At 40.2% G+C, this 65287-nt stretch overlaps 2 protein-coding genes and 1 long non-coding RNA gene across 5 annotated transcripts; 1 reads left to right on the forward strand and 2 right to left on the reverse strand.

Moving 5' to 3' along the window:
• Nucleotides 1–5184: 5184 nt before the first annotated feature.
• On the forward strand, nt 5185–13500 carry LOC113746168 (uncharacterized). Its single transcript, XR_003462648.1, has 3 exons — nt 5185–5246; nt 12142–12338; nt 12414–13500. It is a non-coding gene; the product is annotated as an uncharacterized LOC113746168 (long non-coding RNA).
• On the reverse strand, nt 8781–34472 carry LOC109136692 (cell wall protein RBR3-like). 3 transcript variants are annotated; one of them, XM_027280872.1, is made up of 12 exons: nt 34358–34472; nt 29444–29541; nt 25750–25871; nt 25483–25541; nt 24666–24859; nt 23209–24072; nt 20932–21113; nt 19031–19205; nt 16183–16338; nt 13812–14060; nt 13521–13599; nt 8781–9020 (listed from the first exon to the last, which is right to left on the reverse strand). In XM_027280872.1, the coding sequence occupies exons 1-11, from the start codon at nt 34387–34389 to the stop codon at nt 13550–13552; spliced, it is 2181 nt and encodes a 726-aa protein (XP_027136673.1). In that variant the 5' UTR covers nt 34390–34472; the 3' UTR covers nt 8781–9020; nt 13521–13549. The 3 variants fall into 3 exon arrangements, with proteins under 3 accessions (XP_027136673.1, XP_027136674.1, XP_027136675.1); XM_027280873.1 differs by lacking the exon at nt 8781–9020 and adding an exon at nt 9424–9538; XM_027280874.1 differs by lacking the exon at nt 8781–9020 and adding an exon at nt 12035–12332.
• Nucleotides 34473–35618: 1146 nt separating this feature from the next.
• zbbx (zinc finger, B-box domain containing) lies at nt 35619–58009 on the reverse strand. The gene is made up of 10 exons (XM_027280312.1): nt 57792–58009; nt 56292–56446; nt 55691–55804; nt 47208–47310; nt 46707–46758; nt 46024–46139; nt 43001–43096; nt 38505–38642; nt 37480–37707; nt 35619–35855 (listed from the first exon to the last, which is right to left on the reverse strand). The coding sequence occupies exons 2-10, from the start codon at nt 56354–56356 to the stop codon at nt 35619–35621; spliced, it is 1149 nt and encodes a 382-aa protein (XP_027136113.1). The 5' UTR covers nt 56357–56446; nt 57792–58009.
• Between the last annotated feature and the right edge of the window lie 7278 nt (nt 58010–65287).

Genomic DNA, 65287 nt, shown 5'->3' on the forward strand with positions numbered 1-65287 from the left:
TAATGGGAACAGTCTTAATGCAAGACAAGAAAAAAGATAAGTGTATCCAGTTTGGTATCGCACTGCTGCATTTGTTCATGTGTTATAAAAAGGCGCACATTCATCATCATCATCATCATGATGTGGAAGTTAATGAACCCCACTGGCTTAGGAGCAGGATCCCTCTCTGTGTAAATGGAAAATAATACTCAGTATAGCTCGCTCACACATACTGTACTTTTGATTTTCTGTGTCTCACACACACTTATTCTCATACACTCACAGATCTAATATCCTTCATTACCGACCAACATTTTGGACGTATTCAGTGACCATCATCAGCTGGCTTAATGTTCACCTCAGTGACCGCACACAGCATGACACACACACTCTGCCTCTGAACAAAGCCAGGTGATTCCTAAAGTACAATTACCAGTGTATAAAATTAGCATTAGAGGGCGCTTTGGGGGAATGAAATGTTCACTTTGCGTTTCTGTAATTGAAGTCATCGTGAATTACAGGATAAGGTCTGTAATAGACATGGACATTCTGCAGGACAAAGCCAAAAGAGACAGCCAAAAGATTTCCCAAGGCGCCCCGCAAGAGGGTTGAAGGGGAGGCGTAGAGGGAGAGACGAGAGCCAAAGATACTTGATGATAAATGAGGTGAATTTGAGTACTTCTTCTCAGAGTCATAATTCAGTCAAATCTTAACACAAAGACACGAAATACATTGATATCATTCAGTGTGGCTAACACATCGGACTGCATTTGAAAACGTTATCTCTCGCTCACACCACTTTCACCTAACTTGCCCCTTTCGCTGCTGAAGTGGTTGGGGGGAAAAAAGTGACAGCATCAGCCCATTTCAAGTCAAAGGGATGGACAAACTGTTTGCATCACAAACATGTGGTCGGGCACAATCCTGCATTAAATGCAGATGCTTGTCGGATTTACGCAAGGCGAGACACTGAAAGCTGCCCAGCTAGGATTATTTTGAGATTCACGTTTTTACATTTTCTGCAATATCAAAGTAATCCACTGAAGGTGGTCTGTACATCTATGGGGTACAGAATAAACTGGAATTCAGCATACTTGTAATGGTGCCAATTTGCTAACATGTACACACACAGGCTGAGAAACACAAGGCTCGAAAAGACAATGCCAGTGTCCTCCTGTGGCAGTCCGTTAATGAGCTCTTATTCTATTAATGGCTATCAGATTCGCAAAAAAACATTTTGACTTACTCCGTTTTCACACAAAAGTCAAATTTCACACTGAGCTGATTAAAAAATAAAGGCAAGGAGTTCCAAAAAAACATTAGCTAATTGTGGCTGTGATTAATACTGGATTGGGAGTGGGAAAAGAAAAAAAAAAAATCACCCACATACAAAACACAGATGGGATTAATCATTTTTGTAAATTCAAAGTTAAGCTCAATGCAGTATATCCACGCTTTGACAAGCACTGACAAAACATGTTCCAGTTATAACTCTGTGACACGCCAAAAACCTCACCCTCTGTTTTCGGAGAGATTGCTGTGCATATTTTTATTTTTTTCATAACCGAACCACCGATGCCACACTGTACAGAGGAGAGAGACGAGAGGTCTAATGGGAGCTGAACAAGAGATGCCTAACGAGGAGCTCTAACAGGTGTTTCTCATTAAAGCCGGAAGAAACGAATATCTAGTGCAGAGAGAAAGAGAGAGAGAGAGAAACAAACGACGAGCTGATATATTCCCGTGTTATTCATTAGTGTCTTACAGGCTGCTGATATTAATGATTCACTGTCCATAAGTTTCCCCCATACCCACCAGGTACGTACACACACACACACACACACACACGGAGGGGAAAACAAGCTTTCAAAAAGAAAAGACAATCACCTTCTATCTCTCGCTCTCCTCTTGTCCGCTATCTGGCCCTCTGCAGTGTTTCATCTGAAAAAAACCCAACATATTTGTGTTTTAATCTTGACTGCGTCTGCCTTTTGTTTTGTTTTTTTTGTTCCTAATTTTGCCTTTAATTCAGCTGCCGCCTCTCTTTTACGGATCACTCCCGCTTAATGTTATTCCATGCCATCTGTGTGTGAGTGTGTCTCTGGTTATCCACTGCAGGTGTGGGTCAGAGATAGAACAGATTGTAGGCCTAATTGGTGAAATTGCGACCAACAGGTTCCAGTTAACACGCTGTGAACAACTAAAAGCACATATGAGCGCGCACACACACACACTCCTGCTTTCTACCTGCCAACCCATGACCGTACATTTTACATCTAGCCTTTACCTGTCCTAATGAACCACCTGGACTGATCCATCAGTCTGGGATCTGCTCTGATTAACCCTCCACGCCCCATACTTGCCTTCCTTCCCCCAAGCCTCTTCACCTGCCTGACTCGCTTCACCCAATGGTCCCTTCCCTTCACCCACCACCTGCAGCACTTCGCTGCACATGAATGCCTCCACTCCATTAAGCATTAAACTGGCCTGCACCAGAGCCCATGTGCAAAAAGTAGGCGGAGGAGGAGGAAAAGGAGGAGGTTGGGGGGGGGGCTCTCATTAAACACTTTGAGCCCCGACAGAATCAATTACAGTGATGTATCGATTTGTCAGCGGGTCCTGGTGGCTCAGCCAGGGGACCGGGACCTGCTGCCGAACAAGAGGGAGCAAGGGACAAATGGAAGGATTAAAAAAGGAGAAATGAATGGCGAGGTGGGAAGATGAAAGGACAGCAAAGGAGAGAGACACGAGGAAAGGAGAGACGGAATTAGGAAGGGAGTGTTGGGAGGGGAGGGGGAAGACGGAGAAAACGAGGAGGACTAAAGAGGAGGAATAAATGAGGAAGAAATGGTTGAAGGAGGAATGATGGAAGAAGGGCAAGAAGAAAAGGGCAAGGTGGAGAAAAGAGACAGACAGGTGGAGGGAAATGCGGACCTGCAAAGAGAGGGATAGAGGGAGGGGGGAAAAAAGAGTGGAAAATACATTTCCTTATCAAACTAGATAACGTTCTCCCTCCTAGTGCTGCCCCATTTCTTCCATGTCCTCCGTTCACCTTTCTTTAATTTCCCTCCTCCACCTCGCCGTTCTTTGTATTTTCTCACTTCATCTCCCAGTCTCCTCCCCTCCATTACAACCCCCACCCCGCCTCAACTTGCTGTCCGGGGCACACTGTACTTCAATCTCCGACGTACGGGGTCATTTAAGTTTAGACAGGGCAATAACATTGGAAGTATTACCAAGCCGCAACTGAGCCTTGTGGGCTGCAACATGTGGGGACGACGTAGTCAGGAGACATAATAAATACTGCATGTCCACAAAACAAGGATTTATGTTTATGGAAATAGGAGGAATGTAGTTTTCTTTTGGGCTAGAGTGTAATAAAACGGCATAGCTATAATTTAATCTATCTATTCATCTAAACTGTAAAAAAAAACTGAGTTCATCCATATTTTCATGGCATTCAAACAATATATATTATATTTCTCTATTGCCATCCCACACCTGTGCTACACTTTGTTGCTACGTCTGTTGAAAGCAGGGAAATAATGGGGTAGACACACACGCGGCAGCCCGCACAAACTAAGTAGCTACAAGGCTTTTTATGTTTCACATTACAGACGACACGCATTCTCCTTCGCCTGTAATGAGGTAGCAGGGCTCCAATAGGCAATGCAAGACATGATTAGATGACACATCCACAGCAAATATGCCTCCAACCTGACAATCAAAGAGGGAGAGCGAAGACAGTCATTCATACAAGGCGTACAGACACAGTCAGTTTTGGTGTGTTGTCAGGGTCAGGTGTCCCTGTGACTATACATGAACATACATATTACTAGAACTGAGAGATCCACCAATACGGTAACACTCATCATGTAAACAACATAATATCATGTTTTCCTTGTCCTAAAAAGATCCCACAGTGTGCACTTTTCCTGACTTGTGTTTAAAGTTCTGATATGCATAATCTATTTGTGGTTTTAAGCACCACAGAAACTATTTCAGTATACTTTTAGTCCCACCTACGGAAGCCCTAAAAGGCCATACATACATACATTTTATTCCATCCGTTTTCCTGTGATAACGAGATAATTAATTTGAGATCTCGAGAAAACAAAACGATAGTCTAGTGTATTAAATCGTTGCAGGAAACATCATTTAGTGTAGCAATGTCAACTGCGGTCAAGTGAGCAGAGGTTCGTCTTTTCTTTTTCAAGTGTCCCCGTATTACAGAATGTATGGCAATGCATGTAGTCCATGATACGGAGCGAGCAAACCTATTACGCCACTGTAAAATCCTTTTGATCCATAATTTCTGACAAAGGTTGATACACTTGATCTCAGGACTGGAGTGAGAATTAGCCAAAGTGTATCAACCTTTATCAGAAATTATGGATCAAAGAGATTTTACAGTAGAGTAAATATTGCAGATAATGCCCTTTTCAATTCAAAATAATGAACATTGAGGCTGAATTGCTCAAAAATGATACAGTAAATATGCTTTATACTGAGTGAGTGAACAGTCCTGAGATCAAGTGTATCAAGCTTTGTCAGAAATTATGGATCAAAGGGATTTTACAGTGGCATAATAGGTTTGCTCGCTCCGTATCATGGACTACAGTCGTCCCTCGCTATATCGCGGTTCACTTTTCGTGGACTCGCTGTTTCGCGGATTTTTTTTCAGTGTAATTTTGCATGCTTTTTTTTTACAGCGTACTGTACAGTATGAATGCGCATTGTGTTCTGCGTCCTGATTGGCTAAGTGAGAACCGCACGTGTGTTCTGCGTCCTGATTAATTAAGGGAGTACTGTACAAAATGCGTGTAAAAAGGTGTATAAAAGTGTGTGGTTAGGGGTTTTACGGCCTTAAAACATGTATAATAATTGTAAAACTTACTTCGCGGATTTCGTTTACTGCGGGTTATTTTAAGAACGTATCCCCCGCGACAAACGAGGGACCACTGTACATGCATTTGCCATACATTCTGGGCACACTTGATTTAATACACTACACTATCGTTTTGTTTTCTCAAGATCTCGGATTAATTATCTTGTTATCACAGGAAAATGGAGGAAATTATCTCGTTATCACAGGAAAATGGGTGGAATAAAATGTTTGTATGTATGGCCTTTTAGGGCTTCTGTATCTCTCTCACAAAAGAACAATAATATTAAAGATCCTCTCTTCTGATTGGCTGACACACAGCAAGGCCGACCACAGGTTAAGAGATCATAGCCCTGCATCTGAGAGTCTGCAAGCTAGTCAGGTAAGACAGCTTCTCGGCTGCAGCACACACAGACTTACCTGCAAATGTCACGTCGGTGTGGCGAGATGCTGCTGTGCTCCTTCCTCATCACAAACACCACTAACGACGTCCATGTCCGTCCATGACGTGTAGCTTACACGTTTGTTTACCTTGTGTCTATTTGTCCGTCGGAAGTTCAACTTACCAGCTGCTGTCAATCAAACTGGGAAAGAGACACGCCCCTTCTCCCGCCGGCGGAAAAAAGGAACATTTCTGATATTACATCAAAGAAAATATAAGATAATATATAACATTTAATTTGGTCAGTCAAACCTACACACAAGCTGTCTTCTAAAGGATAAGTGTGATTATCACTAAAAACAGTAATGCTGCAGAGGGTACATTTTCATCACCTTTATTAAATATGCATTTTGACAACAAAAACATAAGTAACATTTTAAGCGAATCACAGCACTCGGTTATAGTTATGGTCTTGATTAAATAAAAATGCAATGCTGATTTGAAGCAAGATAGGATGTTTTTTTTTTTTCCTTCACTGAGATCTTTTCCCTCAAATATGTTTATATTAGTGCTGTCAAAATTAACGCGTTAATTTTGTCGATTAATTTTAAAGAATTAACGCGTTAAAAAAAATTAACGCAATGAACCCGGTTTTGTTTACTTCCGGTGGCGGCCGCCATTTTGGATGTGGCAAAGTAGAGCTTTGTTTCCCAGATATATTAGTGTGTGTGTGAGTGAGTGTATAGGAGGCATTAACTTAAAGCATTCACGGAGACTGCGCCCTGCACGGTCGCCCACATTGCCCACAGCTAAAACCGGCCCTGTTTGTTTTAGTTTACGGGCAGATCTGCCACATCCAATATGGCGGACGTAACGTATCGCAGCAACGGACCGACCTGCTCAATGAGGCGTTTATGTATATATGTCTATGATCTATCCTAACTAAAGGAGAGTCTATGTATATATGTCTATGATCTATCCTAACTAAAGAAGAGTCTATGGCGGAAAGATGGATAAGGACTTTTAGGGGGAACATTTCATTTTAAAAAGTTGCCCGACTGCTCCTTGGACAAAAACAAGGCAATTTGCACAGTTTGCAAAGCCAAATTTAAATTCCACAGAAGTAACAAGACTTTAACATATCACCTCAAAGCAAAACACCCAGTCTACACTACAGGAGTGTGGCACTCGTCAGTATATTTCCTCATTCTGGCTTTTTTCTGTTTGCACTGTGCATATGTGCACCATAAGCCAATAAAATGAATGAATTTAAATATACTTTCTCTGTGTTTATTCTACATTAATTTGATCATTTTACATAAATAAATATTCATTATAAGCTTCAGTCTCAGAAAAATGCATTTAATTTATTGATAGATTAATTGATAGATTAATCGCGATTAATTACAGAATTTTTTGCGATTAATTAGTTAATTTTTTTTTTAATCAATTGACAGCCTAGTTTATATTTGTTTATGTATATATGTTATCACTGAGCATTATCCAGGCAGAAATTATGTTTTTTCTACAGAAACATAAGATATAAAGGAAAGAAGACTACACATGTTCATGTAGGTTATTTAAAAAAGCTAAGAAAATGAGGAACAAGTAGAGAGCTGCATTAGAGGCGTCCCTTTTTTTCCATTCCACCCATTTCACAGTTTATATGTGGACTCAAATTGTCTTACAATGAATGCAGCTGTTGTCCTTTATAGCTCACTGCAGGTGACTTGTGAGACTGTGATCAAAAGGGGTCCTCTCAGGGCATTCTGGGTAGGAAAAATCAAATGGGTTTTCATCAGAAAACGAGTGGACTGGCAGCCAGAGGCAGAACAAAATGTTTCCACCGTGCAACTTGCTGTTGAAGAAAATGCCAAAACCCACGGAAAAACTAAAATAAGTGATATGGTTAAAAATCACAGTGACTCTTGGGGGGACAGAGAGGGAAAATGGAACCGCATTCTTCTATTAGATCTGCCACCAACGGCCACAGTGTTATGTTTAAAGATGAAAAGGGTACAAGATTTCTATCAAAATTCACTGTGAGGAAAAAAACTTTCAAAATTCGCCCCCTGAAAAGAACAAAAAAAAAAAAAGTTAGTTTCAGAACTTAGGATATTTGTCCACCGGCTCTTTTTGCAACACACCCAGCCTGAACTCCGGTTCAGAGAAGGGTCACCTAATATAGTGGAGTTAAATGTCAACTCCTCCAGTTTCATTGTCTTTCTGACAGCATCAACAACATCACAGACAACTCCGAATCTAACAAAGGTCAGCTCTCTTTTTCTGTTCTCGTCCCGTTTGTATGCACGAGAGTGGGAGTGTGTGTGAGAGAGAGAGAGGGAGAGAGTGCAGATCTCAAAGTTGTTTAAACCCAGCCTAGCGGTTCAATATCCATCAGATTTATGTCTCTGTTATTTTCCTCTCCTAAACAGTAAGTGATAAACTCTGTGAAGGACACAATAACAAAGATCTACCTTTTCACCTCTCTCTCTCCCTGTCCACTCCTGGTCTCTCTGCCTTTCTCTCTCTGTCCCCGTACTATCAATCAGCCTTGTGGTGATTGCCGTCGGATTACAGGGCTTTTGCTGTCCGCTTCTAGCGATTAACGTCAGGACAAATAAAATACCCTTATATCCCTCCACAGTGACTGAAGTAAAGATCCAGGCCACATGCGCTTGCGCTCATATTCCCACGCATAAGCACATGCAATGCGCAAATGAACCTTAATCTTAAATTCAATCACAGAGTTGTCACCTTTGACATCCATTCCACCTCCGAGTTCTTCCTGTGTGTGTTTGGTTGTGTAACACAGGTGTGATTTTCTCCTGTTTGTCCTTGCTTGATCCTCAAATGTGCAACGGCTACAGATAAAGTAGTGGATGGTGGGTTGTGAACTCAGCCATGATGGATTACGACTGGCTGTGGGGAGTAATGCAAAACAGCTCAACTGAGGAAGAAAAAAAACCTGACACACACACCAATAGTACATGTACACATTCACCAGAGAGACGACAAACCAGTTCCAGTGCCTGCTGTTTATCTTCCCTCCACTCCTGCACACACATACAGACAGATGGCAGCAGCGGCCATTGGCACAGTTCCTCATTCCCTCCCTTACAAACATAATTTATCACCTGCCTCTTCAGTGTGTGTGTGTGTGTGTGTGTGTGTGTGGTCAGCCTGACCTGATCCAGTGCCACCTTAACCTTATTAGAAAACAAACTGATCACAACAGAGAAAAATGTACCGTGATCAACCCCTGTAGGTAAAATTTCCACTACAGCCAACTGCCCCTTTAACGCCTGTCACCTAACACACACACACACACACACACACACAGAAGCAGACTCCTACTGAGAATTAAACCTAAGTTGCCGTTTATCTTCCTGCCACCTCCCCTCGTCTTCCTCCTTCGCCTGCTTCATTGTTTGTTTTATACCTTCAACAAGCATTTATCTCACAGCTTACGCAACAACACAAATATTGTTCACAAAAAACATGGATACAAAAAAAAAAGAGACAAATCATAACTTGAATCAAAACAAGATTTAATCAGCAATGTCATTTCAACGCCTTAAAATTTTTATTTTCATCTATTTGCACACGAGCTCCCTGTAGGTTCAGTCTTAGGGGCTTTTGTTTGCTTTATCCTCTCATAAACATGTGTTTGTGAGTGCATTTGTGTGATTATCTCAGGGTAGTAAGAGGACACTCAGCTGGTCTCTCTGTGCAGCCGCCTCCTCTTCCTTTTGTTCCTCGCTGACTCTGCCCCTGAAAGGCCAAATCCAACAATCAAAGGCAGAACATCCTATATGCACAGCACTCAAATACCAACCTATGATTAAGGGACAGATGCACTAAGCCTTTTGTAACTATGGATGCAGACATCATGGATTTTGCTCCAAAACAACTGTGACATTTTCAGACGGGCACACAAGCTGAAGTATGCATCTATATTGGTCATCACCAGAGTTGTAGGCTCACAGTCCTTTATCAAATCTGAATCCAGGACTGCAAAAAAAAAGTTTTTGGCACTTGTATAGAGAAGATACCATTAACTGGATTTGATTATGACAAGGTCAAATTAACTTTAGATTCTATAAAGACAGCAGGGCATATCAATGCCATCCACACCGCCCACCTGAGCTGACATTCGTGTCAGAGGAGATGCTCTGTTGCTGTCATCTCAGCCTGCAGTGATCCTCAAACAGATGCGTTGGTGTGGCTTGTATTATGAAACCTTTTCTTTTGTATATCATTTCATGTCATCAACCATCCACTCACTTTTCCTGAGATATTCAATGACATTCAATTTATTATAAAGTGTTAGATGTTGACAGGTTTTGACAGTTAGATTTAAAAGGAAAGTTTTTTTTTTTTTTTTAAGTGGAGTTGTATGAGATACTTATGCATAGTCAGTATATTACCTACAGTAGACAGTGATCAGTGCGCTACCAGTTTGGAGAAGCAGACATGAGCTTCTGTCTGCACCTCTAAATTGAGAGCCCAGACCGCTGTCTGATGCTGGTAACACACTGACTTTGCTTGAATAATTTGTATCTCTTTTAAAGCATTGCTACATTTTGCTTTTCTTTCCTTTTCTTAGCTTGCTGACAGCTGCATCTTTGATAAAGTCCTCAAATGACCCGTGCCTTTCAAGGTCTGCTTTTCTTGCAAAATTCCATAATTAAGCATTCCCACACATTGGTTTGTATCATAACCTAAAGCTTATTGTTCCCACAAACACCCCCCCCATCAGGCTTCAAATGTTCTGTTCAGACTTTTAGCTTTGAGTGTAAAGACTAACAAGAGAGCAGAAGCTGACATTCAGATTTTACGAGGAGTCAGTCAAAATAGTCATGAAAGATCAAAAACATTATAAAATAAAGTAAATTAAAATAAAAGCACAGTTCAGCAGAGGTCTGGTGCTAAATGTCAATGCCAGCAAACACAGATGGTAAATCTCAGATGTCTAACTTGAGCTCTTAATCACCGATGTTAAGCTTCTTGTAAGGTTAGTGCAAATGCTGTACTGTATAAAAGGTGCATCAGAAAATTCTGAATATGTCCATTTTCCAAATATTAATGTGACACTGCTGTGCAAGTATGCACTGAATGAAGGTTAGATCAAAGACAGCCAATAGACTGAGGCAACACTAAAGCACAGCTAGGCAGCTGGACGCAGTTGAGTCAGAGCAAAGATAGATGATGAATTGAATAGTTGTCTGGATTTGAGGTAAACATAGACTAGGTCATAGCAGACACACTTGCATTAATGGATGTGCTCATACTGCACATTAAATACCATGGCACTGCCTTCACTTGTGTGTTGTGCAGGTGTACATATCCCATTACTGGAATTCTAATGAATGTATGTATATTTTTAGGTTTTATACAAGACTAAACTAAAAAGTTTTCCTGACATATGATGATGGGCAGCAGAGACCACTGTACATGAGCACTGTGTGGCTGAGATGGGGGATGGTACCATAAATTTATATTTATATAAAGGAGCAGTTTTTGTGTTAGATGTCTGCAGTCTTAGCGTACAAACTGCATTTAAAAAGAATTACAGCATTGTTTTTGGTTGGCTCTATGGTATAGAACAGTGTAATTGCAAAAACAAATGAATAAATGATAAATGTAGAAAATGTAAAAAGCAGTGACACAAATAAAAAACTATGTTTTGAACAATGTCACATTGACCAAAACTGTTATGTGACAATAATGATGAAGGAGAGATGATACTTGTGCAGCTATACCCATGTCTGAGTGTGTGTACATGTCTGAGGGATGTAAAGAGCTGTTTTGGTAGCACTCGGTGTAGTATGTGTTAATCCAGTTATTACACATCTCAATGTGATATTCACAGTGCTCAGCTCAGCACAAGGCCTCTAGCGCTGATTATGCCAACTACACACACACACGCGCACACACACACACACACACAACACATCAACACACAGACACACACACCCAACACAGTCGTCGTCAAAGCTGAAGTTGTTCTGCAGGCTAACGATCCATTACACACTCCACATATCCGACAGAGAGGAGGACTGACGGAGCACAAAAAAAGAGGGATTACCCCCCACTGCTACCATTGGAATGGTGGAGGAATGTGGGGACATGTAGACCAAAGAGCAATGGATTACATGATGATCATGGTGAAAAGACACAGGGTATGAAATTCTCACAGGGCGTACGTACATTTGCCTTCTAGTATATCAAATTGTAATGGGAATGTTAACAGCTACCCAAGCTGCAGCTATTACTTTTAAGTTCTCTAGGGCATGCAAATGTCTCGGACATATTAACTTTTTCAGGTTCCGTAAAAATAACATATGGGACTCTACTTTTGTGATACTATTGGAGGGGCCAAACCCAGCTTTGTTGTGCCTAGGGTGTTTCCCAGAGTGGGATCGTAGAGAAAAGATGATCAGATATTATCACCATCATATATTACAGGTGGCCATGATAGAAGCTGTGACAATCCCAGCTAATCATTCACATTCACCACTTTTTTTTCTTGTAAAGGACAGAGCTCTCCATGTCAGGACAGTTTGAGCATCCTGTGGAGAGTTTTCCTCGGAAGAAATATGTTGAAGATCCCATGTTGTTTTCATGTTTTTCATGCTTCATAGAGCTAACTAAAAAAAACTAACAGGTCTATTAATAACTGCTGTATTCGACTGAGGGGATGTCCTGCTATTGTGCATGCTGGTTCACTGTCACTGTTACTGGGACACTTAATGGAACTAAACCAAAATATGTATTTTCTTTAAATTTAATTCTGTTGAAAAAATATTGCTCACAATCTATGGATAAAATAGTTGCTTAATGTTCATATTGCAACATAAGCACAATTTTTTTTTTTCTTTTTTTCTTGGAGTGTCCTTTGATGAGCTGTTTCCAGAATCTTGCGTCCGCCCAGCAAGTGCTCGCTGAGAGATTGGCAACAAAAAATCATGCCGTGGAAATTTCAGAAGCTGAGATGCAACAAGAAAATAAAAGGCTCCGAGCCAAGCTTTCAGGTCTGGAAGGGAGATCCAGGCGCAACAACATAAAATATCGTTGGTGTCCCTGCAGGTAAGGAGAAAAGGAGGCCAACTGAATTTGTCTCCAACTTGACGCACGATAATTGCATGGGTGTATCTCACACAGGAGAAAAAAGATTCAGCGTCTTGGGGGACTGCCCTCGATGGATTACTAAGGTCATCGTATCTTAATCTTCCCAGACTACACCCCGGAGGTGATGGAGCAACAGTAAAGCCTCCATGAGAATGCTGAGGGAGAAGGAGATTTGAGTTGAGACTCCATGTTCATTACTAGGAGCAAGTAAAGATATTCAGCAATATGGCTGAAGCCAAGAACTTTTTAGATTTGACATTTGAAATTCTATTTTTGTAACATAAAGAGAGTGTAAACACACTGAGTAGGCTTCTATCATTGCAGTTTTCTTTTCTCTTATGCTCAACTTGTTCAGCACTGTTTGTGCCAATGAGGGGGCTGTGAGTTGGAGGTGTTCCCTGATAGATGAGGGTAACTGCTTTATTTGGGGAAACCCTGGATGTGGGTTTTGTTCATGTTTATTTGAGTTTTTGTTGGCTGCTGTTAGCTGTAAGATTTAATGTTTCGATACAATGCAATTATCTTTTGTGGTTCAATGTTCAAGCTTGTGGTCTTTCAAAGTATCATGACTAAAAACATATCCATATCCTTGGTCTCTTGGAGTGTTCTTGGTTAATGTCATCCAATAAAGCGAGATGAAGTCTCCATATCTGGATAGGCTTTCTTTTGCTCCTCCACCCAATATTCTTGCTGTACAAACACTTCATTTGATGAAGTGAAAGAAGATTACAACATCCATGTGATTGTCATTATTCTTTCCACTCCCATGTACGCAGATCATTAACGCGGATCAGTTACTTTTTTTAGATGATTCCAGATTAATCTCTAACACTGTCCATACCAAATAGCACAACACAACATAACAGACCATAGTCCTGTCCCTTCCTAAGTAGGCCTATAGCTGGTGATTTATTACTCAGATCTAGCTTTTAAAGATTACATTAGGTTGCACATTTCAACAGCACTGTGGGACAAAGTGAATGTATTTGTTGATGAAAAAGTATTTTAAAAAAGTCACCAAAATATTATGGAGCAATAGCACGCTGAGTTGTCACCTGCCCTGGATTAGCAGTGGACCATGTGAGACATACTCATTCTTGGCACCGTGATTGCATTAGTTTATGAGTGCATGTTACCCACCATGTGAAATGATGATTTGCTTGCTGATCTCAACTTCCACTGCTTCCTGCACCAAATACTGAAACCTGCTTCCCTGTTTCTGTGGTAGATTAAGGAAGGTTATAGTAAACCATCACCACCACTCTTATTCATCAGACATGATTATGATGTACATTCATACACCTTAGTTTGGTTATTATTATTACAATTATGATAAAACATTAAATGCAGAGTGATGTGTTCATCACAGGTGGCCTTACCATGATGGTGTGTTTGCAAACTTGTGAATGTAGTGTATGTGTGTGTCCGTACCCTTGGCCGTGAGTCTGAGTTCCTGCTCCAGTTCATGGAGTGTGTGCAAAGTTGTGTCAGTGTCCAGGTCAGGGTCCTCACAGCCCATCTGGTCCACACTACAGATCTCCATGATCTCCTGGGCTACCCGAGACAGTGGGCGCAATGCTGGACACATCTCTGAGCCCGACCTAGGATTAGATTGGCTGCAGGCAGCAGGAACCCAAGAGAGTGGTGGTGTAGACTTGCCACACTGGTTAGACTCTGACTCTGAATGAGAGAGAAATAGAGATATGTTTAGAGATGGATGTTTTGACGTGCATGAAGACATACAGTAAGGGTATCTTACACTACAGAAAGTGTGAGTGTAAGAAAGAGATGAGAGGAGGTGTAGAAGAAGACAGGAGAGAGAAGTAGAAAGTAGAGGAAGACAGGGAGGGGTACGCAATTTGGGATTCAGGGAAACAGGGTGAAAGACAGAGAAACGATCATAACAGTCGGTAGAATGGAGTGGTGTCTCATCCCACTCCACTGCGAGCCACATCAAATTGAATCAGATTGAACATCCATCCCCACCTGCTCACTATAAATTATATTGAGGCTTCTATTGAGAACCTATGATGGTGTGTGTGCGTGCGTGCGCACGCGTGTGTGTGTGCGGCATAAGGATTCCTCATCCTGTGTGCTGTCTAACCAGCTCCAGTGTTAAGTCTTTCATTCTTTCAATCTTCCATTGTCTCCTTAACTCTGCCTACCTCCCTCCTCCTGCTCTCAGTGCCTGGCTCTGTCTTTCAGCTGGCACAGAACCTCCACTTAGTGCTTCACAACCACCTGCACTGTCAAACTAAGCAGCATGGGAGGAATGATGCATGCAGTAGAGCGCTGCTAACACATGTGCACTCACACGTACACACATCCGCAGACTCAATTTACTTCCGTTTCAAAGCAGATAGGACATATATCTAGATTTTGGTTACCGATAAAGCTCCGTGCTCAATTTAAAATGTATTCAGTGTAAATTGAGTGTGAGATTAAAATCTGATCTCTCTTAATGACCCCTTTCAAGAGTTCCTGAGGAAAGTCAGATTTCAATCTTACTTTGCATGCACTGGATGTACTATACACACACATATACATATATATATGTGTGTGTGTGTGTGTGTGTGTATTCCATACAGCATACATAGCTTTAAGTCATGATGATTCAGTGACAAATGTATCTTTCTCACATGATTAATTGAAATGTTAGGTATAACTGACGTCTTTTCAACATACATATAGCTTAGATGAAAAAAAAAAAAAAAATAAACCAAATGGAGTGAACTTGAAAAAGGGGTTCCCCATTCACAAAGAAGCTATTTCAAGAAATTCATTTATGGCACAAGGGAGCCAAAACACAGATGTTTCCGTCAAGAAGCCGTCGTCAGAGTGCTGTCAGACAGAACACTGGAGTGTCACACCGACAGCACAACGAGGCACACAGAGTGAGGCAACTTGCAGAAACGTCTGTGCTCGGGTTCCCTCGTGGAATTAAAAATATTGAAAACATGCCGAGTATTTCTGATGATAATTAAACACGCTGTAAAGGTTTGGAGCTCTTTAGTGGCCTTAAAAGTGCAGACCTCCGTTCAAAGTATTGAACTTAACTACACCTTCAGGCAAGGGAGCACAATGTGGGTCTCTGTGCCTCAGGGTAAAACTGTAAATAAATAAATATATAAAGAATAAATAGAGTAAGGAGAAGATTTAAACATAAAAATGATAAAGAATTCCATGAATGCGCAAAGTTTGAGGGCAAGGCAGGACAGTATGGGCAAGATTTATGAAGAAGACAACAGATGGCAAGGCTCAGTGGCTTGACAGTGTAGAAGGAACAGAACAGAGGAATTAAATCATCATAAACACAGTTTAGTATACAGTAAAGTGGGTGTGGAGGGAAAGAGGAAGTGAATCCTGTGAATTGATTAGCAGTTGGGAGTATTACATACATCACCGAGTAAAAGAGATAATCATTTTATCTCTCAGGTGTCTCTGTTTATTTGTGTAAATGTAAACGTGTGTGTATCAACATAAACAGATTACCGCAGTGTTTCTGGGCACTGAGCAAGAGAAGTGATGAGCGGACATATTCCTGGAACGACTCCCAATCCTGCATGTGTATGTGTACAGTATGTGCGTGTCTGATGTGTGTGCCTGTTTGTGTTTGAGAGTGATACAGTATAATCTCCTAAAGAAACCTGCATACTTAGTGGCAAGAAAATATGGATATATGCAGAAATGAGATGTATTAATTGTGTATGAAATGGAGATGTGGGTGTATGAGAGAAAAAATAAGAGGTAGAGCTGGATAGTGTTCACGCAGACGAGTACACATACGGACGTGCACACTTACCAGATGTTCCTGGTTTATTTGCTGATATTTCTTCTCTCCTGGTAGGTGTGGTTGAGTGAATTCCTGTTGGCAGCGTCTGGCTGTCTTCCATCACACTGAAAACCAGGTGTCCTGCACCAGTACTGAGGCTGCTGCTTGGCCAATAACCCTCTGACCCTGAAAGAGTGAGTGAAAAAGTAAGAGACGGGGGCCACAATGCCCAGAAACATACATTTTATTCTGTCAGAGTCTCTGCTTGCCCCGCTTAAAAAGCATCACTACATGCTCCAAAAACATTTGGAATATCTGAATACAATCTAAATGAAATCCCAGGACACAGATCATGAAATGTCACACTGCTGTGAGCTGGACGGATGCCTAGCAAATGAAAAAAGCAATTCATTTCCTTTGCTATCTAACTCCAACAGTTTGTAATTCCATATAGATCTAATGCATGGAATAACCTTTTTGCTACGGCAGTACATCAGTGTTACATAGAATAGAAAGCTGCTGTGTGAATTACAGAATATGGTTATTCTTTTTCATGGCAAATTTAAGAAGTGAATCCAGGTCATTGTTACAAATGGTTGAACTCATTAAACAGAAACTTCACAGAAAGTCACAGCATGTCTTATTACATTTGATACAATAATCCATGCGTCCATTCAGCAGCAGCATCTGGACCAAACCAATATTGCCTAACAAGCCTGTTCAGCCAATCCTGACAGCAGCAATACAATTACCGCGGTTTTCTTCTTTCTCTCCAGTGGTTAGCCAATCAATTAGTACGATTGACTGGATGAAGAATCTACTAACTAGTCTAAATCTGCTGCTAATGAAAAGAGGAAAGAGGAGAGGAGTCAGACAGCCGGCTTCTAAACTCACACACAAGAAAATGGAGAGGGTTGAAACTCCTGGAAAAAAAAAGGAGATCCAAAAATTACTTGGAAATGCATACAGAGATACCATTTGGAAGTTTTTCTGTCAATTTCTTCATCCAATTGCCTGCTTTGATTTGAGAATGCTGCCTGCATCTCTGCTCTCCGCTCTCTCTCTCTCTCTATGGAGGTTTGGCCATTGTCCCGTCTATCTGTCCCTCTGTCTCTTTCAATCTTTCTGTTCGACTGGATGCACATGAGACAGAAACTGCACACTAACAACCTCATTTTCTGACTGACCGGGTGACAGGGAGTAAGAGCAGAAAGGAGAGAGAGGTGGAAAGGTAGAGCAGGAGACATATAAAACCTGTTGGATCTCAGCCCTGCCTGGAAAAAAAATAGAGGAGACAGATGGAGGGATAGAGGGACATAAATGAGTGCGGAGTGTTGTCAAGGTGATATTCCCCCTCTCTAACCTTTCTCTCTCATTAACTTTGGAGCTTTAACGATGGTGGCAGAGACAGTGCGGGGTTTGACGAGCGGCTGGCTGCATGGTGCGAGGAGGGTAGTGGTGCCCTTGCGGGAGTCTCTCACTGTCAACCTCATTCATTTAACGCAATCTTGACAATGAAACAGCGAGAAGCTGAGCTTTGAGATTCGATGAAGGAAAAGGTTGATAGGATCACATTGGCCTGTAGCAGTTTACTTAACCAAACAAAGTACGAATTAGAAATCCTTGCTGAATTAAAATAGAGTGCTGTTTGAAACATACAGCATTGGACAAGAGTACAAGGTGTAATGAGCGCCACGATGAATTATAGCGCCTGATTCAAATCCAAATATTATTACCGGTACTTTAACTCTGATGCAATTTGGAGGAGCAGGCTAAACCTCCAACAGTTCCAACTTGTTCTGGCTAGTTCACAAATCATTAGCATAGTAACAAAATTTTAAAAAAGTAATTTTAAAAACCTAGACAGGGTTAATGTGAGAAGCTTTTAAAACGATCTTGGTACAGCAGTATTTGTCTGATATAGTTCAAGGTGACAGAAGCAATGAAAGTAAAGTTAAATCCAAGGCCTTGCATTAAATGTCTATGCATTTTCTAGCTGGAAAAGGAAATGCATGGATAATAAAATACATTCAAATAAAACAAATATAAACAAACAGATGACTGTGCTGCACCAGACTTTGTGTCGATTGTAAACCGCATTTTTTTTTTTCTGCACAGTAACTGACTTATTAAACAACAGGTTTTCAGGGCCGTTGTATGAGATAGATGACATAGCACTGACAACATGTATTTCAAAACTCCTCACAAAGGTAAAGTCAAGGTAAACTCTGTGTGTCATGTGAAGGACATAAGCATTATTATCTACAGCTTTCAGCCAAGAAAGAAACAAGCAGAAAAAGCTGTCTTTTTTTCATGAGTGAGTCTTTGTGATGAAAAATGGACTTGCAGTCTGTGTGCCTGTGTTCACCTACAGTTTAAGTATATAGAGGCCCTAAATATGAGTTAAAAAGAAGGACACAGGCTTAGACACGTGCAGGCAAAGACATGAACACACACATACACACACGCAAAAAGGCATCTCAGGAAAGCTCCCCTTGGACCCACCAGTAGTAAATTATCAGTGTCGTCCCCCATCTCTCGTTTTCCAACAAGCAGCCAGCGCTCCTCTGGGTTTAAAACTCATTTTCATCTCTCATGTAAGCTCTACGTTTTTACATATTTGTTCTAAATCCTATTATGAGGCCTTTGTGATATGAATAACGCTTGCAAATTGGAAAGTATCTCCAGGCAAAAGTTGGACACAGAGGTAATCTTCACAATCTAATCTCTTGAAGCACAAAAACAGCAAAGGCACTCTCTGATGTACAGTAGTTTATAGGAAAACATGAGCCAGTTTAAAGGGAAAAAAAGGAGCAAATGGAAAAAAAAAAACAGGCACACACATCATATCTAAAAATGCTGCTCTTTTTTATCCTACCTGTTGGGCCTGAATCATATGGTGTAGTCTCTCTTGTGCGCACTGAGTCACAGTATGTGTGTTCTGGTGTGTCGGAGTGACCGGAATTCATATCCAAACCCAGAGGCAGAAACCCATCCAGATCACAGGACCGCTCTGATCCAGACCCAGCACTCAGACCCAGCTTATGCATGACCTGAGGGAATATGGAAACAGGCAGACAGGAGGGATGGAAGGAAGAAGGGGGTAAGTGGACGTACCAGGGAAGGAGAAAGAGTGAGGCAGGAAAAGATCACATGAGGATGAGATGGAGAGATTAAACACAAAGGGAGATAGGGAGGAAGGAAGGAGAAGAGGAAGAAGACAGATTATGGTGGGAGTTGAGGAGGCATAAAAATGAAATGGTAAAGAGAGTGAGGAAAGTACAGTAGAATGATGAATTAATAGTTTTGTCTCACAGCTTGAATTTCATTTTTATCCTAACCAAATCAGTTCAAAGTACAACCTGAAATTCAATAGTAATTTAACTTTTATTATGATAGGTAAGCATAATAAAAATTGTATTTTTTCATTTTTTCCTGTGTAAATGCATATTAACAAGCCGGCGTCTTTCACTAGAGATTATTCCCTTCTCTCCGTGTTTCCTTTGTTTCCACTTGATAAATTGATTTTTAATTAACCCCTGGAGCTGGTGAGAGCATCTCACAACAGTGTGGTGGGTTAGCTGTTCTTCCCCCGCAAGTATCCTCCTGTGAGACAGGGGTAAAATGAGGAAGCTCTGTTCAGTTAAGATTAGATCTGATGCATTAGCATGCTAGCCATAACACCTGAAAGACACTGCAGATGGGCCGGGAGAAAATAGGAGGGAAGCCGTGTGGGAATAGTGTTGCTAAGAGCGAGGATGAAGCATGGATGGAAAATGACAAGAGGAAGACAGGGCAAAAGAAAGAAGAGAGGCATAACAATGAAATGTCAGGAGACCAAACACAATGATCCTGTGTATCAGGGAACACTGGAGTACAGACCAATGCTTCATCATATCAAAAAGGATGGTGCAGTTCCCTGAACTATGGGATATGGACAGAAGAAAACAGATGGAGAAGAGACAGAGACAAAAAGATGGACCAAAGGAAAGAGAGGTAGAGAAAAGTATGAGAAATATATGGAGGATGAGAGAGGAAAAATTAGGTCTAAACAGGGAGAGAGAGCTGAAAAAAATTACTATCTAATCATTTTAGGAGCAGTTTGATTCAGGTCCAGAGGCCACAGATAACCACCATCTTCACAATCACGAAACTCATTTTGCTCCAGCTTTTTAATAAAGCACCACCCCCCCCTACTTTTTTCACTCCTCTGTCACAGTATAAAGGATTTGTACTATTAAATGGCTGATAGGTCATTTGGGACCATTCAAGCGGTGTCTTTTTAATCCACTCTGTTTCTCTTTTCTCCCCTTTATGGTGTGCACCTTTAACATCACTGCCTTAGGTGTCTCTGAGCTATAGATGAATAATATAAAGTAATTAGTGCGATACAAATGTTATCTGATAGATCAGGTCAGCTACAATAAGAAGCTCCAACTGTACGTTCTATAGAGTGATTATGGCCAATGCAATGATGTGGTTGTCTAAAACTTCTACAACCTGCCTATTTATATATTTTATTACCCGGTTTGAGACACTTCAAGGACAAGCTTTAGCACATTGGCATATAAACTACAGCCTATGTGGTAATTATTTTATTTGTTTATAGCAACCAAATACTTTTCAGCAAATATGCTGGATTCAATAGGATGGCTGTGAGTAAGAAATGGTCTTATCAAAAGTAATGAGCTGATGTAATAATACTTTACTAACAAGAGACTAGGCCAAGGTTCTTCCGCTTAAAAGCAGAAAGCATGTGAGAATATGGAAACATGTTACCATGGATGGTTCTGACAGCTGTTCTTGCTCAACTGTCTGCAAATCTTCTTGATGAGGTGTGGCAGGAATCCCTGGTTCTTCTTCTCTGGTTAAATGTCCATCCGTCAGTGCTTCTTCATCTGAAGAGTCTTCCTCATATGGAGCCAGACCCAGACTATCACTGGACATTTCATCTCCACTGTCTTCATGAAAAATAGAGATAAACATTTTTAGAAGGTAGAATTTCTAATTTAATTATGTAAACATAAAATGTACATATTTTTTCATCATATTATTGGACTAGCACTATATTTAAAAGGCTCAAATAATATCTTTCAAGGTGAATAGTAAGAACACACTGACTGTCCTTGATTTATCATGCTTTGAATCACTGCAAGTCCATTTTCATCTCAAACATCCAATGAAAATTTTAAAATGTGACGTCAGTGTCCTTGACATTGCCAGACACGCATCAAGCTCTAATAAACTGATAAAAGCAGCATTCAGTGTCAGACTGGACGAAGAGCTGGAGGAAGTGAAGGGTGAGAAAGATGAGGGAAAACACAGAGATGATGGATCACTAAGTGAGGTAAAAGCAAGACAGCAAACCTAACCCTATTCATTCCAAATATGTGCGCACACAAACACACACACATACAGTGTACTTCTGAGAGGCAGCGAAAACACTGTATCTAAAGTACTCTTGTGTGAACACATGTATGTGTCCGCCTAGATGTATGAGAAATAAGTGTGTGTCTGCATCAGTCAATCCTGTGTGTGTGTGTGTGTGTGTGTGCACGCACACACACTAGGGGAATTCAGGGCCATTCTTTACAGTGCAATTACCTTCCTGTCTGTTGTAGCATTATGTCAGGTATTTACTTAAAACCCTAATCGATATTAAAAAAATAAAGAACTCTTTTTTTGGTTGCATCTAAATTGACTTTGACAGCCCAGTGGAATAAAAGGAAACCATTACTGGTTGAGATGCACAAGCATTTTATTCATATAAACTGCCTGGCCATTGAGAGTTGTGTTGAGACAAAATGTAGATCTGTGCTTCCCCATCCATAAATATGCATTCTTTTTTTCTTTTTTCTGACCCGAATTTTGGTCCCCAAAACATGTTGTATGGAAATCTCACCAAACAATACTGTCTTGAAATGTGATTCTATCACAAATGAACTATATGATAGAAGCACACCATTTGTAAAAAAGAGTCATAGTGCAGTGGAAAGTCAGGATGTTTTATGTAGATGGGCATACAGTATATACACTATAACTTCAGGATTTCACTGCAAGATTTACTTACATCTAACTCTGACTATATCCTTTACAGGCTCAAATTTGTTTTTTAACTTATTTGCTGCCTCAAATATGAGAACGAACTACAATAAAGCTGAGTCACTGTTAAACTTTCAAGTATAGTGTGGGTGGCTGCTGAATGAGATGTTTGTATAATGTCACAACAGGTCAAAATTCTTTCAGATCGTGTAATACTACATAGAAGCAAGTGTGAAATCTGTTTATCGTCATGCTGCTCAGTCTTATTACACTAGTGGCATTCAGCATTCAGCAGGGTATCAAGAACTTCATTTCAGAATAACATCTAGTTGTGTATACGAGACCTTGATGATAATAAAGTTCTTGATAATACAACAATTTGAGTTTTCACATTCAAGACTGAACCCCACTTTGACTATTTCAAGATCTATGCCATGAGAACGTTTTATAAAATGCTAAGTAGAGGTGAAGAAGTTCTTTCCAAATCACATGATAATCGTTAGGAGCTGTTAATTATGAGGTGTAAATTGGCAAATACTTTTTGTATAATGAGGAATCTTTCATAAAGAAGTGAGTCTCAAGAGGGACCAACTGAGAAGAAGAACTGTATCACTGGCATACACGTGAATGTAGGAGGGCTGATTTCTGATTGCATGTGTTATTATTTATATAAATAGCGAGGAGCGTTGTTTGTGCTCTTGGTGACAGGGAGTAGGTGTGGCATCTGATGCTCCAGTTGTAGTCCCTTCTCCAGTCAGATACACACTTCGATCTGCAGCTGAAGTCCAAACTACATCACCATCGCAAGGTAGTGGCGCGTCATACTGTTAAGAAGCTCAAATGTGATCATGTAACCAGAACACGTATGAAAATAGTTTAAATCCAGTCCAGCTCCGTTAAATAGTAAACTCACTAACCATTAGCGACTAATTAGTGTTCTTGTCACAATCTCTACACCATCAAGTCACACAAACTCATACAGACAAAGAGCGGCCACAATTACAATTCTCTTACCTATTGATAGCTCCTCTTCCTCCTCCGTTTTCCCAGCTAATGGAGGATTCTGAATGACATTTAACCGATGTGATGGAAGTGATGGGATACAGGAAAGTGACAGATCTGATTCATGGTCACCAGAGATAGGCGTGGAGGACATAATAAGTGGAGCATCCTCATTTGTTGGAGTTGAGCTGGATCTAGAATATGCATCCAAGGGGGACTTAAATAGAGACAAACTGGACAGGCTGTTTACAGCTGGACTTGGTTCCAGAGATTTTGGTGGTGTGTTTGGACTGGAAGACACAGGTGACAGGGGCAGCTGGAGTTGATTAACTAATAGTAGAGACTCTGGTTCACAGAGGGAACGGTGGGATTGCCTTGAGGACTCCAGATTGCTTGGGGGCAGTTGGGAAAGCTTCAGTGATGACATTGGTTCTGGGAATAACCAGGGAGATTGGGGTTGCTCTGGTAACAGAGATGAGTCTGAGCCTTTTTGAAATGGGGTTGATTGGTAAACTTTGGGCAATAAGGCTGACTCAGTGGAGCCTGATGGCGAGACTATGAAAGTAGACCTAAGGGAGAAGGATGGAGAAGGGGAGAGATGCTCTTCTGGGATTAGTGGTCTGGCACTAGACAAAGGAGAAACATCAGGTGGAAAAGAGACAGGAGCATATGGGGATTTAGGGATTTCAGTTTGGGAATGTAGTAATAAGGGAGAGGACAAAAGTCGCGGTGATCCACAGTCAGGTTTTGATTTATGGACATTGGTGAAGCAATTGGGCTTTTGTGACATTGAGGTTGGTGTCTTGATTGATGTCTTTGAAGTCCTTGGAGTCTGATCAGTGGGGCATGCTGATGGCTTACTTTTAGAGGATGATGCTGTGTAAAAAATAACACAAATAACAATAAGGGTATGAGTTGCTGTTGTGATGACATAAATTTTTCATTAAAAACACACCACAAAGGATTTTTTCACTGGTATAGAAATGATTAGGTTTGTCCTTGACAAGGGCTAAGCCACAAGCTTCAAGTGCTCAATAATGATTTACCACTAACATTCATTTTTTTGTTTCAGTGTGGCCAATATTCAACACACATCAACTTTTGCAAATGACTCAGCATGTGTAAAAGACAACAATAATATAACACTGAGGATGTTTCATGACAAAACTAAGGCTACATACAGTTCCTTTTTAGGCTTTGAATTTTATATGTATATATAATACTGATGTTGCAGCCAGCCACATACCTCTTTGAGACATTTATTTTTAAAGGCTTTTAAAGATGCACTGCTTACTCTATTTTGAGTTTTCCTATAAGTTTTCCTGTCGGATTTACAACAAATGTGCCAAAAAAAGTCACATGAACTTTGATATGACTTTATATGTCACATTCAACACAAATATTAGATGTATTTCATTAAAAAGGGGGGTGTTTCTCCAGTAACACAACTAGAGAAAGCACCAGCTTACATTTCATTGAGTGTTCTGCTTGTGAAGTCTGAGGCTTAGATCGATGGAGCTTCTGAGCTGCTGTGGGTCGTGCTGGTGCTCTAGACTGCAGACTGGGAGATGAGTGGTTGATTCTTGAAGACACACCACTGGTTAAGGCCGTTTGGGGCACCATTGTTCTTCCCTCACTGAGGACCCTTGGAGCAGAGGAGACCCTGTGTGGAAAATAGAACGAATGAATGTTAATGCCTGCTAGTAATGTAACGTTTTTAACTATTGACAGCAGCCTCCACAGCACTGCTCTTTCTACTGTGTTAAAATCTTTGTGCCACGATGAATTATATAACATGAAGTGAATGGATCTGATAATAATTATCTTCTTTTTTTTTGTCTCAAAAGGAACAAAAAGCGAATTCAATCAAGTTGGACACCTGCTGTTCACTTGATTGTTTACCACCTGCTGGGAAATGTTCAGAAATTACAACTTGACACTTACACATTTTGTTTGTCACCCCATGAGTGTCATCTACACAGGTGCTGAAAATTTATCTCAGCTACAAATTTCCCTGCCTATACACATCTACTGTAAAATCAGTATGTTTGATTGTAATCTCTTGACTCTGAAAAACTGATGAACATCATTTGGTCATTAAGAAATGGAGATGCTCTCAATCTTGTTTAGTACATCTAGTAAAATCTGTGAAACTCGGCTGTAGATGAAAAGTGATTATATAAAACTGATTGTTTCTAACAATCTAGACATATGTAGCTTTTTCTACACCGGCAAGGAGAATATGGTGACATCAGTTTTTTTGTTTTTTTTAAAACTGAGGCTCACTTTCTGTTGCTGGCAGTCCTCTGCTCAGCAACAACATCTCCATCCATGTCTCTGTCACTCTGTAGAAAACAAAAGAGAACAGTGTCGTCACACATGAATAAGACTGTGAGCTAGAAATGGAAAGAAATATGCTGGTGTCTGTGAAGCGTTGTGTGCAGATGTGAGTGCATGGGTGTCTACTCCGCCATTTGCCTTGTCTAGATTCACTGTGCATGTTCGTGAAGGTAAAACACTTTTGTTAAAATAAAATGCTTCAGTCATTCTCACCTCATCCAGGTATTCTATGGTGAGGCACGATTCAGGTGTAGTAATCTGAGGCTCAGCCTTGCCCCTGCTGACAGGGACAGCAAACAATGATGCACAGTAGCGACGAAAATCCTCCTCCTGGGCTATAAATGCGCCCACGCACACACACACACACACACACACACACACACACACACACACACACACACACAATAAGTCAGGGCAAGAAAGTAATGTAATGTGTTGCAATATGAGTGAGTCAGGGTATTTATTTTGTTTGTTTTTTTTGTGGCTGCTGCATTCTTTCCCCAGTTAACTCAGAATTATTTTTTTTAGCTACTGAGTCACCAAAATAATAGCAATAATTTTAGAAACAACAAATAAAGCTGTTTAGATTTATTTGATCTTTAATAATGAACGTAATTAAGAAAATTCAACATTTGCACTCACAGCACTGAAGGTGACTAGTGCAAACTTAAATTGAGTGACAAGATTAGATATAACTAGGAGAACCAAATTGAACCTGTTTTCATTAAATAGATAATTGAATTTAAACAACTTTGATGAAATTAGTTTTTATCATTTATTTTTTGTGTATTTTTCACATCAGACTTTCACCTTAAAGCTCTCAGAAAAGTAAGTTAAAAAAAACAGGCAATTAGAGCCGGTTAATGTGATTGTTTACAAGAGCGTAAACCAAGTTGAAAATTAGAGAAAAGAAAAAAAAACTTTAAAAAGAAAGATGTGTGCTGTGTATTTTCAGGTGCTTGCATCCAGTACTTCATCATTTTTTTCTTCTCTTATACTCTCCTCCTCCAGTGATCAGAGACCGGGGTAATACAGAGCTGCACACGTGGATACTGTATTAATCTGATATGTTTAAGTTGAAAGCTGCTGCAAGCACAGCAGGGGATGAACAGAGATCTTCCTTCTGATGACACTACCCTGCTGCTCAGAGGACAGCAGACACGTGTGGTAATCTAAAGTACCCGTGTATCTGTTTGATTATTTGTGACCATGTGTTATCAACCTAAAATCTACAAACCATGTGTATTGTATTCTTGTATGTATTCTTGCATGTGCATCTTGCAACTGTCTGTTAGGGTCTCATTTTCTTTTCATAGATTTGCAATGTTTTCAGTCTATGTCTTTCTATACCACTGCGAGTTACCTGTCTATGCCACCTCCCTATCACTCTCTCTCTCTCATACTAACAATCCTCCTATCACATCACCACACGAGTCTGACAGCTCAGGGAAATTTGAATTTAAAACAAGGGAGAGCTCCCCACATGATTCCGGAAAACAGCTTTTATTATTCATGGACACACACATATCACACCCTTTCATATTCAAAGCCAGGAGAGGAAGAGAAAGTCTGCAACCTGTTGTAATTGGCATGTGTTAGAAAAGTTTGAAGCAGGTGGAAGGAATAGTTTATCAGCTGCTGAACAGCTCTACATTTCCCAAAGACACTGCTGTCTTCACATCATCAGTGAAACAATGGAATATCAATTATTAAACTGTCAGCAGAGAGAAATGAAATTCATGACATGAACATGTTTTTAGTAGTTGGGGATGAGTATATTTAAGAGCTGAAGTAAAATAACTTTTCTATGAATGGTTTAAAAGGGCTTCAAGACATGTGAGGGAACAATGACTTGTGTGACGTTCAAACTTGCTTCAAGTATATGGTATTCAAGAGTATTTAAGAGTTGTGAATATAAGCACAAGTGTAATTTTTAAAAGAAGTGTGCAGATCTGCCAATTTGGCTTCAGTCAAAAGAAAATGTTAACTGTAACTGTTAATCAAACGTTATGTAATGTCAAATTGTATATGTATGTAAGGAATGTAGATAAAAAATCACGGGTAGTGTAGAAAGTTTTTCTTGCACTTTAACAACTAATGTGCAACCTCAAGTAGTAGAGGTTTTCTGAATTTACATTGTTTATATTATAACTGCATGCACTCAAATCTTATATGCTATACTACGGATCTTTGCATGCAATTCTCCCAGTGATCCCAGCACAAATTCTTACATTTTTCAGGGCAAAAAATAACCCAACCTTGGGTTCAGTAAGATTTCTAAGAATGGTATAATTTTTTTTTGCTTGATACATTTTCTGATGTATCCCTCCATGCCCTTGGTATGGTAAGTATGACAAAGTAAACTTACCGTCATAACAAATTCTCAACTTTCTTAACTTAATGAGAATTTTGCAACAAAAAAATGGAGTCACGGGAGAGAGAAGGTTAAGAAAAACTGCAAAGCATTTTCCACTTAATATAATTTTATAACAACTTGCAAAAAAATGATCTAATTTTCTGAAGTAAATGACAGTGATTGAACTTCCTTCAGCCTCGTCCAAGATCTGACCGAAAAAGTATCGTCCCCTAATAGCTTTTCCACTATCCAGAGGTTATTCTCGGATATCATGTCTGCTTTTATGTATACTGCAACAACAAACAAGACATTCATCTAAAGTTCAGTGTTGTATCATCAAGTCCTTCTTCAAATTAGATGTTTTGTTCTGGGTCATACTGGTCGCTAAAAGCTTGTTTGAAAAATCCACTGAATATGTGGAAGAGAGAGAGTGATTTGTATGTTTGTATTGGATTTATAAAAGTGTAACTTGTGATTGAATAGCAGGAATTATTAAAGATGCTGGGGCAGGGAGAGCAAGAAATGAGAAAACTACAAAGCAGACTATTTATAAAAGTTGTCATACTTAAGAGACAGGCACTGTTTAAAGCTGCATAACTTTACTTTTTGGACTGTTCTTAAGGCATCTCTGATTTATTAGATCAGGCACAGTGAAGAACTGAAAGTAATATTGTTCTTTTTTAATGTGCAGTGGAGTCCTTAAAGGACAGTGCAGTTAAGAAATATTAGTGAAAACTTCAATTTACTGTCAAATTTGTGTGGTTACCTTGACAACTATTAAACATGGATTTGAGGACCACAGGGAACCATTTTGACCTCGAAGATGTTCAAAGAAACGGCCATTTCAGACAGACAGCTATCAAAAGGGGTCCAAGCAAGGACTTGCAGATCCTAACAAGGTCGAGATTGGAGTGAATCTTGATTGATGTGATGAGAGGCAGTTGACAGCCCCAGGGTCCAGAGGTTTGGAGGGGGAAAGATAACCGTGGTCTACCCCTCTCCTGACAGCTTCGGCTGGGGGCCAGACAGCCAGGACACTCCCCTGACTGATGAGCTTCAGGCCCTGAGCTTCAGACTTACAGGCCGACCCCCACCACCCCCTTTCCCTACGCCATTCCTTACCCAGGCAGGGTGCAACCTGTCAGGCATGAGCCGCCTCTAACGGCCCTCTGCCCACACAATCACAAGCAGTGATTACCCGTCACACCGCCACAGACGAACGGGCAGGCACTGATACGTCTGATCCACTGAGAGGGAGAGGTTTTTTACTTTTGCTATTGTGTGTTTGTACGTGTGTGTCTGTATGTGTGTGTGTGTTTGTGTGTGTGTGTGTACAGGTCATCTGTCAAACTACTCTGTCCTTAGTTCATTGTTTGTCAAGGAGTCTGTTTCAGTATGTACATCACAGAGTTGGTGTGTCCACAAAGAGCACACAGCTGTCAGACTGGCACTATGTCAACATCCATTTTAGTGTCAAAAGGTTCTCATAAACACACAAACATGTGTGTGCGTGTGTTTGTGTGTCTGTCTTTGTGTGTTCAGATGCATTACCTGTTAGGTTGCTTGCAGTCTCCTCAGTTTTTGTGTTTGGACACAAGTTTGAATCTCTGCCAAAGGCTAACGATGGTTGATAAGTTTCGATTGGTGTCCTAAAAACAAAAAACTGTATGTAAATCAATACATAAACACTAAATGAATATAAAACATATACACATACAGTACTAGTCAAAAGTTTGGACACACCTTCTCGTTCACTGGCTAATAAATACTGGTATAGTATATGACAACAGACTCCAGGCTATAAACTAACAAGTAATGATTTTTTGTCATATCTTCCTGTTTTCAATCCTACACTCCTTTTCCTTTACTCCCTTATCCTGAAACCTGAATGGGTAAGTGATGAAAACTGGTGGATATATGAATACTTTTGGGTTTGGTCCTTTTCTTGGCTCATTCTACTGTAGCCCCACCTAAATAGCACATACCTGTGTCCTTCACACTGTCTCTCTTACTTACCTCTATTCCCTATCTGTAGTCTAATCGAGACAAAGGCCAATGAGAGAGAAGCTCCAGGCTGTTCATAAGGGGTGACTGGGGAAGTCACTTGTACTTTATAGCTTTTCCTTTGACCATATCCTCAAACCTGGCACTGTTTATCTTTTCTCTGTCTATTTAATGTATGTCAGATGGTTATATTTAAGCGTGTCCTTTCTCCTTACACACAGTACTTTATATGCAGAAGCCTCACTAGCCTTAGGCTGTTTGCATTTAGGCTTTTGCCAGAAAAGAAAAGAATAATATTGCTCTTCTGGTCTTGCATTTTTAGCTACCTTTAAATATATGTTATACATAATATTTAAAAATAAAATAATGGAGCACACAAGAAAGAGACCTCAATCAAATGTATTCTGGTTTAAGCATCCAAAGTGCATCCAAAGTGCTAAGAACCAATCCTGGTGAAGTGGTAAATTGATGGTAAAGTTGGTAAACTTAAAAATAATCTGCCTTTTAAAAAAAAGGCAGATTATTTAATTATTAGGTTCAGCCTGCATGTTGCTGGCATACTACTGGATGACTTAAGCAGATAGCCCAGAGGTAGCATACAGTATACAATGAAAACAAAATAATTCCAAAGATCAATGGACCCCACATAAAAGAGGAGCAGATAATGACATATAATTGTTAATGTGAGCACTAAAGTTCCAGAGTAAAAGAGATGCCAACCCAGTTTACTGGGATGTCACAATCATTTTCAAAAGATAGCAGAGAGTAGAGTTTTGTAAAACTAAAAAAAAGATCCAGCAGTAAATGAGACACAGTTGAGGTGGTTCTTATAAATCACAGGGTATTCAGGAATGCAAAGCTCCCCCAGGGGCAGCAGTTCTGATTTGAGCCAGGTCACAGTATAGAATAAGAAGTCCGAATTGTGAAAGATGAATCAAGGATTTATTAAAAACAGTTTGAGAAACAAACTTGTGGTGCTGAGGTTTGCAAGAGACAGCCCCTTTATAAAAGTCTGGGCAGTTAAGGAACAAAGTGAAGTTGTCAACAAAAGAAGTATCTCTGTTCCTACATCACCCTTTTAACAAAATCTGAAGCTGACGTAGACAGCTGAACTTCACATCAGATTGGAGATGACGCACTGCTTCCAGCAGACCATCCATGAGGCACACAAATTCTTTATTATTTAAACATCTCTTAGACTAATGGAAATAACCTTGTTTGATGTCCTCTGCAATAAAGCAAAGTAAAAGCAAGAGGGATCTGACAGAGATGAGCCCTTCAATAGGACCATTATTGCTGCTATATTTGCCCTGTGGACAGAGGGTTAGCTCCATCAAATTTGACATTTGTGCCAAAAGTGCTTTATGGAAGTCACCACATATATCAGAGGTAATATTTCCACCATTACTCCAACTACTCAAGTTTCTATTTCTGCACTCGAAGCTAAAACTTGGGTTTGAAGTAATTGTATGGCACAAGTCAAATTAGCTGCTTCAGACCAGGCAGAGCAATCTTTATTTTAGACACACAATTCACAGTTTATAGTGAGTAAAAAATAAACAGCTCAGAAAGTGTGAGGATCAACAGTCTCACTGGACAAACAATGTAAAAGTTTGCAGTATTACAAGACAAGATGAAAAAAGTCCACTAGATTTAACATTTTTGTTGATAGAATTGTTCCTGGCATTAACGTTCAAGTATAACATTTTCTTTGAATGTTTAAAAATGAAAGTTTCCTCTTTTTCTAGCTAAGAGCCTATTGCAATGGCACTGCCCTTATTCTTTCCTCACACAGTTTTGGACCAACATTATCAGCCCACTGGAGATAGCTACTGTGAAATACATGTGTATTGTGAACACAGGCCACCACTATGTCTTTTTGTGTGTAGTCATCTACAAGCCACACATGCCTTGTAGATGACCAATACTTTGAAATGTTTAAAAAACCATGTCTTTTTCCTTGGACAAGAAATAACTCAACTATAACATCACATCGGGCCAGATTTGGGTTTTAAATTTGGCAGAACAAGTCGGGTGCAGTCAGGTCAGGTCTTACAGACACGGGTAGGGGCTGGTTCAGATCTCAGTTCAATGCCTGTGCAGACTTTTATTTCAGGGTTCAGTGCCTTGATCACAGATACTTTGACTCTGGCGGTTGATGGAAAGGTGAGCGTTCACATACCCCACCGCACTGCCCAGCCAACTCAGGAAATCAGATTGATGCCCCCCTGGTCACAAGCTTGCTTTCTGTAACCTGCAGGCCATACACAAATCTAACAAGGTGACAGAGTTTATGACTCTAATATAGCTTAGCACTTTTAGCAAATTCTTTAAAACTCTTTCCTACTCCACGCTCCTTCCTTCCTTCACTCTCTTTCCCATTATTACAGAAGCTTGTTAAAATTCAGCCTCCCACTCTTTCTTTCTGCAAGCCAGCCAGTCTCTCTGTCTCTCCATTAAGCTCTGCCACCATCACCGCTGCAGGCTTATTGCACTCTAGATTGGCTCTCTAGTCTATTCCACAGTTAAAGGCTGTTACAGCTGGGGACTTAGAGCATTCCAGCTCAGGCAGTCAGTGGGCCTAAAACTGCACTCTGCTCTCCTCTCCCCTGGCCTGCTCTCCAGTGGGCTACTCAGCCCAAAAGGAGCCGCTTAAATAAAGGACTGTAATAATGGGACCTGCTGAACCCGGGCCCTCGGGCAGTCTACTGCACAATAAGTGCTGAGAAACTGCTTTGTACACTGGTGGCTTATGTAGGCTGACAACAGTGAGGCACAGTGGCAAAAGAAGGTGTGTCTGTGTGATGTGAAAACTGTGTGTGCACATATGAGTGCCCAGTAATGGATGTGGCAAGAAAGAGAAGGTGGTCCCAGTTGTACAAGGAGTGACCTGAACCAGTTGACAAGCAAGTGACCTTTGTATGTGTTTGTATTTATACTACAATTGTCTGGTACTCATGGGCACATGTAGACATAATTGTTAAAAAAGAGAAGCAAAAATGACGCAGTGATGCAACATCTAAAAATTGTATAAAATAATATACATGAAAATAAAAAAAAATAAAACAAATATCACTGATGGAGCACTTTCAACTGTCTTCAATAACAGCTTTTAGTCATTTACAGAAAAAGCTTTATAGCAACATGTATATGGTGTTGTGGTTGTTGATATTACAAAAACAAGTACAGTATTATTCCAAATTCATTTGGAAATTAAAGCTGCAAGCCGCATGTGGAATTGTGCATAATATTGTTCTTAACAACCACAAGAAGTTAAAAAGTAAATGGAGTCTAATTTTTTTTTCGAAAAAAATTGGCAGCGTTGACTTTGACGCGCCGTCACGGCCACACCCTCTGATAAAAAGTTGTGATTTTGATACATTTTTATTGTCGAGGCCTTGAGAATACACACGCCAAGTTTCAAGCACATCAGATAAATTCCCTAGGAGGAGTTCGTTCAAATGCGACCCCTGGAAATGAGGCCAAAACCGGAAAAGTCCAAATCTGACAAAAATTGGACGCTGTACGCTTCACTGTAGCCCGGGGCACCAAGAGACTTTTTTGTGCGTCTGGGCATGTTACATACTTACACTAAGTTTCGTACACGCGGATGAAACCGTGGTGAGGGGCACCGCCAAAATCGCACACCTAGGAGGTGGCGCTGTCGAGGCATGTGCGCACATCCATGTGCGAGACCCCCAAAATGCGAAATTTTACACCTGACGTGGGGGGGATAGGCAAATTTTCGTGAGTTTTCGGGGGGATATGGGCCGTCGAAAATGCGATTTACTTTTAATCGTCGTTCAGCGTTCGAACATCACAGAACTTGCCATTTTCTATTGTGCTCAATCGTCTTTAGTCTGACTAATGCATAATACAGTAAGTTCATGACTTCTAAGCCCTCCAAGAAAAAGTAGTCCATACTAGAATACTTGGAAATCATCCCATTTCAAGAAGAAGCAACTGCTTCAAAACTTCAGTTGGCACCGGGAAGAGAACAGGAGATCAAGGTAAGGATGGAGCAGGGAGACGTTGAGGAGTTATTCATGGCATTTCTTGAAGTTGACAGAAAGGCCAGCTGCACACCCAACTTTTGATGGTTCAGGTTTTCCTAAAAATATCTATTTATTTTGTTATTTATTTATCAGTAGACACTGCCTGAATGGACCCGGTATAGACACTGTCAGTTCGTACTGCAAACTTTATGTTGTATTTCTACATAAAATATGTCTGACACACAAATGACAAATGTCAAACCTCAACAAGTTAAAGTAGAATAATAGCCATGTAAATTTGTCATTATTAGAGGGATAGTCACAGTCCTTAGTTTTGATTGGTTGTCTCACATTAAAAGCTGTTGTAAAATGCATGATAAACACATAACTACATCATAAGTCACTAAACATAACTGTTGTAATCATAACTGTTGCGTAGCAACCACTAGCAGCCGTTTTTATGTACCTGTGGTGCTTCTTGAGAAGCAGTCTGTCCATGTAGGTAAGATTGTTCTCTGTGAACTCCACCCTGACAGGTACCCTGCCTTCTTCTCCTCCTCTTCCTCGTCCTTCAACTCCTCCAGTTTCTCAACACATTTCTGAAAACACTTCCCCTCAAGAAGTGAGAAAACACCTTGTCACCACGCTATGAGTGCCAAAACACAAACAGACAGGAGACAGCCCCCTGGGAACAAGAAAACGATGTACACAATACAAAAGGAACATAGCAAGCGCATGAGAGAAAGGAAAAGATAGAGGTAAGGAAGAGAAATGTTATGATTGTACTCTAGATACTTTGGCAGTCCACAGTGGCGGCTTTAAATTGGGCCTGGGTGCCATTGGCCTGACAGAAATAATTAGGGCTGGAGGGGCTAGCAGCAATTTGCAGAGCAGAGCTAAGGGAGAGAGGAGCAGAGTCTGTCCAAGCAGTAAAGCAGAGAAAATAGGAGGCCTAATAAAAAGCCCAAACATCTAGACACATACACACACAAACTGGAATAATAGTGCTAATAATGCACATCCACATAAACCCGGGCACACAAACACTGTGGCACATGCGCACATGGAGCGACACAGTATGTGTGAAAAAGCATAAAAATTGCCTGACGCAGTGGAGCTTGTACACATAGGCATGCACACAGCTGAGGCGATTAGTGCTGTGGTGTGGAGTAGGGCCACCCCTAACAGTCCTCTCATTATCTCAATATGCAACAGCCATGGATTACCCTCCTACTGCAGTGGTAAGCACTTTCTATAAGGCCTTAACAGATCAGAGCACAGACAGGGAGAGGGGGAGCAGGAAAGCTGAGGAGTAGGTGAAAATGGGAGAGAAGGAGGACAGAAGGATGTAGTGGGAAAAAGTGGGAAAATATAAAAACATTTACTCAAGTACTACTTCATACATACACAGAATTTTGCCTTGAGTGTTGCATTGTGTGAGAGAGTCACATTAGTCTAATTATTACTCATATAATTAATAATTATCCTATCCCAAAACTCTTAAATGGATGTGACATTCCATACTTTTCTACAGTATTGGTCTAAGCTACATTTGGACCACTTACAACATACCAGACCAGGTGTGTCAGACATCTTATAGGGCTTATAACCTCATTGCCAACAACCTGCGTCCTCCAACTGAACAATGGTCTTTCCCACCAGTAGGTCCTGCTATTTGTTACTATGTTGTTGCCATTGTGTGTATGTCTGTGTGCCTACAGCCATGCCTATGCAGTTTGCAGGTCACCTGGCCGGACAGGTGTCCACATTGCCTCCTCACTCCTGGGCTCTTCTGCTCCGTCACTCTTCTCTCCTCTCCACTGTCTGAGAGCCTCCTGGAAAGATCTTGCAGACTCTTCTTCATTGTACTCTCCTCTGAGAAGAGATGCAGGAAATCCCATTGCATCCTCCCTTTTCGGACCCTCTTCAGTCAATTCCACTGTTTTCTGATTCACAGCCAACACCTGCAACAAAATGAATATCTCATGATTTTATTAATAGTAATGGATGGCCAATGTGTGATGTAAGAAAGGGCAGCTTCTCTACTGTACATGTATATCATTACTGAAGGTTAGTGGTAACATAAATCAAATACTTGTTTTCTGATAAACTAACACATAAAAAATCTAATTTGTTTACTAGATATTAATTGATGGATGAGTGCAAAATTATGGCAGGGGCAGTTAATGAGATTCTCAATGCTGCTGGCACACTATTGTCTGCTGATTCTGCTGGCAAAGACAAGGAAAACATGTCTCTAAAGTTTGCTTACAGGCAAATTTGCCCATGTCCTTGACTACACATTTCTCGATACACGTTTGAAAAGTGATGTTGAAAATGCCTTAATGTATTTATCTTCAAATTCGACGTATCACAGGACTTAAGTTATAAGTTAAACACTAGATTTCTATATACAGTATACCAATCTTCTCAGTACCTTTTGACCACAACTGTTTGAAATTACTGCTGTGTGAATAAGGTCAACTGAGCTCTGTGGTGTAAAGAGTCCTAAATGTCAATCTAACTGTTCTTCCCAGACTTAGACTGTTGGGGGGCATTTTTTAGTCCAAAGGTACAAGCAGTTCACAAGCCTGCCTGTAGATACAGCCTGTGGACATAGCATCAATTAGGGTTTGTTTGAAGTCTTTTAAATTGACTCACATGGTGCAGAGGCAACACACACACGGTGCAGAGGCGTGTTTGACATGTGCCTGCTGTATTGTCACAGCAAGTGAACCATATATGGAGAGAAATTTCATTTATGGGTCAATAACCATCGCTGTTAAAGTAAAGCATATTTTTTTATGTATTCTCCTAAACATTTTAATAAAATAACAAGATGTGGACAAATTTGAAACTTGCTAAACTGCTGAATATAGCTTAGCTTTAATAAATTAAAGATTATGTATTATTTCCAAAACACACAAGATTTGGAGGATAGGTGTCTTGGTGGGCTTTGACCTGATGTTCTTGTCCAGAGGAAACCCTCTGGACATAGCAATGTTAATAAAAGTCCCATCTTCACTTGCAGAGTGTCTGAACCTTTAGTAAGACTCGTCGAATTATTGTTACACTGTTATTTCTTTGTAAGATTTTTTTTTTACTTTTTTAAGCTTTATTTCCGACAGAGAAGAGTGACAGGAATGCGGGGAGAGAGAGAGACAGGGAATGACATGCGGGAAAGAGCCACAGGTCTTCAAGGATTCGAACCCTGGGCTTCCGCAGCAAGGACTGAGTCTTCGCACATGGGTGGCTGCTCTACCAACTGAGCTAAACGCCGCCCCCCTGTTATTTCTTTTTAAGAGCAGCTTTCTTTTGCTTCACCAAAAACTCAATAAAACAAGCCTTTTCCTATTCAGTTGCAGGAGAGCAAATGCACTAAATGGGCCACCATAGTGGTTTCTACATTATTGTGTCATTTTGTAGGTTAAGAGAAGTGTGTGGAAGTGCTTTCTGTTTGTATGTTTTGTATATACTGTATGTTGCTTGTAAATTGATGAACTGTACTCTTCATCCTAAACTCAGCCCTTGATCACATACGCCATACTGTGTGACTTAATGCAGTAAGTAACAATAAAGATTACCCACCTGACTGGGATCAGGGTGAAATTGCATAGTTTTTGCCCCAGCCTTAGATCCTTTCTCTGGGCTCTGAGCTTCTTGTATGGTAATTGCATTGGACTTGATGGTGCGATTGGGATTGGGTTTGGAACTGGGATTAAAACTTGTAAAGGTACCAGGATGGGAGCCAGGGTTTATCTGTTTCTGGAAGCTGCTGACAACATCCAGAGTGCTCACATGAGTCTGTAGATCTGTCTGCAAAAACAGAGCATATCACATATATGAGATATATACTATACAGTATATTACATACACTCAATGCTCATTTCATTAGGTCCAGTCTTATTTGGTCTAATACAACAGCTCTGCCTTCTTTCTCCATCAACTGTTTTTGATTGCCATCAGGTGAGTCTTTAAAATACCAGGTGCTGATTTGCAGAGAATCCAACAGGTTCTACAAAAGAAATGCACTTCACGAGTCAAAAGTAACAGGCAACAGCAACTATAAATCTACCCTACAATATTAGATATAAATATTACATTTTCTATTTCCATAAGATAATGAGATACAGTTAATGAGTACCAAATGAGCTATCCCATCTCCAATACTACAGAGGATAAATAGATCCAGAATGCATACATTTCCATAAAATACCATAAATGTCACAGAATACAAAAACATGAATTCCCTCATAGTGGGGTAGATATTCAAAAATAAAACTAATCAAAAGAATCTAGAAAAAAAATATTAAATTATTAAGGACCTTTACATAATAATACATATCAGAAGTACCTTTTGTATAGTACCTTTTTACCTCAGGATGGCAATATCACAAATCAAGGCACATTGGAAATATACCTTCAGCTCATTGGAGCCACCAGAATAATAATGATAAGGATGGATCCTCTGTAGTACTGGAAATTGAATAGCCAGTTCTATCCTTACATTACATTTTATCTAATTATCTTGTATGTATGTATGTATGTATGCATGTATGTATGTATGATATTGTGTGGGGGTGGCATTGTGGTAAAGTGGTTAACACTGTCACCTCACAGAGAAAGCGAAAAGGTTCTGGGTTCAAGTGGAGTCTGCAAGTTCTCTTCTCTCCTGTCCGCCTGTGTTCCAGGTACCCTGGCTTAACATTCAATATGATGCACTCCAGTACAACGCCACCACACACCACGCCCTCAGTAATAAACATAAAGGTGAGTTATTACCTTTCTGACAGTGTCAACAAAAACTGACAAATTATAAGATTCATAAACGTTGAAGTCATGGCAGAGCTGTTGATAGAGATGTGATACATTTATATAAAATGTACAAAATAAAAAAGCAGGGTAATTAACTGAAGCGGAAGCAAATGTGAATAAAATAAAATAAAATAAAATAAAATGCATAAAATAAGAAATTAGTCAGTTATGAATCACCTAAATGCAAAGGCTGTACAAGGCAATCTTAGGAAATATTTTGAGACTGAAACGATTCAACTACTTCCACTGGAATGTTTCACATAAAGGTTTTACAAGATTGCTCATTTCCCTTGAGCAATTAAATGAATGAGCACTGAATGTTAGCACTACTAGAACAAGAACGTGTTCTGTCCATCTAGCAGTAAAAAATATTATTACTTTTTTTAGTTTAGTTTAGTAAAGCTGTGAAAAATAAAGCCCTGATAGTGTTGCTGTTGTACCACTGCCTACAACTTGTGATCAACAACAAAGCGTCAGAATTGTTCAAATGTAGACAAAAGATTAATCGGCCACAACTTTTCCACAAACTTTCATATAATTAAAGCAAGTTCCAAGTAAGTTTTACTTAATGTGCACTAATGACATAAAGGCAATGAGATGAGGCCACTTGAAATAGCTGCCATGAACCCCATTTAGAGGACACAACCTAATCATTTTAAGTGCTCACACCTACTTCACTAGCATAACCTTGAAAGTCACAACAATGACGAGTTAACGTATGCACATGCTGTACATCCCATTTTAACCACAAAGCTATACGGATCTATTGACAAATTCCACCCAATAACATATTACCACCAATCCTTTTTTCTGAAAGAACAATAGGTGTGTACTTCCCACTTACAAATGGGAAGTACACACTTGTTTTTCTCTATACCACAGGCTGCATTCATTATTCTGTTCCATTAATCACCACAGACCAGTAGGGCTGCTGAGGTTAACCCATCAATAGACCGTTATCCTGCTTACTGAAGGTGTCCAACAGAAACAGACAAACAAATGTGTGTCAGCCAGGACGTGTGGGAACTAAGACACTTGAGAAATGGCAAAAGATCACTTCTTTTCACAACACGAAACATTTCCTCTACAGAGCAGAAACGCTCTCATATGTTTGATGTCTCTTGGTCAGGAGCTCTTTGTTTTCGCCTGTGATGGATTCTGCATCTTGTCCTGAACAGTTGCTCACAGTAATAATAACAATCTGGTAAAGACAGGGACTTGTTCTCAGAAAATATCTATGGCCTCATCAGTGATGAAAGGAGAGTGCAGCTCATTCAGTGACACTCTATCCATGTGTTGAATTAGTTCATTCAGTATCTCATGGGAGGGAACTAGCCTATGGCCATGAAATCTTTGAGAATCAAATCTTTATCTGCAAACAATCCAACAAGCCTGGAGACATTACTTTCCTCATCTTAATACCCTCTGAAGGAAAATCTTTGCATTGCAACTACTGAAGCCTCCCTTCTTATAGTTTCTTTTTCTCTTTGTAGTTACCAGCCAACTGCCTTACAGGTGCTAAACTAACTAAAAGCTTGCCAGATCATCCAACAGCATCTGCAACACCCTTTCTGTGTGTGTAATTAGAAGGGGCTGAATCCAATTTGTAACTTTTCCAAAAGTACAATTCCAACAATCACACCAGCTCCATGCAATGGCCAGGTGTGTGGAGATGTAAGAGTGAGCATGGCTTTGAACTTCTCTGTCAAGCTGTCTTTTCTTTCTTCAGACGACTTCCGTCACTTTCACTTACAACCAACTCGAAGATTTCAGGAGACACTCTGCAAGCCCTGTACATGTGCCATTCACAATCATAATCAGCTTGCGTTGAAACAGATATTGTGCCCAAAGAGATTGTAGTTCTGTGAGAGCATCTACTATATGGTTCAAGGCACCACATATTAGTATCAACCACAACCCTTAGTATATCAGCTTCAGGATACTGTTCAGCAGTTGAACCAACATTTCAACTTGCCATTTAGGGAGAAGGAGAAAATTTCCCTTTGGGGCTCCACAGCATTCAAGAGACAGAAATGTGATGGATGGAGAATTGCAACAAGAGACAAGGCAATATAACAATTTAAATTAGCTCAATTAAGTCCACTTATTTACGTTTTAAATATTGCACTATGACTGAATGTTACCTGACATCAGAATTGTTTTGAGACAGCATACTACACCCATCTGATATTCCACACAGGTTACACTAAATCAAATACCAAGACTGCCTTACATTAATTGAACCTGGACTGTGTGTGTATGAGGTTAGAAACACAAGGTGATGAAGCACTAACGAAAGCCCCAACACAGCGTACTGATGAAATTAATATTCTTTTTCTCTCTCCTACTCTCTTTCACTGTCACTGCCTCCCTCATTCTTTCCAAGGCAAATGAAACAGGATTAGCAGAGGGAGAGAGATGCCTGCGTCAGCTGCATGTGTTTAATCCCCAATCTTTATGTCCTGCCAAAACACACAGTTTTGCATGTGTGATTGTATAACAGTATGTATGTATGTATGTATGTGAGCCAGATGTGAAGAAGGAAACAGATATGAACACATACAGACAGGGACAGTTGTCCTGTGTGGTTTCACAGAGTTGTCTCACTGTGTATACATGTTGTCTGCGTGAAAGAAAATGAAAATATTAAATAAAATATAAATATTTTTTTGCTTTCTCTCTTCTAGTCTCCAGTCACCTGCATGAGCCAGTAAATTTAGCTTTGTTACCAAGTAGGACAATGATATCATGGGTCACCATGGTTATATGCAGCAGCGGACCTGATAACAGGTTGGCATGCGACAGTGCTCCTAAAAGCACTGAAAAGCAAAACAAAGAAAACATGAGTGGACTCACTTCTCCAAATCACAAATCATTGATAATTTAAAGAACGACTTCATTTAATAAGCAGTTTATTCAAGCAAAGCCAAAAGCAGGAAATTAGTGTGTTTGATGTCTATTAGGCAACAGCATGTTTACTGGTTGGTTAAAAATTCCTTTCTCTAGTGGCTGACACAAATCTGCTTAACACCCTGTACTTTGATTTTATCCATCACTAAGATATTGCTAAATATCACTGACATCAAATGTAAATATTTAAAAATCCATATATGTAAATGTGGTTTTAACAACACAGCACACTCAAACTTATTATGGGTATTTGGTATAGCTTTGGAAAAATTAGGTTCCCCTGATAAAAATATGCTCTGTATAAATTTGGTTTAATGGACCATTGCTTGATAAATACAACACGTTGTTTGAGTGTGTGTTTGTGTGTCTGTGGTTACAGCTGCTTGCGTCGTGTATTCTATACCAGCGTGCATTTTCAGCATATACAGTAGATCTTCGTGTGTTCATGTCTGTTATCTACAGAAGTACACGTTGAGATTTGTGTCTGCAGATCTGTTGTGACAATTGTCAGACATGTTGTTTTCTGGCAATGTGCAAACATTGCTCTAATACGTTAAATTATCATCGTAGCTTTCCATAGCTACTCCGTAGCTACTCCAAAAAGTGCCAAACAACACACTCATGTCTAATTGTAGCACATGAATCAGCTGTCTGCTCCTATTTATTTCCTCATCCAAATTTACTTAATTAAAGGATATGCAGAATGTACAAACTTAACGTTTGTCATTCGTAGCTTTTTGGTTACCGTTAGTCAAATTACGAGAATCCTAGGCAGATGTACTGCAGAATCCTTTTCCATTTTGTGGATCCAACACAAGTGTGTTGGCTTAATTAAACTCTCTGTCACTGACCTGCTGTCTTGTCTCTCTGTTTTATCTTTGACTGAAGAGTGCTGTTGCTGGTCTTGGGTTGAATACTGCCTGAAGTCTAGTCTCTGTTCTCTGACTCCATGTGAGTGTATGATTGGGTCTTAGATTGTGTGTGACTGTGTTAATGTAAGTGACCAGAATGAGCTTTTGTGATCAAGGTATTTGCTAATGAGGAACATCCATTTTGTTATCAGGTAGCTGGACACAGCAAAACAGTGCTAATGTGTTAACACTGTGTGTGTAAGTGTGTATGCGTGTTTTTGTGCGCATACAAATATATATGAGGGCGCAAAGGGGTAAAAGGGAAAAAAAGACAAGAGATAGGTAGATAATGTAGTCAGGAATGAAAGAAAGAGTAAAGAATGAGTGAAGCAGAAGGAGGATAGGTCCAGGACAGATATTATTGAAAGTATCCATGGAAGAGAAAGAGATGCAGAGAGAAACAGACAGAGAGACGCAGGCACAGAGAGGAGAGGAGATAGACTAGATGATGCTCGTGGGACCTGAACGCTCACCTGAATGGGGATCATTCTGTGGAGCTTCAGTGCCCCCTTCTGGTGGAATTTAGCAAAGCAGCCAACGCAGTAGTCCTCTGTGCATTCAGCACACCTCTACAACACAGAGACGCACAGTGAAGTCAGTGTTTGTTAGCGTGTGTGAAAATATGTGAAGGAGATGGAAAGAGTTGTGTTCTTATTTTGTATGTATCAGAGGAGCAGATTTTTTAAATGATGATGTGTGTTCACGTACAGTGTGTATACGCATGTAACTCTCTGTATTGACAAGTAGACGTAATATTTGTTAAATATTTAAACCTTAAGCTGAATATCTTTCCCTTTCCTCTAAACCTTGCCAAACAAACTTTGACAGGAGGGATGAATATTGAAATGGATCCTCTGGCAGATTGCTGCAATGTGTGTGTATGTGTGTGTGTGTGTGTGTGGTGGTGTGGGGTGTTGTGGGGTGATTGGGTGTGTGGTGATGGTGTGTGTATGTGAGAGAGGATAGAGAGAGAGAGAGAGAGAGAGAGAGAGAGGGAGAGAGAGAGAGGGAGAGGGAGAGGGAGAGTGAATGCATCTTAAGGGAGGTCATTATCATATCTATCTGTGAGGTTCTGGTCTTATTAGTGGGGAAAAGTCCCTGCATCAGCAGGTTAGGGAGATAGGCCTAGACCGGGTGGACAGAGCACACAAGCGAGGACAGGAGGAGTGGAGAAAGCCAATGAGTGGGGAGGATATGTGGAAAGGAGGGTGGGAGAGAGAAAAGGAACGTGGCTTCTTAAAATTCAAGGAAGAACAAACAGACACCATTTGTTTGGCTCCCTTCATTTGACATGGAGGTTTACTTTTCGGTATGGCCCATGGTTTCATCATCAATACCATGTCAAATTCAGAAAGTATACTTAAGTGGGCTCTCTTAGAGAACAGTGTGAATTGAACTTATCCACAGAGGGGCTTTCACTGTTTTTCTGTTTGTTGTTTTTTTTATCACAGTGTGATATATACACAGTATCTGGATCTAATGACTTAGAATATTCATTCATAGTCCCCTTTCTTTTTATTTGCATAGTTGCTACTTCTTTACCTGATTGTTAATTGCCAACTGTAATAGATAATTGAGCTAAATAAGGCAATACAATAAACGAAACCATAAACTAATTTATTGCGGATCAACAAAAGATTTACAGGGCACATTTCTGCAAGCAGATTCAATAATTAGTTTTACTTGTTCATCTCATCCTCATCTCTCTTTTAGTTCTTTATTACATTTTAATCAATGCATTTGTTTGTAACATTCTTTTTTACCGCCTTACTTAATTTTTCTCACGCATATCAGTGTGTCTGTGTGTGTATGTGGATGCACATGCCAGCCTACAGCTGTGACAATGCCTTTTAATGGTCCCATAAAGCAGGGCCTTATTTACACGCTCAGGCCTGAGGATAAATTACAGCCACTCCCCAGGGACTAGGCATCCCTATCAGGCTGCAAGTGGCATATCACTGTGCTCTCCTGTGCTATGCATGCCTGGATGACTCTGAAATACAGCACAAGGCTAGGCATGCAATGTGTGTGTGCGTGTGTGTGTGTGTGTGTGTGTGTGTGTGCACATGTGATTTTTAGTAGTCTATGCCAATATGTGTGAGTCATAGTTTAAAACGAGCACAGATGTCTATATGTGTTTGTGTGTGCGTGTGTGCTTAAGTGCCGTTCCAGACAGAATGGCAGAGATAGAGTCGTAATGCTCGCCGTTATTGCCTTCATTACAGAGCACGAGGGCTATCCAAAATGTGTATGTGTGTGGGTATGAGTGCACTGTGTGTATTTGTGTGTTCAGCCCATGTGTCTGCCCAGACTACTATAAGCATTGACATTAAGCCCATCACTATGGGGCATTGGGGGCACTGGGCTCTTCATTGAACAATTCAGCACCATCATCATCAAAGGCATTATCAAGCAAATTACCACATTACATTTTAATGCAATGTGTGTGCTGCACTTAAAATAACTTATTACACAACAAAAGGGGCAGAAAAATGGGTGGCTGTCAGCTCAATGACTTTAACCCCTCCCTCTCCTTCATGCCCTCCATCAATCTCTCTCTGTCCCTCATTGCTCTCGTGTCTTCTCTGTCTCTCAGAAGCCTCGGTTGTTCAATACTAAACTGTGCTGGCCTCGCGGTTGGACATAGGATAGGAATTACACATGAGTAGCTGAGGATCTAGAGGGCGGCGATGTGGGAGTGTCCCATCATCAAGCATGCATTACTTAGCCCAGTTTGCCACAGTCCATTATACACAGTATGATTTTTCATTCATTTCTGTGTCTCTCTCCCTCTTATTCACACATACAGTCACAGACCAGTCCCTCCTTCTGAGCAGTAGTGGATGAAGAGCGAGAAAGAATAAACAATGGTGCCCTCAGAGGTCTCGAGTATCGATGAACGGCTCCAGCTAAACTGTTATCAGTGCAAACACAAACACACAGATAGACCAACAGATAGGACAGCAGAGGGACAACGAGGCAGGGAGAGGAGAGAAAAAGACAGATGGAAAGAGTGGAGAAAGACAGAAACAAAAAGGGATATAGCAAAAAGAAAAAGGTAGGAGGAGAGACGAAAAAATGTGTTAAAGAGTGAGAAAGAAAGAAAGAAAGAAAGAAAGAAAGAAAGAAAGAAAGAAAATACATAACGCAAGGAAAACGAGGGAAGCAGGATGGTGGCTTTTTTAACTACATGTAAATCAAAGTGTAAGGATTTCATTTGCAAATATACAAATAAACATTTCATCTGAGCTCAGCTCACTAAGAGACTTATCAGCTTGTGACATTTGATCCCTCAAAAAAGGCAGATTTGTTGTCTCATTAGAGACCTCAAAAAGCATGCCTCTGGGGGGAGGGGTGTTTTTTTGTCAGATGAATGTTTGATGAGTTACTAAGCTTTCTATCCAGAGAGGAAATCTTCAACTGAAGATGCAAAATTTCAGTATAAATATGACAGTCTTTTGTCTGTGTGTCTATCTCTGTTTGTTTGTGCGCATACTAGTCCAGCAGTCTTGACTTCACATTGTCCACAGCATGTTCCCCTCAGCCTGTTTTTTCTTGTCGTTCGAAGACCGATGGGAGGAGGTGGGGGTGGAGGCGCTGGCTGAGGTGGGGCTAAAGAAAAAAAGTAAGTACATTGTTGTTAACACTTTGCAAGGGGATTTTTATTTAACACTTTTAACATTTCAACTATATCCATGAAACTGACAACCCACCTAGACTCAACAGTGTCAAAAGTACAGTACAGTATATAAGTTTACAAGAATGACGTGTTGTTAAACAATTAAACAATTAAACAAAGAATATATCACCCGTTACAATTATGAATGACTGTATACAACAAAGAAAGTTGGATTCATTGCTGCTGTATACATTTACCACATATCAGTACATCATTTTCGTTCAAAACATTAATAATTCTGCCAAGGTTGGCTACTGGTTACAGAGATCAATCTTTAACAAGCGTACTCCACAGTGATGGCAGTATCCATCTCACTGAAGTAACTGTGAGCAAGACACTGAACCTTTACCAGTTTCCAGGGTACTGTGCTCTTGAATGCTAAATGTGGTGGGTAGTAAGAATTTCAGTACAGGGCAGTGTATCAAAGGACCAATGGACTTTGAGTACCTGGGGCAGGTAACCCATAGCTGAAGCCCAGGTTGTATCTGAAATCTACTCACCTGTCAGCGGTTCATCCTTCAGCACTCGGATCTTCAACTTGCCTGCTGACAGCTGTGTAGGAGCCAGGAGTGACAAATCAGTGATGACAGTTTGTGAAAGCTCTCAGCTTCCTAACACTCCTGCATGGGCTTTTTTGCGTGTATATGGAGGTGTAGGTAAGTTTGTATTTATGAACTGTATTTACGAACTGCTCAGAACAGGGGCTGTCTCATTTTTTTTTTACTCTCAGGCAGGTGTAACCTTTAGAAAATGAGTTACTTTTTTTCTAGAGTAAACTCAAAGATATTAGGGTTTCTCCCCTGAGATACGGTGCACAAACTTCTCAAATCAAGGGACAGGGTGCAAAGTGCAATCTCAAGTTTGCTATGCTCAGTGCATTAAAGGAGTGCTATTACTGTACACTTCTCCGTAGATGCATGGTGCATCCACAGTGTACATGAAAACAGGAATTAACACATCATACACACATCTAAAGATGTATAGAGTGATTTCTCTTGTACCTTTTGGAGTTTGTTTTCCTTGTCCTTCTTCGTGGTGTTTGTTACAGCATTGCTGTTTAAAGAAACACATTGTCCAGACTTCCATCTAAATCCTCCAGAATGCCTAAACAGACAAAGAAAATGTCACTAGGAAATACTTCTGCTTTGAATTTGATATGGATAGGTCATTCAGCTACAGATGAAAAAGTTAAAAGAGTGATTGTGATTACATCTGTTTTTACATTGATTTGATTTTTTTATGCTTCTTTTTTCATGAAGACCTATTTTCAATAACCACAAACAGTCACTCTGATATGCAGTCTTTTTTCTAGGACAAATTCCCATTATATTTGAGAGCTTTGGTATAACTGTTCCCATAGCATACAGCAGAGACCCATAAAGCACTGTGAATGGAGGAGATGCCAAAAAACAAAAAACAAAAGCATTCTTAAACTGTATTACACTTGAAAGATTTATTATAAACTGAAAGGTAACACCTTACTATTCCTGTATTTCCATTGAAGGCTGGATAGATGTAAACTCAGAATTAATTTATTTTAATCCATTGAAGTAGACTGAAGCATTTTAATATTGGTGTCAGGCTTAAGAGAGGGAGAAGGAACTGATGTCAAGTAAAAGAAAATAATAGCATGAAAAAAGTGTAACAGTACTATGTAAATCCTAAGTCCCTCAAGCTAAATCCACGAAAAAAATTAAAACATAAATTCTAAAATACACTGTGTGTCATTAGACAGAAAAGGGTGTGTAATGTGAGTTCTTATAATGTATTTTGCCAAACACCTTTACATATACACAAGAATTTGGCTTTGCCAACATAAATTCAGCAATCATAAATGTACAATGTCATAGGAGATTAAACGTTCACATTGCGTGACTTAGTCTCAGACCAAATGGTGTTTTCCATTTCGCTGGAGATAACAGAGGTTTATTGAACTTGACACATAAAAATAGAACATGAAAGGTTACAAGACTCAAACTCAAACAAAAACACACGCAGGCAGAGATGACGATACAAATACAAGAACATGAATGCTAATGCATACAGGTGCACGTACACTTCTGTCATTTGCAGAAAGTGAAGAAATGGAGAGGGATTCTTATTTAGATGGGAGTTATTCATGCTCATGTTGTTGAATTATTTATGTTATTTATGCTATTGTGATGTCTGGCTGTCTTTGAAAGAAGTTTATTTTGGATTGAGTTGGCATCCTGTCAAAGCACAGGAAGCCTGACTCTATTTGTGTGTGTGTGTACATGCTGGCAAGAGTTGCCAACACCCTTGACACTGTTGCGGTGCTCTGCTGACACTGAGGGTGGGCGTCAGGTAATCACCCTGGTGACATCACCTTGGCAACTGTACTGTCGCTAGGGGAGACAGTTGAGGCACACCCCTGTCGGTGTGGGATGACAGGGTGTCCCCTCAGGACAGGCAGCCTGGAGAGATGAAGTGTGCGTGTCTGTTTGTGTATCTCGGTGGACTTTACATTAGCAACAATCTCATTATCTAATCCACACGGAAACACACTCAATTACAGCCACACATACACATATGAGTAAACAAGCACTATAAAATAATTATGACTTTAAGTTGTTTTAAGAAACATACAGACACATTACATACACACACACGCACTTTTATATCAACTAGATGTGTCACGACAGAGCGGTATTGATGTCATATTTATAAAATGCAAAATTGATATCCTCTTAATAATACACACATGATAATATATTTTTAAATAATTTCCATTTCATTCCAGTTTCGCTTTGTGGTTCACACTAATGTGTAATTGTAACAGAGCAAAAGTGTACAATTCTGGTTTCACAATTTTTGATTTTATGGTTTTAGATTCTCTCTCTGCCTCCCTACACTAGCTTCTTTTTCTATCAGATTTTCTAAATATATCACAACAATATCATCATCGTGAAATATTTTGCTGTATCGATATTGTGAGAGCCCTAATCTCAATTTATGTGTGTGTGTTTGTGCATATGCGAGGGAGAAAAAGATGATATTACTGTTGACTTCAGTCTATGCAAAGCCAGCAATGCAGTGAGAATGACATGCAGTGACCTGATAACACCTGATAACGCAGAAGAAAAACACACACAGACACACGGATGTCCACACACCGCTATCACACATTGCCGTGCACCTTTCACTGTCTAGTGGGTGGATAGCAGATGACAACCTCCGAGTCACAGCTTGCACATTGGAAACAAACATCAAACGCGACACCTAATGCCACCTTGTCAAAAAACATTTATTCATCAAAGTCAAAGCGGAAGAAACGCAGTGATGGGTACAGTTTCACATTAGCTTAGAGCAAGCGCATATTTCTAAATGATAAAACTGATATATTGCAATGAAAGGAGAAGAGGCACCAAAAGATTCAATGTTAACCCAAGGCAAATACCGCCTGTCGTACCTGGATATACTTATGCCTGACACAATGACATATACACAAACGTACACACGGCTATCACCTTTAACTGATGAATCTCACCCAAAGGGAGAGCTGACAACATCTGTGTCCTGCATGCACACACACATGCAAATTCACACCACTTTGAAGTTCAGTGCCAAAGTAACCGTGTCCTCCTTGATTCCCTCTCTCCCACTGTGAGACAAGAGGACAGGGTAAAAATACAGAGGGTTGAAGGAAACTTACCAGAGGCAAGAATCATTCAGACATAGAATCTTGTAAACACGAAAGTTAACACACTTTACTCCAGCATGAGCAAGTCACAGGGTCGACACACGTGTGGATACAGGTGCTCACAGGCGCCAAATAAAACAAATCAAACTACACATAAGAACAAACAAAGGAAGGAAATAAAAGTAAAAAAGGTAGCAAAATAGCCGATTGAAAGAAAAGCACAGCACAGAGACCGGCAGCAGAGAAAGCAGGAAAAAGGGAAACCTCAAATATACTTTTAGATAAGGCTAGAGCTTGTGTCTGTAAGCAGTGTAGGCCTAAAAACAAAGCTACATTAAATCTGCGTTTTGGGCAGGCCAAAACAGAGAATGATGTACTACGTTTGCCCCAAGCCACCAGTCTGGCTTTATTATCGCCTGTGTACTCTCCACAAACTGATTATACCACACCACCTCTCAGCAAACTGAATTTGTTCGCCTATTCTTTGGCTGGGAACAAGAGAGAGAGTGTGTGTGTGTGTGTGTGTGTGTGTGTGTGTGTGTGTGTGTGTGTGTGTGTGTGTGTGTGTGTGTGTGTGTGTGTGTGCGTGTGTGTGTGTAGCCCAACTCTAAGACAAAGATGAACAATTCATCTACTCTGCGAGCTCTGCAATCTAAGAGAAAAGCAGAGAGGGGAAAAACAGAGTGGTGCATAACACACACAGTACACTGCACAGCCTGAGCATAAATCACAGCTTGAAGATCTCCAGTAAAGACTTGTCAAAGATACACTCGCATGTTCTGAGAAGAAAGGATGTTGAGGGAGGGAGCTTAGAGAAAATCCAGGTAACCTTCACATCAGAGCACCTGATCAACCGCCAAACCCTGCATCCTTCCTGCCTTCTCCCATGTCAATCAGAGAGGAACTGATGAGAAACAGTTTCTTCTTTTTCATTCGAGGCTACCAATTAATTGATTCAAACTGTTAAACTGAGTTTCGCATCTCAAGTTCACAAGAGGCTGCTGCATCGCTACGCATAACTTTCAGATAAAAGGTAGGAGGGAACTGCAGCTACGTTCATGTAGAGAGTTCAATTCTAAAAGCCTGACAGGACGTGCGTATCTGTTTTATTTTCGTACCTAATAATGTAATTTACTTCGTGACTGCTCCTCTTCAATCTGAGTTCATGTGTTTTCAGCTTCATCATATCTCCTACAAATGTTTCTTGTACGTTCCGTTGTCTTCTGCTCACTATTTTGACTGTATAATCAAAAATGATGACCAACATGCAGCAACAAAAAATCTGGATTTTGAGAGTAAGTTCAGCTCAGTAGTTAAATATAAAAGGTAGCACAACTAATCTTCCGACCCATCTCAGCTGTCACAAAAGACTTGCCGTGAGTCCCTGCTTCCCCTCTTCCTCTGTACCCAGCAGTAGCACAAGAAATGAAAAAGGTGTTAAAATGTTCTGCTACACTCTCCTTGACAACAGCTCTGCACAGTCAAGACTGATTAGTGACACCACTGCACACGAAAAAACAAATCAGCAGAGCATTATTAATCAACAATGGCCTGTTTGAAAAGAAAGGTTGACTAATTTTCTATTGTAGAAAGGATAGTTCAGATTAGAAAAAAGAATAACTCTAATATGATATTATCATTTTTCAGTCCAGAGTGCACTATATCATCTACCTACACTTTGTCGTTGAATTTTTCTCCAACCTTCACACACCACCTCTCACACATACAGTACATGAATTCCAGCTGTATCTTTCCACTTCTTTCAAGCTGGCTCACACACAAAGTAAAATCCTTCTTGAGCTAGTAATATTTCAAAGACATACTATAGGGCTTAAGCAGGAGGCACTCCTGTCCTGTGTCAGAGCTGAGTGTGTGTTAACTGATCAAAGAGCAGGAGACAGGCAGAACTAAAAAGTGTAGTACCTTGTGAAACCTGCAAAGTGTTAAAAACACAAACAACAGAGTGTCATTATTTATGGAGGAGTGGTATCAAATGTTACACACAGGCAGCCTCGCACACACCTTGTCGTATCTTGGGGCTGGTGGAGCGGTAAATGTTGCAGTATTTCAGTGTGACAGGAAACACTGTGTTTATGTGCTTATCGTTTGTGCAGCCTGGACAAGATGGTCCTCTCCTCATACTGATGTATGGCTTCTTAATTAGAGCTATGCCTGCGCCGAGAAGCAAAGCAGTACTCATATACAAGGACACACACACACCCAACAAAAAAAAATCATCTCCGAAAATAACAAATATATTTACCTACAATTATAACCTATGGTATGCATTTCCTCGTTTGTTTATGATATAGGAATTTGAACCAATGGAAATACGTCATGTGGAACAAACGCCTCTCATCGTACCTTAGCTCTAAATCACTTAATTGTAATTAGCTGCACTTCTACTGTGTGTGTGTGTGTGTGTGTGTGTGTGTGTGTGTGTGTGTGTGTGTGTGTGTCTGTATTCTTTCTCTGGCTGTTACTATTCAAAGGATTCAGTGTGTAATATACATACTCTGCCTCTCCCTAAAGCTGTCTCTGAGTTATGTGCTCATAAATTGTGATATATACCTCTATTAAGCTGTTCTCCATAACTTCACATTGTGTAACACATCTCTGCATTATCAGTGAAATTAGGTGAACTGAGAGCAGAGAATAAAACAATCACATTAATAACCAGTGTTTGTTTTCATTCTGCAAATTAATTTTCTGCATATACAGGCTGGGATGCCCCTCAGTCTGAATTTGTTGGATAATAGTCGCAGTAATGGGCCAGGTACATACTGTGTAATGAAATGTGTGTACGCTTGTGTGCGTGCATGTTTGTGTAAACTATCCAATTCATATCAAATGAATGTAATGTGAAGTCTTGTAGTCTTATACACACACACAGATACTTACACACAAAAAAGTAAGGGGCCAATATAATTGTATGCTACTGGAGCATGTGTTTGTGTCGCCGTGTATGTGCCTGTTTATTTAAGAATGATGTAAAGCCCAATGTCCAACCCTAATCAAAATCCAATCATTTTCTGATTGCAAAACATACTGTAGACAAAATCACAATGTACAGCTGAGTAAATATGTGTTTGTATGTCTGTGCGAGAACCTGATGATGCCACCTCTCAGTGTGACAGCCTTTTTATAGAATTGATTCACACATGATTCCCATAAATCAGTTTCAGTAGATGTGGCCCCATAGAAGCCAACACACTGACATGCATCATCTACAACCTCTTGATAGATGTTTATCACTGAAAACGTACCTGCTTTAGACCTCTGCCCAGTGTTAATCATCAAAACAGAACCTTAGACAAATCGCAATCTCTGTTGTCACGATAACACCCATCATTTGTCATTTAAGAAGCAAGAACTTGGAAACAGAATATGTTGGAAATGAGCAGAAAAGTCTGTTTCCATTGCTTATCAGTTTGCACAGTTACTCAGGCAATTTCATTATGTGCAGGCCTGGCCTTTACAAGGGAAAAATAAATCTACCTCAAAGAGAACACGATCACAGTCGTGATCCCAAGTTAAGCCCAGACTTGTCTGACAAAAAATACGCCAAGAGGCCTTTTTTCAATCTATGTTCTTGTCTGTACTTGTGCTCCCACACTTGTGACATGTGAAACATCATCAGCCACAGCCAAAGTAGTGTTCCAGGTCAACTTCTAGCAAAGTACAGTCCAATTGACAACTGCAAATAGGACTCAAGAGATGAACTTGCCAAGTTCCATCTCCAAGTCCAAACTTACCATGCTCTACTAGAACGGCTGATTTATGGTTGTGCAAGAGAATGCATTAAAGGTCCAGTGCCTAGGGTTTTCTGTGGCATCTAGTGGTGAAGGTGCAGATTGCAACCACCTTGTCTTGCCCTTTCCTTGCAAGTGTGTAGGTGAAACTACAGTGGCCGTGAAACTTGCAAAAAACGTGACAAAAAATGTTTACACACTGGACCTTAAAATGTTTATCTATAATGTTAATACTGTATTCTTTGTCACAAGCGTACCCTTGTTTTGTTTCTCATTTCTTAACTCAAATCATAACTGAAGCAGCAGCTTGTGATATGAATTCTCACTGAACAGTATCACGGGAAATAACATATGGTTCACCTGTTTTAAAGTGTGATTTTTACAAGCCTCTGCAGCAATTTGCACAACACGGCTAAACTAAAACTAAAACTAAGATTCTAAAAAAAAAGTTACTTCTCACCTTTACCTCTGACTTGTACAATGCTTACCTTTACCATTGCCTGAGCGTCTTAAAATGAATTAGTTATATAGGAGGCATTTACAGAAATAAATAGAAGTAACGGCTGGGCAACACTGCACATTTTGTGCAAGAAAATCTGTGAGCTTCTGTAAATCCCCTGCAATTAGACTGAAGAATTGTGACAGGTAATGCATGGCATGTTCTAAACAAATTCAGCCTCATTGGAAATATAGCTGCAAACAGGGACCAAACAAACAGCATGTCAATCAGAATACATTGCAGACAGGTGGACTTGAAGTTTTGATTATGTTTGGGGAAAATAAGAAAAAAATCAATATTTGTTGTTTTTGTAGTATTTGTTTTCTATTTATATTAAAGCTTAGTTTAACAATAAATGCTTTCCTGGTGTATTTTCAGTTTAATGTTGTTTATTCTAATGTCCTCAGTCTGTGCTTGACATGTCCTGGCATTAATGTCTTTCATATTGTCGGCCATCTATTCTACTGAGGGGAAAATACGAGTATAGCTGCATACAAGTTGTTAGGACCTGTCTGTAGGTCTCCACTGACCTTTAGAATAGTCCACTATATGTGCATGAGCCTACTTCATCCATGAGTAGCTTTTTCTATGACTGCTCCTTTTCTCCTTCCATGGCAACCTTTTCTTGACCTTTACAGGTAGAGAAGTCATCGACCTTTGCCTCTCTCATTTGGTCTCCTCCTCTATCTATCTCTATTACTTAGTGTCTCTACCTTCTTGTTGCGTGCTCTTTTACAGCTTTCCCCACCACTTTCCTACCTCTCTCACCGACTCTTGTCTCTCCATTAGTCACCTGCTCTGTTCCCTATGTGTTTAGCTTTGACAGTCTAGACTTTTTTTTCAGCATCTAGACTTAAGCCTATTATCTCCCAAATCACTGTATTCGTCCCTCAGTTCCTCTTGCTTAGATTTTCTCGCAGCAGTTCCCCCTTTCCTTTTAGTTCACCATCTTCCTTCTCTGTCTTTTTGTTCCCTCTCTTTACATGCTGTAAATCCTGGCAATGGCATCCTTGTGTCCCTTGCCTCCCCATCTCTATGAGGATTATTAATCTGGGTAATTTCCACATTTACAGTTACTGTGACCAGGATAATGGCACAATTTTAAAATAAATAAATAAATAAATAAATAAATGAATGAATGAATGAATGAATGAATGAATGAATGAATGAATGAATAAATAAATAAATAAATAAATAAATAATAGTAAAGATAAAATACTGTATATATCCCAGTACTCGATTTGATGAGAATCGGGCATATAGTTGTTGAGATACCTTGCTCTGCGTTAAAGTGTTGACGGCCCAACACACTGACAGATGGATGGCTTCATCCATAGAGACAACACAAGGAGCAATAAGATGATTTGTTAAAGTTAAAGTTAAAACTTGAACTATACTTTTTCTACTCCCTCGTTCCCCTTTTCCCTCACCCTATCTCCTTCTTCTGCCTTCTTCTATCTTACTTACTATTCTCACATTCTGACTGAGGTCTGCACCTCTCTCCTGTTCACCGAATCTCCCTCTCCTTTCGCCTCTTTTTCTAGTGCACTAACCAAAAACACAGATACTCACCCTCTCTCCTCCTTCTCTTTACTCATGCTCTCTTTCAGCTGTTGCAGTTTCTCCTCCATCTCTTCGCTCTCCTGGGCCAGAGTCACCGTCTCCATCTGCAGTTCTTGCAGGTTCCTATGGCAACACGCACACACACACACACACACTCACATATATGCAATCAATCTAGAACGATCAATCATACAAATGACCTACTCTGTCAGATTGGACAGCCAGGCTTTCATCAATACGTTCAATTCATCTGCTGCACTAGCAGATCCCTGTTGCCATGACTGATCAATACTTTAATCAATTAGTCACTGGATTGGGGTACCACCAAGGCAGACATCAATTAAGTCAATTACCTGTTGGCAAATGAGAAACTACTGTACGTAGGAGACTGGAATCAATTTGTATTGGACAATATGAAGAAAACAAATACACTGCACTGATTCAGTATCCAGGTCACATGGTTAACTTGTCTGAAACTCCATTCTGTCAAAAACTCATTGTCTGGGCAGAATTTGAATGGGGACAGATGGAAATAGTATGACAGCCAAGTAGCCCTAATGGGCTTCTACCTAATGCCTTAAATCACATCATTGATCTTATCTCATCTTACCTGGCATTGAGCTTGACGGATTTCGCCTTGTTGTTAGGGAGCACCACAAAGTCATTTAAATTCATGTCTCTTCTTTCTGGTGTCTCAGGTATTCCTCCTCCGTCTTTCGTTTTTTTTTTTGTCTTTTTTCTTTTTTTTTTTACAAAGACTTTCTTCTGCAATAAAAACCGACAGTAATGGCATAAAATTGGCTATCACGCTGGGCCCAGGCTGAATCACACACTGCCATAAATGAATACTGCTGCAATGAAATGAGCAAAATAGCAGGAGCAGATTTGCTCAAATGTACAAGAGGCTGTTAAAACAAGTGATCGTGTGTGTTTAAACTGTATCTGGCAGACTGATATGCATGAAAAATGGCTGGCAACTCTTTACCAGTAAAAGCCAATTACGGAAATTAGCCAGTAAGGCATGATATAATATATCGTTATAACAGTTATAACACAGCTGCCTGGCCCTGCAACTTGGCGGCGATGTGATTAACTGTTGTAGGTTTCACTCAAGGTGAGTATCCTCTTAACAAAGAACATCTCATCTGCTAGTACCCTATAGGAAACTTTTACCCACCCGGCTGTAAAACAGTACAACACAGCCGACTAAAATTAGAAAAAGCCAACTTACATGATAGCTACCTAAGAGACTATTTAGAGTGCCAATAAATCATAGTATAATAACCATAAGTACATTCTGAAAATGTGCACATTTAACAAATGAACTATCTTTTTACAAAACATTATGAAGCTGTTTTTAGAGCGTTTTTACTTAACATGGCAGGAAGAGCACAGGTGTGAGTAATATTGCTAACGATGGCTCAGTTACATTTACAGTAAGTTCCCTTTGAAGCTGTGTACAATTTTATACAATATCAGGGCAAAAGTAAAGAATAAAGTCTTCATTAATACTATTAAAACCTGTATTACACCTGTGCTTTTCCTGAAACGATGTGAAAGGTTTATATTGTAGACACACTGCCTCATACTATAGTAGGAGTAGCTTTCAAAGCTCCAGCTTCAACACAGTGACTTCAGGTGAGGTAACAAAACCCCCCCTGGCAACAGCAGTGGACATCTTTCTTTTTTTATTTGGCAACAATGGCTGGAGAAAACATCATGTTCCTACAGTAGTTCACTCCTGTTGCTGGGTTATCTTGGTCCAAACTAACTTTACTAAAGCAGAGAATAGTAAAGTTTTAAGTTTAAGTTTGCTTAAGAATGAAATAGAGAAATGTGGACCAGTAGCACACATTAACTAATACTAACGTCAACACAAACGTTGTGTTTTTTACACATATAACAGGAAAGAGAATGTAAAGAGTCATTTGACTAAAAGCTAAAGTTAGTGGTGACTTATCTAAAAAGGCTTTAACTTTAACTACAGCAAAGGTGGCAGACAAACCTGATAGTTGGTGAAGATAACCAGCGCTTGTTGTTACCCTGCGTTACAGTGCCAACTAAACTTAACTTAAAGGTACAGCACACTCACACCCTGCCGTGAACTTACCTTGTGCTCTCCTTGGTTTAACGGATAGCACAGTCAGTCTTTCACGTGTCGATTTATTTTTTTAACTTTACTGTCTTTCAATTATAAGGAATAGCTCGATAATTCACGGCTTGTATTTCAATATTTCAGCTTTTTCGCCGGCGGCGTCATGTTTCCTGTCTCCGTGCTGCTTAGGGCGTTTGTGTCGGGCTGTCGTTACTATGGCAACCAACGCCTCTCTCTCTCTCTCTCTCTCTCGCTCTCTCTCTCTCGCGATAGCCCTGCAGCTGGATTGGGCCCTTATTTAGTTTCCCCCATGTGGTTTGTTGTTCTGAACTTTTCCCTGCATGGATTTGTCGACTGATCTTCAACTTTTTAAAAGAAATATGGTAGCATGCTTCTTTTTTTTTCTTTTTTTTTTAGTGATCAGAGAATAAACATTCAAAGACATCAAATCCCCTATTGTCTCGGTAATCATGGGCAGCGGGAATTCCCATCTAATTAAAACCCTTACAGCATCAAGATAAATGACTGCAGCTTTGAAACCTTGTTATGTTTTTTTTTTCTCCATACTTCAGAGTTGTCTTTAGTCTTCTAAGATGATGTTGTTTAGAGCTTTCAAGTTGACAATCATTTGAGATCAGAAGCAAAATGATTTCCCATTCGTCCCCCATAAGATAAATGTGCTAGAATAAATTTGTTAGGACCAAAGTGAGGGATGCAGGGTGTGTACACATAAGTGTCTATTAAGTTTGTCTGCAGGAGAAATGAGCCACCATTTGTCTGTGTATCCAAACAAAGAGACGTCTTAATATTTATAGTTAAAAAAAAAAAAGACTTAACAAGAAAGTTAACTATTCACTGACAGGTTCTTTACGGAACAATATTATCAACAAAAAAGGTAAAAGTTTTATTCACATGTTTGAGTTTACATGAAGTAAGCTGTAATATTAGATATTCAAGAAGGAAAATGGTCATACTCCATGTTTAGATTTTAGTTTTAGTCTCTGATTCATTTCAGCCAGAGGCCTATACCACTATAATTTCTTAAAAGTACAAAGACACCTACGGAAACAGCATCAAACACAATAACGTGCTCTTTCTGTTTAACTGGTTATTGTTTTGGAAATATATTTATCCATCCATCCATTACAACCACTTATCCTCATCAGGGTCACAGTGGGGCTGGAGCCTATCCCAGCTAACTTTGGGCGAGAGGCGGAGTACACCCTGGATAAGTCAGCAGCTCATCACAGGACACATAGAGACAAGCAACCATTCATAGACATGAGGAGAACATGCAAACTCTACACAGAAAGGCCCCAGCCCAGGAACCTTCTTGCTGTGAGGCACCAACGTGCTGCCCTGAAATATATTAAATCTCCTCTAATAACTGGTCATGTCTAATAATACAGCTGATGTTCTTGCATACATGCTTATGTGACCAATGTTGGAAACAGACTGAACAGACCCAGAGGCTGTCTGTCTTTCTGTCCCGTGACAGTGCAGCCATCCGAGCCCTCATCTGTATTCCAGGACAAAAAAACTTCCTGACACTGTTGTAAAAACACTCCACTGCAGGCCATGTCCCTTTCTTTGCTACTTTTTTTATATACCTCAATCCTTCCTTACCGTTCCCCCCTACCAAACCACAGGACAATTATGGCTTGGCAAGCAGTGAACACACGTCCACCTCTTTCCTAAATCCTGCTTTCTTGCTTTTTGTCTCTCTCTCCCTCTCTTTCTGCATTGTTGGCGTATGACCTATTGCTCCTGCCATCAGGGAAGTGTGGGTGTATGACTTATTGAGGGTGCCTGTGTGTGTGTGTGAGTTTGGATGGTCATTTAGGGTCGTGACCCTCCAGCTGGATTCAGTCTCTGCTGCTAAACAGTGACTCTCTCCCTCTCTCTCTCTCTCTCCTCTCGTAGCTCTGCCTGCATAGACAGCTGACCGTGCAGCAGCATACCGATGAGTGGACAAGTGAAGAAGCAAGGGAAGGAGTAAGAGAGAGAGTGAGGGATATAGAAATGAGGTGGGGGAAAGGGGGGGCAAGAGGCCAGAAGGCACATGGAAAAGCAATGCAAGAGAAAGAACAAGAACAAGAGAGCGTCAGAATGCATGAAAGGATGGATACAACAGCAGAGCAGTTGTGGGAAAAGGACAAGCATGCTGTGAAATGTCAAGGCTATTTAATTCATTAGGAGGCAATGATTATGGCACTGTACTGAATGTCATCTGCTGGGTCAAACCTTCCTCGGCGGCCTCATGCTGGATATATATTGACTGTTTGGCAATGGTTGGAAACCTTTTAGCAATGACGGAGTGACAGCAACAGGGATAGATAGAAAGAAAGGAAAGAGAGAGAAAGTTGTCAGCCAGCCAGAATCAACACCATTTTTGTGACTCTTGGTATGCACAGGGGCATTGTAGATAATCCTGGGAGTCTACTGACGAAATAATGGGGAAATTGTTAAATAACCTTGAAAAAGGTGGATGAGAGCTTTCACACATTCATCTTCTATACCTACTTATTCCTGCTCAGACTCACAGGGGGTGGAGATGATCCCTGCATACGTAAATGGCAAGGAAGCAGGTCACCAGTCCATCATCGGATTAACAACAGGCGAATGCATTTATACACACAATTTAAATCTGCTAGTTCATCTGATCAGCATGTCTTTGGACTGTGGGGGAAAGCAGAGCAAGCAACATTAATATATTCACAAAGGAACAGCTGGCCCGTGATCCAGGACCTTCTTGCTTTGACTATCAGGGCAACAGCACAATTCACTGAACCACTGTGCTGCCTCTCACTGAAAATTAATGGTTGGGAAATCATTTAGCCTTATGCTAATTGGATCCTGACCTGAAATTATATCACCAAATCAAACTAAAGTGCTCGGAATCAAGAAGAATGTGTGATGTATTAATTGAAGTCAATTAGTGATGCTGGCAAGTCACATCTTTATACGATCTGAAGCAAGAATGAAAGGCAGAGAAAGAAGAAAGACACGGAATTTGACGCAGAACTCAAAAACAAAGAATAGTACTAATCTGCTTTCATGCGTTATGACAACTAAATGGCTGACTACCTCATAAGCAGCAAAGAATAAGAAGTCTCTGAAGAGCCACAGCTCACAGCCTACAGGAAATATGTGAATACAGAAAGTGGTAACCATCACGGCTTTCTGAAAGACAGCAATCAACATACTTAATAAAGCAATCATATTTAAAGGAAACTATCTCTGCAATTTCTGCCTCCACTCCAGTACAATAGCCTTTTTTCACAGCAGATATTTTGACATGTCACAGAAGGGAAAAGAACAAGTGTAGCTAATAACATTAATGGTCAAAGTATTGCTTAATGAACAGAAGCCATCGTTAACAGTAAGGAAGCAATGTCACAAATAACCCATAGATCTAACTCCGAACTGTTTTTATTGCAACTACTTTCAACTGAAGACATAGTACCTGAGAAAACGGTTGACAGCAAGGTCTGTGGATAATCCAGAGTAATGGGCAATGATTCTGTAAAAAAAAAGATGAGGCTGACGAATTGTTCTATTTCTATTTTTCCACTTCATCTTGGATGGGCACAAAGCTATGTTGGAAATTAAGTAAAGTGACCAAAGTCAACACACCAGTATGAATGATGAATGTATTAACACACCTTTAGAGGTACAGCAGGCATGTGAGGAACACGTCAGTCATTTCCAGACTATATGGGAAGAGGAACTTTGAGTTGCTATAAGTAGCCATACAAATGTAATGCAAATCTTAGCAGAGTTTGTGAATATTAGCAGTAGACTTTTCCACCTCAGCCAAACATAAAAGCTTTTTTGCAATAATTTACAGCATTTCCACTGCTGCTCCACAGTTTTTTTAATACACCAATTGAAAATGTTCATAAAAACAAGTAAGTGCACACACAATAACAGTAGGAAAATCACAGGAGTCTCTTATAACATTAACAATTGCTTGACCTTTTTCACAGCAGACTATTTGATTTATCGTAGCAGTAAAAAACACAGCCCAAGTTCCATTGACTCTTCCACTAAGTCATGACAGTGAGTCAGCACACACAATACCCTAACCCTGGAACTACATCACCTAAATGTTCACCTATACCAGGCCTGTTAGCCAGTATGCACAATTTAGATAAAATGTACTGTATTTTTCCATGAGGCAAGTTCCAGCATTTACGGTGTAAGAATGGTTAATTTGATTTTAACGAGTACAATATTATGTTAGTCTTAATTACAGTGGCATTTCTGTGGTCAAATAAATATTGGACACCAATTTCCAATATGACAAGTAATCAAAAGTAGGCCTTAAGCATCTGTTTTATGATAAATCTCTGCTCAGGGCTCTGGTATTATTGCTGTGCACTAAGAACCCCACAACCACTGCAGCGCTGCTTCGTTAAAAATCCAAGATATTGTTAACTTCTGGCGATATCTGTTTTTTTTTTTTCGAGGGCTTCAACCATAATGTATCCTCAGTGCTGTGTGGAACATCCAACAGCAGATCCTCTCCACTGAAAATAATGAGATTCTTTCTCGCTGAGGTTCTCATCACTGAAAAACTCCTCTCAGGCCATGACTTTGAGACATACTCAGTGGACATGCCAGTCTAAAAGATGTGAGCTACATGATGAGGAGGTATACAGGCAAGAGCAGAGAATGAGGATCAGTGACATCATCATAGGCCACAGTAAAACGAGAACGTGGACAGGAAGTCCTTGACATCGTGAAGACAGTCCAACATACCGACTCTCCTAATGATGTCTTCATTTTCCTCTGACTTCCCACTGAAGGTCCCACATGGTGTGTGCTTAGCTGGTGCGTATACTGTAGGCTGACATGTGTGCGCATGTGGAAATGATTGTCTGTGTGTGTGTGTGTGTGTTTTCTGCCTTTGGACTGAGTAAAATATGAAAAAAGAAACAAGTAAAATGAATTTAAAAAAGCAATAAAGGAATGGAGGCTGCCTCTCAAAAATGGGAATATGGTAAAATGGTATAAGACATTTACTTAGACCTACTAATGTGCTCTATATATCTAACATCCATAAATAGGATTGACATTGACAGTGAATATATGAGTGACATAGAAGGGAATAAAATGAAAGCACAATGACTATGCAGAAGAGATGGAAGTTAGAATTAAGAATAAGACTTTAACTGACTGTCTGTATGGATTGAAGGGGCAGATAGGAAATTGGAGAGGCAGAGCAAAAGTAGAGTGAGAGGGATTAAGCGATAAAGAGAGTTGTACCATTTCATTGGGTGAAAAAAAAAGAGAGCGATGCAGGAAGATAAGAGAATATCAAGGTGTCAGGATGTGACGGCCAGCCCGTCATTGGATGTCACTGAGAAAGAGTGGTAATGAGAGCTCTGGTGGAGGAGAGAGGTGCCAGAGGGGTGGACGCAAAGGCCAAGTGAGAAATTGAGAGGTTGAGTATGGGAGGAAAGGTGGGGAGAGATGGACGAGCATAAGAGATGAAGGAGGAGAAAGGTGGTAAGCACTGGGGAAAGCACGTGAGAGGCCCCTCATCATGTGGAGTGGCTTAAGCTGATTGCCCTGTGTCACCTCCCCAAACATTTACACACACAAACACACACACACACACACACACACACAATTTCACACAGACACATAAAGATCACACACACAAAGATGAGTATCTGACAGTTAGTGGGACTAAACACTGGTTGTTTGCAGGCAGTGATTCAACTGATGGCCATGTTGATCAGCTGATAAAACAAGAGACAGACTGACAGGATGAAGTCAAAGCAACAGGGTAGGAAGAATGAAAGATAGAAAGAAAGAAAGAAAGAAAGAAAGAAAGAAAGAAAGAAAGAAAGAAAGAAAGAAAGAAAGAAAGAAAGAAGTGACAAGCGGAAGGACGGTGTGTAGACTCGAAAATTAACATACAATTGGAGGATTCAGTAAACCACAATCCTGAATTGGATGATGATGATGAATTGCTAATTTTGGCTTGGGGTGGAGGGTTTGACAGCAACACTGACTGTCTTGTTAAAGCTGTGTCGAAATAAAATTACGTGTCATCCCCCCCCCCTTTTTTTTTTTCCTATTTCCTCTCCTTTCTATTATATTCAACTCTAGGAAAGGTAGTGAGTGTGACAGTAACTGCTGCGTAGAAATCTGGGTCAGACATGGCGTTTAATAACCAGGGAACAAGCTGATACTGTTTGATCACATCAGCCTATTGTTCTGCCATGGATTATAGAGACAAATGGTGGCACGAACAAGATTTAGAATAGACAATTTTCCCTCCAATGTCTGTAAAACAATGTGCGTGGGAGCACAGGTAACATAAAACTCCAATACCTTTCACCGCTCAATTTTTTTCTTTTTCTGCTTGATCACTCTTGCGCACCCTCTCTCCCTTTCTCTCCCGCTCACACAAACACAAACAGATTTTAGCAGGTGCACACGCACACACCTGCACACAAGCACTGCGATTGAGCTGCACCTTTACTGCCATCTAGAGGTTATATGTGGAACACATCCCGGATTGATTGCACCACAATGATGAGAGCTACGGCCTGAAGGATGACTGTTGCCTCTAAAGCTATCTTCATGATTTTCAACACACGGCTTGGGGAGGGGAGTGGTCACCATGCCCAGATACTTCTGGGAATGTGATGGGCACAATATATCACAAATGACATGTCATTTATTTCATAGCTCACGGCGGCGCAAATATATTCAAATATTGCATATTTAAAGTGACCTAGGAAGAGAGGAAAGACGCTGATTCAAATGAATCATGTCTGTTTCTTCTTTGTGTGTGCCGTTGACTGTGTATGTGTATGTACCTGTGCACAACTTCTGTGAGACTGTGAGCTGTAAGTACACAGCACAACAGCAATTGACTAATGCCTGTGTTTGTTCAATTGCATCTGATATGACTGTTTGTACTTGTCAGTTTGTGTTTTGTGTGGATACGGCAGTTTGCACAGTGCACTGCTGTGTTTTTTTGTGACTCCGATAAGAGATGGAACAGGTTTAGGGTTTTGTACTACAGTAGTATACTGCAGACAGCGAGAGATACTCAGATTATAGATCCCTCACCTATGCATTAGTTAGGTCGCGTCAATACTCTGCAAGAAAAATATGTTCTGTTGAAGGAATAGTTCCACTTTTTGGGATTACACTTTTTTTTAGCTTTGCTGCAAAGAGTTAGAGAAGCAGACCGATACCACTTTCATGGCAATTATCTTAGCTTAAGAAAAAATCACCTTACAAGTGCCTCTAAAGTTCACTTTTATAATTCGTCCACAAACAGAAATGTGTTGTAGTGTAGAGATTTCTTCGCCCTAGCGGTTGTAGTACCGGTAAAATTGCAAACTTTTTTTTCTTTTTTTTTTACCGATAACACGGACAAGCTAGCCTACGAGTTAATTATTGAACTTTAGATGTGCTGTTTGATTTCTTTAATCCTGGCTAACCGTGTTTCCTCTATGCTAAACCAATCAACTTTTGCATCC

Source organism: Larimichthys crocea, chromosome VII (genome assembly GCF_000972845.2).
Source record: "Larimichthys crocea isolate SSNF chromosome VII, L_crocea_2.0, whole genome shotgun sequence".
Classification (NCBI taxonomy): Eukaryota; Metazoa; Chordata; class Actinopteri; family Sciaenidae; genus Larimichthys; species Larimichthys crocea.

Bases quoted from the DNA above. Each gene is read 5' to 3' on its own strand.
- LOC109136692 (XM_027280872.1), bottom strand. From the start codon at position 34,389: ATGGACAGACTGCTTCTCAAGAAGCACCACAG. The intron at 29,542-34,357 runs GTACATAAAAAC...TTTTGTTTTTAG, and splicing joins CTTCTCAAGAAGCACCACAG to GACACCAATCGAAACTTATC. The intron at 21,114-23,208 runs GTAAGAGAATTG...TTTTTCATGAAG, and splicing joins GGAAGAGGAGCTATCAATAG to ACAGTGGAGATGAAATGTCC.
- zbbx (XM_027280312.1), bottom strand. From the start codon at position 56,356: ATGAATTTAAATGACTTTGTGGTGCTCCCTAACAACAAGGCGAAATCC. The intron at 55,805-56,291 runs GTAAGATGAGAT...GTGTTGCCATAG, and splicing joins TCCGTCAAGCTCAATGCCAG to GAACCTGCAAGAACTGCAGA. The intron at 38,643-43,000 runs GTGAGCGTTCAG...TTTATTACTGAG, and splicing joins ACAGAATGATCCCCATTCAG to GGCGTGGTGTGTGGTGGCGT.